This window comes from Mustelus asterias, chromosome 18 (assembly GCF_964213995.1).
Source record: "Mustelus asterias chromosome 18, sMusAst1.hap1.1, whole genome shotgun sequence".
NCBI classification, from domain to species: Eukaryota; Metazoa; Chordata; class Chondrichthyes; order Carcharhiniformes; family Triakidae; genus Mustelus; species Mustelus asterias.
This window is the reverse complement of record NC_135818.1, coordinates 89,715,904-89,787,636: the sequence shown is the minus strand read 5'-3', so window position 1 is coordinate 89,787,636 and position 71,733 is coordinate 89,715,904. Positions and strand designations below refer to the sequence as shown.

The 71,733-nt window shown below is 50.2% G+C and overlaps 1 protein-coding gene across 3 annotated transcripts; it reads right to left on the bottom strand.

Annotated features, from left to right (window-relative positions):
• Nucleotides 1-18,380: 18,380 nt before the first annotated feature.
• Nucleotides 18,381-60,993, bottom strand: LOC144507344 (G patch domain-containing protein 2-like). Of its 3 annotated transcripts, none has more exons than XM_078234511.1 (10): nucleotides 60,946-60,993; nucleotides 54,088-54,780; nucleotides 51,254-51,312; nucleotides 43,264-43,440; nucleotides 42,408-42,487; nucleotides 40,040-40,110; nucleotides 35,930-36,005; nucleotides 31,977-32,062; nucleotides 31,172-31,257; nucleotides 18,381-19,794 (listed from the first exon to the last, which is right to left on the bottom strand). In XM_078234511.1, the coding sequence occupies exons 2-10, from the start codon at nucleotides 54,768-54,770 to the stop codon at nucleotides 19,607-19,609; spliced, it is 1,506 nt and encodes a 501-aa protein (XP_078090637.1). In that variant the 5' UTR covers nucleotides 54,771-54,780; nucleotides 60,946-60,993; the 3' UTR covers nucleotides 18,381-19,606. The 3 variants fall into 3 exon arrangements, with proteins under 3 accessions (XP_078090637.1, XP_078090641.1, XP_078090640.1); XM_078234515.1 differs by having other exon boundaries at nucleotides 18,385-19,794; nucleotides 31,172-31,253; XM_078234514.1 differs by having other exon boundaries at nucleotides 18,385-19,794; nucleotides 40,040-40,107.
• Between the last annotated feature and the right edge of the window lie 10,740 nt (nucleotides 60,994-71,733).

Below are 71,733 nucleotides of genomic sequence, written 5' to 3'. Positions count from 1 at the left end.
GTAAGTTGATGCAGAAGATCCTGAGAGGCAGGATTTATGAACATTTGGAGAGGTATAATATGATTAAGAATAGTCAGCATGGCTTTGTCAAAGGCAGATCATGCCTTACGAGCCTGATTGAATTTTTTGAGGATGTAACTAAACACATTGATGAAGGAAGAGCAGTAGATGTAGTATATATGGACTTCAGCAAGGCATTTGATAAGGTGCCGCATGCAAGGCTTATTGAGAAAGTGAGGGGACATGGGATCCAAGGGGACATTGCTTTGTGGATCCAGAACTGGCTTGCCCACAGAAGGCAAAGAGTGGTTATAGATGGGTCATATTCTGCATGGAGGTCGGTCACCAGTGGAGCGCCCCAGGGTTCTGTTCTGGGACCCTTACTCTTTGTGATTTTTATAAATGACCTGGATGAGGAAGTGGAGGGATGGGTCGGTAAGTTTGCTGATGACACAAAGGTTGGAGGTGTTGTGGATAGTGTGGAGGGATGTCAGAAATTGCAGCGAGACATTGATAGGATGCAAGACTGGGCGGAGAAGTGGCAGTTGAAGTTCAACCCAGATAATGATGAAAGTGAGGAGGTGTGGGATAGAGGGAAAGTTGGCCGATTGGATAGGTAACTGGCTGTCTGATCGAAGACAGAGGGTGGTGGTGGATGGAAAATTTTCGGATTGGAGGCAGGTTGCTAGCGGAGTGCCACAGGGATCAGTGCTTGGTCCTCTGCTCTTTGTGATTTTTATTAATGACTTAGAGGAGGGGGCTGAAGGGTGGATCAGTAAATTTGCTGATGACACCAAGATTGGTGGAGTAGTGGATGAGCTGGAGGGCTGTTGTAGGCTGCAAAGAGACATAGATAGGATGCAAAGCTGGGCTGAAAAATGGCAAATGGAGTTTAACCCTGATAGATGTGAGGTGATTCATTTTGGTTGGACTAATTTAAATGTGGATTACAGGGTCAAAGGTAGGTTTCTGAAGACTGTGGAGGAACAGAGAGATCTTGGGGTCCATCTCCACAGATCTCTAAAGGTTGCCACTCAAGTGGATAGAGCTGTGAAGAAGGCCTATAGTGTGTTAGCTTTTATTAACAGGGGTTGGAGTTTAAGAGCCGTGGGGTTATGCTGCAACTGTACAGGACCTTGGTGAGACCACATTTGGAATATTGTGTGCAGTTCTGGTCACCTCACTATAAGAAGGATGTGGAAGCGCTGGAAAGAGTGCAGAGGAGATTTACCGGGATGCTGCCTGGTTTGGAGGGTAGGTCTTATGAGGATAGGTTGAGGGAGCTAGGGCTGTTCTCTCTGGAGCGGAGGAGGTTGAGGGGAGACTTAATAGAGGTTTATAAAATGAAGGGGATAGATAGAGTGAATGTTCAAAGACTATTTCCTCGGGTGGATGGAGCTATTACAAGGGGGCATAACTATAGGATTCGTGGTGGGAGATATAGGAAGGATATCAGAGGTAGGTTCTTTACGCAGAGAGTGGTCGGGGTGTGGAATGGACTGCCTGCAGTGATAGTGGAGTCAGACACTTTAGGAACATTTAAGCGGTTATTGGATAGGCACATGGAGCACACCAGGATGATAGGGAGAGGGATAGCTTGATCTTGGTTTCAGATAAAGCTCGGCACAACATCGTGGACCGAAGGGCCTGTTCTGTGCTGTACTATTCTATGTTCTATAAGTGTGAGGTGGTTCATTTTGGCAGGTCAAATAGGATGGCGGAATATAATATTAATGGTCGGGCTCTTGGCAGAGTGGAAGATCAGAAGGATCTCGGGGTCCGATTTCATAGGATGCTCAAAGCAGCTGTGCAGGTTGAGGCTGTGGTTAAGAAGGCGTATGGTGTACTGGCCTTCATCAATCGAGGAATTGAGTTTAGGGGTCGTGAGATAATGTTGCAGCTATATAAGACCCTGGTCAGACCACACTTGGAGTACTGTGCTCAGTTCTGGTCGCCTCATTACAGGAAGGATGTGGAAGCCATTGAAAGGGTGCAGAGGAGATTTACAAGGATGTTGCCTGGGTTGGGGAGCATGCCTTATGAGAATAGGTTGAGTGAGCTCGGGCTTTTCTCCTTGGAGAGACGAAGGATGAGAGGAGACCTGATAGAGGTGTCTAAGATGTTGAGAGGTATTGATCGAGTGGACAGTCAGAGGCTTTTTCCCAGGGCTGAAATGGTTGCCACAAGAGGACACAGGTTTAAGGTGCTGGGGAGTAGGTACAGAGGAGATGTCAGGGATAAGTTTTTCACTCAGAGGGTGGTGGGTGCATGGAATGGGCTGCCAGCAACAGTGGTGGAGGCAGATTCGATAGGGTCTTTTAAGAGACTTTTCGGTAAGTACATGGAACTTAGTAAGATAGAGGGTTATCGGTAAGCCTAGTAATCGCTAAGGTAGGGACATGTTCGGCACAACTTTGTGGGCTGAAAGGCTTGTATTGTGCTGTAGTTTTTCTATGTTTCTATGACCCTCTGACAGTGCAGCACTCCCTCAGTACTGACCCTCTGACAGTGCAGCTCTCCCTCAGTACTGACCCTCTGAAAGTGCGGTACTCCCTCATTACTGACCCTCTGATCATGCAGCACCTCCTCAGTACTGACCCTCTGACAGTGCGGCACTCCCTCAGTACTGACCCTCTGACAGTGCGGCACTCCCTCAGCACTGACCTCTGATCGTGCAGCACTCAATACTGAGAGGCCTGGATAGAGTGGACATGGAGAGGATGTTTCCACTTGTGGGAGAGATTAGAACTCGAGGGCACAACCTCAGAGTGAAGGGACGCTCCTAAAACATTGAGATGAGGAGGAATTTCTTCAGCCAGAGAGTGGTGAATCTGTGGAACTCTTTGCCGCAGAAGGCTGTGGAGGCCAGGTCATTGAGTGTCTTTAAGACAGAGATAGATAGGTTCTTGATTAATAAGGGGATCAGGGGTTATGGGGAAAAGGCGGGAGAATGGGGATGAGAAAATTATCAGCCATGATTGAATGGCGGAGCAGACTCGATGGGCCGAGTGGCCTAATTCTGCTCCTATATCTGATGGTCAGTGCCTCAGTTCTGCGCCGAGTGTATGTATTCAAATCTCTGCATCTGGTCTTGAACACAGCTGTCTGAACCAGAGGTGTTATTGTAATCGGCTGAGTCACGGTTGATCGTGAAATCTCCTGTTCAGTCTGTGCCCTTTACTTCTGGACCCTAAAGGGGTGTTTACAGATAAATAATTAAAACTGAGGTCACTTAACACCATCAGTAAGATGCACTCTTCAGTCTCCAGCCCTGATCTCCTGCACTGTCGTGTGGCCTTTTATGGTGAATGCTGTGAGGAAAACACTGGCATCTTCTGCATCACAAGATGAAAAATCTCAAATACGCACTGCTTCCAACTTTGCTCTCGGCTTCAGAGCAGAGGAGAGCAAGTGAGTGAGAGACAGGCACAGAGAGAAACCAGGGCAAGATAGGGGCAGTGGACAAAGGAAAGAAACTGAAAGGGAAAAAGAAAATCAGGGAGAGATGGAGAATATAGAGTCAGAACATGGAAGGAAAAGATAGACATAAAGAGATGGAGAGAGAGAAATAGAGAGAGGGACAGAAAGAAACAGAGTATAAAGTCGAGAATCAGTGACGGGGCTGGACAGGGAAAGTAAGGATCAGGACCACATAATCCGGTTCTGACATGGATATTTCTAATTCATTGGAAAAAAAGTAAATGTGGGGCATAAATTCTGCTCTAATTCCAAATAATTCTGGTTATATGGAAGAGCAGTTTTCAATCAGTGAGATAATCAGAATGATATATTGCAAGATAATTGGTCCAAGCATTCGATGTAAATATTGTATCGTTCTATTAATCTCAGAGAATGAGCTGTCACGCTGTCACTCATTTATCAATCTGCATTAAGGATAAAAAGTCAGCGTTTGTAAATGCAGAATGTCAAGTAGCAGAAAGCCAATGGTCACCTTATCAAACCCTAAGCAATGTAAATAAACAGCTCATTAGGACACACACAGACCTAGCACTTTAATGATATTAGCTAACTGACAGATTAATACAGCAAGCTTGTTGGATTCGCTTAAGAACTTAATAGGGACATGATTATATCAGGCAGGGAAACCAAGTACCACTGACCCCATGTAAGACAAGCGCAGATAGCTGAGTATATCAGCAAATCAGAGAGTTATGCAGTGAGAGACAGGAAGAGAGAGAGAGAGACAGTGAGAAATTAAGACACAGAGAAAGAGAGAGAGAAAGAGAGAGACAGAGAGGAAGAGAGGGGGAGAGAAGGGAAGAGAGAGGAAGAGAGTGAGAGATACAGAAAGGTAGAGAAAGAAAGGCAGAGAGACAGGAAGAGATAGAGACAGTGTGATAGAGAAAGAGAGAGTATGAGGAAGTGTGTAACAGAGAAAAATTGCCTCTGAATTACAGTTTGGGTTGAAGTTAGGTCAGAGACAGAATTGCTCTTGGACCAGCTCCTCCTCGGAATATTTACCAGCAGAACAGGCAGAGAAATATCGGCAAGTTAAAACATGTGAAGGCATAGGACCCTTAAAAGGTGAAGGGGGAAAAGTTTGTGCGGAACCGTTAGAAATGGCGGAGGTGCTTAATGAATACTTTACCTCGGTATTCACGGTGGAAAGGGATCTGGGTGGTTGTACTGCTGGTTTGCGGTGGACAGAAAGGATCGAGCATGTGGACATAAAGAAAGAGGATGTGTTGGAACTATTGAATGGCATCAAGGTTGGTAAGTCGCCGGGACCGGATGGGATGTACCCCAGGTTACTGTGGGAGGCGAGGGAGGAGATTGCGGAGCCTTTGGCGATGATCTTTGCATCGTCGATGGAGACGGGAGAGGTTCCGGAGGATTGGAGGATTGCAGATGTGGTCCCTATATTCAAGAAAGGGAACAGGGACAGCCCGGGAAATTACCGACCGGTGAGTCTCAGTGGTTGGTAAGTTGATGGAGAGGATCCTGAGAGACAGGATTTATGATCATCTAGAGAAGTTCAGTATGATCAAAAGTAGTCAGCACGGCTTTGTCAAGGGCAGGTCGTGCCTTACGAGCCTGGTTGAGTTCTTTGAAAATGTGACCAAACACATTGACGAAGGAAGAGCGGTGGATGTGGTCTATATGGACTTCAGCAAGGCGTTCGATAAGGTCCCCCATGCAAGACTTCTTGAGAAAGTGAGAGGGCATGGGATCCAAGGGGCTGTTGCCTTGTGGATCCAGAACTGGCTTGCCTGAAGAAGGCAGAGAATGGCTGTGGAGGGGTCTTTCTCTGCATGGAGGTCAGTGACCAGTGGAGTGCCCCAGGGATCTGTTCTGGGACCCTTGCTGTTTGTCATTTTCATAAATGACCTGGATGAGGAAGTGGAGGGATGGGTTGGTAAGTTTGCTGACGACACCAAGGTAGGTGGTGTTGTGGATAGTTTGGAGGGATGTCAGAAGTTGCAGCGAGACATAGATAGAATGCAAGACTGGGCGGAGAAGTGGCAGATGGACTTCAACCCGGATAAGTGTGTAGTGATCCATTTTGGCAGATCCAATGGGATGAAGCAGCAGTATAATATGAAGGGTACCATTCTTAGCAGTGTAGAGGATCAGAAGGACCTTGGGGTCCGGGTCCATAGGACTCTTAAATCGGCCTCGCAGGTGGAGGATGCGGTCAAGAAGGCGTACGGCGTACTAGCCTTCATTAATCGAGGGATTGAGTTTAGGAGTCGGGAGATAATGCTGCAGCTTTATAGGACCCTGGTTAGACCCCACTTGGAGTACTGCGCGCAGTTCTGGTCACCTCATTACAGGAAAGATGTTGAAGCCATTGAAAGGGTGCAGAGGAGATTTACAAGGATGTTGCCTGGATTGGGGGGCATGCCTTATGAGGATAGGTTGAGGGAGCTTGGTCTCTTCTCCCTGGAGAGATGCAGGATGAGAGGTGACCTGATAGAGGTTTACAAGATGTTGAGAGGTCTGGATAGGGTAGACTCTCAGAGGCTATTTCCAAGGGCTGAAATGGTTGCTACGAGAGGACACAGGTTTAAGGTGCTGGGGGGTAGGTACAGAGGAGATGTCAGGGGTAAGTTTTTCACTCAGAGGGTGGTGGGTGAGTGGAATCGGCTGACGTCGGTGGTGGTGGAGGCAAACTCGTTGGGGTCTTTTAAGAGACTTCTGGATGAGTACATGGGATTTAATGGGATTGAGGGCTATAGATAGGCCTAGAGGTAGGGATATGATCAGCGCAACTTGTGGGCCAAAGGGCCTGTTTGTGCTGTGGCTTTCTATGTTCTATGTTCTATGTCATTTCATAATCATCACTGAAAAAGCAAGTTAAACTATTTCACAGTAACAATGGATTCATCAACAATTTAAAAGTGGTATCTTACTAATAATAAACTGAAAAAGGCGTTTGAAACTTCAAACTGAAGAATAATCCGGGATGGAATTCTCTCCCTGAAAGGGAACTTTACTCTGCACTTTCTCTACACTGGGGTGAATGTGAACATACCTCGGGATGGAGAGGGAGAGGGTTGGAGGGAGGGAGAGTGTTGGAGGGAGGGAGAGTGTTGGAGGGAGGGAGGGTGTTGGAGGGAGGGAGGGAGGGTGTTGGAGGGAGGGAGGGTGTTGGAGGGAGGGAGATTGTTGGAGGGAGGGAGGGTGTTGGAGGGAGGGAGATTGTTGGAGGGAGGGAGGGTGTTGGAGGGAGGGAGGGTGTTGGAGGGAGGGAGATTGTTGGAGGGAGGGAGGGTGTTGGAGGGAGGGAGGGTGTTGGAGGAAGAGTGTTGGAGGGAGGGAGGGTGTTGGAGGGAGGGAGGGTGTTGGAGGGAGGGAGGGTGTTGGAGGGAGGGAGGGTGTTGGAGGGAGGGAGAGTGTTGGAGGGAGGGAGGGTGTTGGAGGGAGGGAGAGTGTTGGAGGGAGGGAGAGTGTTGGAGGGAGGGAATGCTTGGTGCGGTATAGACCACCCTCTGTGTTTTCCATGTGAATGTGTGGGTCCTCCCTTGCTCTTGGAGAGTTAATACACTGAATACTCCTCTACACGGAAAATTTCTGTACTCTCCACAACCCGGAGAGGTTAAAGCTGGTGCAAGGAGCAGGTCAAAGCTGAAGAAACAAGCTTGTGGAGTGACTCTAGACCAATCACCATTGGTCCACGCGTATTTGCTCCCGACATGATCCAGATGCCTTATCTAGCGATGAAATAAATGTCTTTTAGTTTTAAATTATGGTGTGTTCCTTTCAGTGTATGAATAACTAGTGACGAAAGATCATTTCATCAGCTCCCTCAGGACCAGGGTGGCTGGAACAATAAACTGGGGCTGTTTGGAAACAGGCTTGAGGAGGTGCTTCAGTCTCAGGTCTCACAGATGATGGGTGAAAGATTACAGCTGCCATGTCTCTTTATGCTAATCACCTCAACGTCAGGCTGCTTGTCTGCGTGTAGGCCGCAGCCTGCTCCCTGCCCTCACTTTTGTCCGTTCTGTCACAAAAAGCTAGTGTCACTCTTTTTCTTCCTTTGCCACGGCATCCTGGCATTTTTCCAAGGAGGTTGTCCCACTCGCTGGCAGCGTTGGAGAGGCTGTGCTGAAAGGACAGCTTCAGGAGAGGCAGGCTGAGCAGAAGCCTGGATGAGGCCACAGTACAGTCTCTTGTCACAGGGAGGCTGTGGGTGCTATCAGTCAATTTCTATCACACTGCGAGCTATTTACTGACGCTGAACAAAGTATATGCAAAGTGAAACCCCCAGTGCATTAAGCATCCCAGCATCTTTGAGAACATCTCCCACTCGCCCCACCTCCTGATTTTCAAACCTTACCTCTCTCAGAGCCTGGAACGAGCAACCCGCATCTACCCGCACAACATTCTGGCTGGTCCCCAAGGGACCATCCCAGCCCCGAGTGCAGCACTGCACAATACTCAGCGATGGAAACTTTGCAAGCTCCTCGTGTAGAGCTCCGTCACCCTCGCCTCGAAGGCTGTGCGTCTTATTCAGGTCAGAGTTGACAGCCTGAGAGGAATTAGGAGCAGGGGTCGGCTGTTCAGCCCTTGATTCTCCTCAGCCAATCGATAAGATTGTGGCTGATCTGGTAGTGGCCATTACGTCACTTTCCTGTCTCCGCCCCGTAATCCTTGATTCCCTCTTATCTAACAAAAACCTTTCATCACTCGGGCTTGAATATATTCAATGATCCACCCTCCACTGCTCTCTGGGGAAGGGAATTCTAAAGACTAACGACCCTCAGAGGAAACAAATTCCTCCCTATCTCTGTCTTAAATGGGAGGCCCCTTTATTTTGAAACTGTGACCCCCGGTTCTAGATTTCCCAAAGAGGAAAAACATCCACTCAACATCCGACCTGTCAATCTTCCTCAGGGAATCTTCTTTGTTTCATTAAGATCACCAATTATTCTTCTAAGCTGCAATTGGCCCAATCTGATCAACTTTTCCTCAGAATAGAACAGCTTCATCCCAGGAAGCAGCCACGTTCAGTGGCTCTCTCTGAACCGCCTCTCCCAGTCGCTGGGTTTGAGAAGGAGTGAGGCTCAAGATTGATGGGAGCATGAGGATCCGAGTCAGCTTTTCTCCCTGCCTGATCAAAGGTCCTGAGGACTATTATCGCAGGAACTGAAATTCCAGTTTACGCAGTACAGTAGCTCCCGGCCTGTTTCTGCTCGGTTGGGTCAGAGAGGCCGGGACTGAGGCTCAGCTATCTGAGACTGTCCCTTTTGACCAAACCGTGAGGCAAACATCTCCTCAAAATAGGCCCCAGCCCAAAACATTCTTGTTCCAGATCTGCCAGGATTGAATTCAGTGTGAACCCCACGTGCCATCTCCAGACCCAAGGACAACTACATTGGGAAGTACCCCAGTGAGAGTCAGCACCTTCAGGAGAGGAGGGGACCCTGTACCCCAGTGAGAGTCAACACCTTCAGGAGAGGAGGGGACCCTGTACCCCAGTGAGAGTCAGCACCTTCAGGAGAGGAGGGGACCCTGTACCCCAGTGAGAGTCAGCACCTTCAGGAGAGGAGGGGGACCCTGTACCCCAGTGAGAGTCAGCACCTTCAGGAGAGGAGGGGACCCTGTACCCCAGTGAGAGTCAGCACCTTCAGGAGAGGAGGGGACCCTGTACCCCAGTGAGAGTCAGCACCTTCAGGAGAGGAGGGGGACCCTGTACCCCAGTGAGAGTCAGCACCTTCAGGAGAGGAGGGGGACCCTGTACCCCAGTGAGAGTCAGCACCTTCAGGAGAGGAGGGGGACCCTGTACCCCAGTGAGAGTCAGCACCTTTAGGAGAAGAGGGGGACCCTGTACCCCAGTGAGAGTCAGCACCTTCAGGAGAGGAGGGGGACCCTGTACCCCAGTGAGAGTCAATACCTTCAGGAGAGGAGGGGGACCCTGTACCCCAGTGAGAGTCAATACCTTCAGGAGAGATGGGGATCCTGTACCTCAATGAGAGTCAGAACTAGGGTTTGCCAGCCAGCCTGTGCTCTGGGTAGTTTTTGGGACTTGGCCCTAGTGCTTCAGGACTAATTTATTCTGAAGGCCTGACCCATGTTGCAAAGGTTAACAATGTTTTTCAATCAAATCCAATTTCCCTTTAAGAGTGTGTGTGTTGGGAGTACACTGGCCTGGAAATGAGTGATGAGAGGCAGTACGATGGCCTTGTGTCTCTGCTAGTGACTGTACATCTCCCTGCTAAACATGACAAGCCTTTCACTCACAATCCGCAGCCAACCTACGATTGAGTCTTTCATCCCTCGGAAGCACTGATGCATTTGAGACAATAAATGATGCGATTTGTTAGGTCTGCTGCTCAGCTCAGCAGCGAGGAGAATTAGTCACTCAGTCTTAATCCCTCATGAAGCGGTTTCTGTGCGGAGAATTATTCAGAGAATATTAACTCTCTGAATACAAGGACATTGTTCGACACAACTCACAATGTACAGTAATACAAAAACAAAATACCACAGATGGTATAAATCTGAAACAGGAAGAGTTCTGATGAATGGTGATCAGTGTGAAATGTTAACTCAGTTACCCTCCAGACACTGGCAGACCAACTGAGAATGTTTATTTATTCATTCACAGGACGTGGGTGTCGCTGGCTGGGCCAGCATTTATTGCCCATCCCTAGTTGCCCCTTGAGAAGGTGGCGGTGAGCCGCCATCTTGAACCGCTGCAGTCCATGTGGTGCAGGTACACCCACAGTGCTGTTAGGGAGAGAGATTCCGGGTTTTGACCCAGCGACAGTGAAGGAACAGCCGATACATTTCCAAGTCAGGATGGTGAATCACTTGGAGAGGAACTTCTTGGTGGTGCGGTTCCCAGGTATCTGCTGGCCTTGTCCTTCTAGGTGGTAGTGGTCATGGGAAAGGAGCCTTGGTGAGATCCTGCAATGCATCTTGTAGAGGGTACACACGGCTGCCATTGTGCATCGGTGGTAGACAGAATGAATCTTTGTAGATGAGGTATCAATTAAGCGGGGCTGCTTTGTCCTGGATGGTGTCGAGTTTCTTGAGTGTTGTTGGAGCTGCACCCATCCAGGCAAGTGGGGAGTATTCCATCACACTCCTGACTTGTATCTTGCAGATGGTGGATTGGCTTTGGGGAGTCAGGAGGTGAGTTACTCGCTGCAATATTCCTAGCCTCTGACCTGCTCTGGGAGCCACAGTTGGTATATGGCGAGCCCAGTTCCGTTTCTGGTCAATGGCAACTTTCACAGTTTTAATAGTGGGGGATTTAGTGAAGGTGATGTCATTGAATATCTAGGGGTTCTGGTTAGATTCTTGTTTGAGATGGTCATTGCCTGGCACTTGTGTGGTGGATATGTTATTTGTCACTTGTCCGCCCAATCCTCGATACTGTCCAGATTTTGTTGCATTTGTCCAACATTTTCTATTTTTTTCAACAATGTACCTCCCAAAGGTGCTGACTCTCACTGGGGTACAGGGTCCCCTCTCCTGAAGGTGCTGACTCTCACTCGGGTACAGGGTCCCCTCTCCTGAAGGTGCTGACTCTCACTGGGGTACAGGGTCCCTCCTCTCCTGAAGGTGCTGACTCTCACTGGGGTACAGGGTCTCCCTCCTCTCCTGAAGGTGCTGACTCTCACTCGGGTACAGGGTCCCCCTCCTCTCCTAAAGGTGCTGACTCTCACTGGGGTACAGGTCCCCTCCTCTCCTGAAGGTGCTGACTCTCACTGGAGTACAGGGTCCCCCTCCTCTCCTGAAGGTGCTGACTCTCACTGGGGACTTATTAGGGAGAGTCAACATGGCTTTGTGCGTGGTAGGTCATGTTTGACCAATCTATTAGAGTTTTTCGAGGAGGTTACCAGGAAAGTGGATGAAGGGAAGGCGGTGGATGTTGTCTACCTGGATTTCAGCAAGGCCTTTGACAAGGTCCCTCATGGGAGGTTAGTTAGGAAGGTTCAGTCGCTGGGTATACATGGGGAGGTAGTAAATTGGATAAGACACTGGCTCATTGGAAGAAGCCAGAGAGTGGTTGTGGAGGATTGCTTCTCTGAGTGGAGGTCTGTGACTAGTGGTGTGCCGCAGGGATCGGTGTTGGGTCCATTGTTGTTTGTCATCTATATCAATGATCTGGATGATAATGTGGTAAATTGGATCAGCAAGTTTGCTGATGATACAAAGATTGGAGGTGTAGTGGACAGTGAGGAAGGTTTTCAAAGCTTGCAGAGGGATTTGGACCAACTGGAAAAATGGGCCGAAAAATGGCAAATGCAGGGAAGTCCATTGTCAACTTGTCCGACTACACACTTCAGCCAGATGAAATCGAAGTTCTCAGCCGAGGGCTCAATTTTTGCCCCACCACCAAAATAGACCCCATCAGTCTCGCAGCAGACACAGAGGGATTCATCAGGCGAATGAGGCTGAGGGAGTTCTTCCACAAACCCCAAGAGGCCAACAGCGAACACAATGAGACAGCCAATGAACCGGAACAGCTGACAGAGAGATCCGCAGTGCATCCGAAGAGGAAAGAGTCGAATTGGACTCCTCCGGAAGGCTGCTGCCCTTGACTTAACATGTATGCCCAAGCCGTCAGGAGGTGCGTCAACACCAAATTCATCAGCCGCACTCACAAGACAGCACCGAACATCACCCAAGCACAACGCAACGCCATCCACGCTCTCAAGACCAACCGCAACATTGTCATCAAACCAGCAGACAAAGGAGGGGCCATCGTCATATTGAACAGAACGGATTACTGCAAAGAAGTGTACCGACAACTAAACAACGAGGAACACTACAGACAGTTACCTGCAGGTCCGACCAAAGAACACACCCGTCAACTCAGCACTCTGATCAAGACCTTTGATCCGGACCTTCAGAGCACCCTCCGTGCTCTCATCCCACGTACTCCCCGTGTTGGAGATCTCTACTGCCTCCCGAAGATACACAAGGCAAACACACCCGGCCGTCCCATTGTATCGGGCAAAAGGACTCTGTGCGAGAACCTCTCCGGCTATGTCGAGGGCATCCTGAAACCCATTGTACAAAGAACCCCCAGCTTTTGTCGCGACACGACGGACTTCCTACAGAAACTCAGCACACATGGAGCAGTTGAACCAGGAGCACTCCTCGTCACAATGGATGTCTCGGCACTCTACACCAGCATCCCCCATGACGATGGCATTACTGCAACGGCCTCAGTACTCAACGCCGACAACTGCCAGTTTCCAGATGCAATTATACCACTCATCCGCTTCATCCTGGACCACAATATCTTCACCTTCAACAACCAGTTCTTCATCCAGACACATGGAATAGCCATGGGGACCAAATTCGCACCTCAATATGCCAACATCTTCATGCACAGGTTCGAACAAGCCTTCTTCACCGCACGGGACCTTCAACCGATGCTATACAGTAGATACATCGATGACATTTTCTTCCTTTGGACTCATGGTGAACAATCACTGAAACAACTCTATGATGACATCAACAAGTTCCATCCCACCATCAGACTCACCATGGACTACTCTCCGGAATCGGTTGCATTCTTGGACACACGCATCTCCATCAAGGACGGTCACCTCAGCACTTCACTGTACCGCAAGCCCACGGATAACCTCACGATGCTCCACTTCTCCAGCTTCCACCCTAAACATGTTAAAGAAGCCATCCCCTACGGACAAGTCCTCCGTATACACAGGATCTGCTCGGATGAGGAGGATCGCAACAGACACCTCCAGACGCTGAAAGAAACCCTCATAAGAACAGGATATGGCGCTCGACTCATTGATCGACAGTTCCAACGCGCCACAGCGAAGAACCGCACCAACCTCCTCAGAAGACAAACACGGGACACGGTGGACAGAGTACCCTTCGTCGTCCAGTACTTCCCCGGAGCGGAGAAGCTACGGAATCTCCTCCGGAGCCTTCAACATGTCATTGATGAAGACGAACATCTCGCCAAGGCCATCCCCACACCCCCACTTCTTGTCTTCAAACAACCGCACAACCTCAAACAGACCATTGTCCGCAGCAAACTACCCAGCCTTCAGGAGAACAGTGACCACGACACCACACAACCCTGGCGCAGCAACCTCTGCAAGACGTGCCGGATCATCGACACAGATGCCATCATCTCACGTGAGAACACCATCCACCAGGTACACGGTACATACTCTTGCAACTCGGCCAACGTTGTCTACCTGATACGCTGCAGGAAAGGATGTCCCGAGGCATGGTACATTGGGGAGACCATGCAGACGCTGCGGCAACGGATGAATGAACACCGCTCGACAATCACCAGGCAAGACCGTTCTCTTCCTGTTGGGGAGCACTTCAGCGGTCACGGGCATTCGGCCTCTGATATTCGGGTAAGTGTTCTCCAAGGCGGCCTTCACGACACACGACGGCGCAGAGTCGCTGAGCAGAAACTGATAGCCAAGTTCCGCACACACGAGGACGGCCTCAACCGGGATATTGGGTTCATGTCACATTATTTGTAACCCCCACAGTTGCCTGGACCTGCAGAGTTTCACTGGCTGTCTTGTCTGGAGACAATACACATCTTTTTAGCCTGTCTTGATGCTCTCTCCACTCACGTTGTTTTGTTTCTTAAAGACTTGATTAGCTGTAAGTATTCGCATTCCAACCATTATTCATGTAAATTGAGTCTGTGTCTTTATATGCCCTGTTTGTGAACAGAATTCCCACTCACCTGAAGAAGGGGCTTGGAGCTCCGAAAGCTTGTGTGACTTTTGCTACCAAATAAACCTGTTGGACTTTAACCTGGTGTTGTTAAACTTCTTAAATGGAATTTAACGCAGACAAGTGTGAGATATTGCACATTGGAAGGACAAACCAAAGTAGAACATACAGGGTAAATGGTAGGACTCTGAAGAGTGCAGTTGAACAGAGGAATCTGGGAATACAGGTACAGAATTCCCTAAAAGTGACGTCACAGGTGGATAGGGTCGTAAAGAGTGCCTTTGGTACATTGGCCTTTATAAATCGGAGTATCGAGTATAAAAGTTGGAGTGTTATGTTAAGGTTATATAAGGCATTGGTGAGGCCGAATTTGGAGTATTGTGTACAGTTTTGGTCACCTAGTTACAGGAAGGATGTAAATAAGATTGAAAGAGTGCAGAGAAGGTTCATAAGGATGTTGCCGGGACTTGAGAAGGTGAGTTACAAAGAGAGATTGAATAGGTTGGGACTTTATTCCCTGGAGCGTAGAAGATTGAGGAGAGATTTGATAGAGGTGTATAAGATTTTGATGGGTATAGATAGAGTGAATGCAAGCAGGCTTTTTCCACTGAGGCTAGGGGAGAAAAAAACCAGAGGGCATGGGTTAAGGGTGAAAGGAGAAAAGTTTAACGGATAACCTCACGATGCTCCACTTCTCCAGCTTCCACCCTAAACACGTTAAAGAAGCCATCCCCTATGGACAAGCCCTCCGTACACACAGGATCTGCTCGGATGAGGAGGATCACAACAGACATCTCCAGATGGTGAAAGATGCCCTCATAAGAACAGGATATGGCGCTCGACTCATCGATCGACAGTTCCGACGCGCCACAGCGAAAAACCGCACCGACCTCCTCAGAAGACAAACACGGGACACAGTGGACAGAGTACCCTTCGTCGTCCAGTACTTCCCCGGAGCGGAGAAGCTACGGAATCTCCTCTGGAGCCTTCAACATGTCATTGATGAAGACGAACATCTCGCCAAGGCCATCCCCACACCCCCACTTCTTGCCTTCAAACAACCGCACAACCTCAAACAGACCATTGTCCGCAGCAAACTACCCAGCCTTCAGGAGAACAGTGAGCACGACACCACACAACCCTGCCACAGCAACCTCTGCAAGACGTGCCGGATCATCGACACGGATGCCATCATCTCTCGTGAGAACACCATCCACCAGGTACACGGTACATACTCTTGCAACTCGGCCAACGTTGTCTACCTGATACGCTGCAGGAAAGGATGTCCCGAGGCATGGTACATTGGGGAGACCATGCAGACGCTACGACAACGGATGAATGAACACCGCTCGACAATCACCAGGCAAGACTGTTCTCTTCCTGTGGGGGAGCACTTCAGCGGTCATGGGCATTCAGCCTCTGATCTTCGGATAAGCGTTCTCCAAGGCGGCCTTCACGACACACGACAGCGCAGAGTCGCTGAGCAGAAACTGATAGCCAAGTTCCGCACACGTGAGGACGGCCTAAACCGGGATCTTGGGTTTATGTCACACTACCGGTAACCCCCACAACTTGCCTCCTGGACTTGCAGAATCTCACTGGCTGTCCTGTCTGGAGACAATACACATCTCTTTAACCTGTGCTTAATGCTCCCTCCACCCACATTGTCTGTATCTTTAAGACCTGGTTGGCTGTGGAGATTCGTATTCTAATCAGTATTCTGTAAGTTGATTTTGTGTCTCTGTATGCCCTGTTTGAGAGCAGATGTCCACTCCATCTGATGAAGGTGCAGCGCTCCGATAGCTAATGGCATTTGCTACCAAATAAACCTGTTGGACTTTAACCTCGTGTTGTTAAAACTCTTACTGTGTTTACCCCAGTCCAACGCCGGCATCTCCACATCATAATTGCAGCAAGACATCCCTGCTCCTGTACTCGAATCCTCTCGCTATGAAGGCCAACATACCTTTTGCCTCCTTTACTGCGTATTGCATCTGCATGCTTACCTTCAGCGACTGGTCTACGAGGCCCAGGTCTCGTTGCACATTCCCCTCTTCTAATTTATCGCCATTCAGATAATAATCTGTCTTTCTGCTTTTGCTACTAAAGTGGATAACTTCACACTTATCCACATTATACTGCATCTGCCATGCATTTGCCCACTCACTCAGCCTGTCCAAATCACACTGAAGCATCTCTGCATCCTCCTCACAGCTCACCCTCCCATCCAACCTTGTATTATCTGCAAATTTGGACATAATACATTCAGTTCCTTCATGTAAGTCATTGATAGACATTGTGAATAGCTGGGGTCTGAGCACTGATCCCTGCGGTATCCCACTAGTCACTGCCTGACATTTGGAAAAAGACCCATTTATTCTTTTTCTTAGTTTCCTGTCTGCCAATCAGTTTTCTCTCCATCTCAATACACTTCCCTCAACCCCCTGAGTTTGAATTTTACACACTGAGCTCTTATGTATGACTTTGTCAAAAACTTTCTGAAAGTCCATCTTAACCACATCCACTGGCTTCCCCTCATCAACTCTACTAGTTACATCCACAAAGAATTCCAGTAGATTTGTCAAGCATGTTTCTCCACTCTGACTCTGTCTGATTCTGTTTTCCAAGTGTTCTGCTTTAAATCTTTGATAATGGATTTGAGAATTTTCCCTATTACTGATGCCAGGCTGACTGGTCTGTAGTTCCGCGTTTTCACACTCACTCCCTTTTTAAATAGTGGGGTTCCATTTGCTACCCCCCCAATCCGGAAGAACTGGTCCAGAATCTATAGAATCACGTCAAATGGCCACCAATTCATCGATTATTTCCAGCACCACTTCCTTCAGTACTCTGAGAGGTAGATTATCAAACCCTAGACATTTATCAGCCTTCAATCCCAATGCCCAACACCAGGGGCGACCTGATCGAGGTGCACAAGATGACGAGGGATGTGGACAGAGTGGATAAGGAGCAGCTGTTCTCCCTTAGTTGAAGGGTCAGTCGTGAGGGGACATAGGATCAAGGTGAGAGGCAGGAGGTTTGGGGGGATGCGAGGAAAACATTCTTTACCCAGAGGGTGGTGAGGGTCTGGAATGCGCTGCCTGGGAGGGTGGCGGAGGCGGGATGCCTCACATCCTTTAAAAAGTATCTGGATGAGCACTTGGCACATCGTAACATTCAGGGCTATGGGCCAACTGCTGGCAGATGGGATTAGCTGGGGGTTCAGGTGTTTTTACTGTGTTGGTGCAGACTCAATGGGCTGAAGGACCTCTTCTGCACTGTATGATTCTATAACAATTTCTCTACCAATACTGATTTCATTTAGTTCCTCCCTCTCATGAAACCCTGTGTTCCCCCACATTTCTGGTGTGTTCTTTGTGTCCTCCTTTGTGAAGAAGGAACCAAAAGGTGTCCTCAGTTTGTCAGCCATTTCTTTGTTCTCCTGTTTCTGACGATCAGGGACCTACATTTGTCTTCACCAATCTATTTTTTTCTTCACATATCTACAGAAACGTTTCCAGTCAGTTTTTATGTTTGACACAAGGTTACTCTCCGCCTCTATTTCCCTCCTTCTTATTCAATCCCTTGGTCCTCCTTTGCTGAATCAATCTGTTCATAATCACTCTCATAATCCCACCCATAAACTAACCAGCCTTGCAAACTTTCCATTTCAAATCTCCCTTTCCTCTCCAAAGTAATTTATCCTGTTGTCCCTCCAAAATCCTCAGTCATTTTTCCCAGAACTTCATGTCTGAATCTCTCCAATCAGCTTTCTTCCTCTGCCTCTGTATCTTAGCAAATCCATAAACGGCAGCCAATGTGAAAGCAACCCTCTGACCTACCCCGCAACCTTTGACATGATTGGACCAGCACCTACCTCCTCTCCACTGATGTCCATTTGAGTGGGACAGCTCTCACCGATTTCCACTCTTATCTAATGGTAGCCAGTGAATAACCTGTAATGGTTTCTCTTTCTGCTCCCACACTGGTACCTCAGCTGTCCCCCAAAGATCAGCCCTTACACCCTTCCATTGTTCAACAACAAGCTCCCTCTCAGTGACATTACCTAAAAGCTCAGGGTTAGTTTTCAACATGTGTCTTGACAACACACACTCAACCTCATCACCGCCTCTCACAGTCCCTCCATCGCTCCCACTGTCAGAATGCTTGGTCGACATTCAAAGAGCCTTTGAAGGAAACAAATGGTGAGGTGGGAATGCAGAGAGTGCGCAGTAAAAATTTTAATGAAAGCATTAAGACAATTTAATTGATACATTTTATCACATGGTTGTGAAATATCTGAATATTTGCATTTAAAATTTTTGTTTAAAACCTTATTTGGGATGTTAGAAATGTCACTGTGAGGAAATAATGGTGTGTGTGTTTTTTTCAGAAAGCACTTTGCGAGAGATGTGTGTAATACACGATGTGATCGGGACCACAGCACACATAAACACAACAATACCACTTTGGATTGGAGCACAACTTACTGCCGTCACATTGAAACACGATAGGTAAGTGGGGAAACTTCTAAACCGAGACAACACACTTTCAATGAAGGACGACTGCGAAGAAATGTTAACGCATTAAGGACAAGAGAAGGCATGGCACATTATAAATTATATAATAAACTGTGTATTACTCGGTATAACACTGTATATATTATATAAACTGTGTATTACTCGGTATAACACTATCTATAACACACTGTGCTACTGGGTATAAAACTCGTGTGATGGGTTCTCCTTTTGTCTTGTCTAATGAACACTCAACACGGAGACCAATTGCGCACCATCAAGATTCTTACCAAATCTTGATGTATATCGTCCTGATATATAATTTCCAATCTTGTATATATTACATATAACATATCAAGTGTCGCTAATTTGAATATCTATGGTACATTGTGTGTTACTGGGCGTAATACTCTTGTTAATATGTAACACACCGTGCAGTACTGAGGGTCACACTCGGGGAGGTGAGTGAGGCAGGGAGGAGGCCAGATTCTTGCGATTGATTCAGGGCTCCATCCAAATCTTAGCTGCAGTTTTACACAACACATACCATATTTTATAAATCACAGGACATCCTGAGAGACTCGCTCCTTTCTTCATACCCACCGATCAGGGTAACATCCTCCACTATTGTCTTGGAAATGAGCACAGTTGGCGCCATTGGTCCGATGTTTAAGCCTCGGTTGCTATAGTTTCCGCTGAGGATGGATTCCTCTTCAGTCACCCTCATTCTCCCCTGCACAGTGCAGTCAGAGTCCAAGTGCTGGGGAATCACTGCAAATTGATGGGAAATAGGAAATTGGCATTGTTGCCCTTGTCACAGTTGCTCATTTTATAACGAGATCCCTTACGAGCCTCAGAGTCTGGTACTGATGCTCCTGGGAGGTTTTAGACATGAGCGCTCCAGTCAGTCTGTCCCTATCTCTGGGGTCTCATCATAGACGAGCTGCCCCTACAGGAGAGAGCGGAAGCAACTGGTCCACTCGATCGAGGGAGCCCGCTTTCTCTGCTCCCGATCCAGTCTGGATTTGCCCCTCCACCCAGTCCATGCTCGCTGAGCTCTTGCTGCTCCCAGCATCCTCTGGGCTCAGGCCTAGGCTGTCTCCATGGTGACAGGATGCGGCTGCAAGAAAAGATTGAGATTGTTAATCGATTCGTTTACTCCGCGCCATCGCTCCCGGGACCACAGGGTACATCTCCCCTCTGCCCTGAGCCACCATCCGCACTGAGACAGAGAGAGGGAGGGAGGTCAAACTCCTAACCTCACTCCGTCCCCAAGCACAGGATGTGTGGCTGTGGCCAGACCGACTTCAGGAGTCTTAGTGACATTTTGCAGTTGCACAGACCTGGCAAACAGGGAGTTGGTGAGGTCTGATCCTTCATCCAATAACTGGACCGGGATCTGAGCCTCACTGGCTAGGCCATTGCAGAGGGCGCATATCAGTCAGCTACATTGCTGTGGCTCCGGAGTCACGTGGAGGCCAGACCAGGAAAGGATGGCAGATTTCCTTCCCTAAAGGGCCAGGTGGGCTTTTATGACAATCTAGAACAGGTTTGGCCAACCTTTCCACCCAGGGTGCCACATTCACATATTTTACACACTCAATGGGCCGAAGAGGAAAAAAAGATAAGGTTCAGCAAAATAAACACTGGAGCTAAACGGAAAAATCAATTGCTGAACAAACATAAAGTAACAGCCAGGGTGTGAGAGAGTCGGTGTACACGGCAGGATAGTGTACACGGCAGGTCAGTGTACACGGCAGGATAGTGTCCACGGCAGGTCAGTGTACACGGCAGGTCAGTGTACACGGCAAGATAGTGTACACGACAGGATAGTGCGAGGGTCAGTGTACGCGGCAGGTTAGTGCGAGGGTCAGTGTACGTGGCAGGTTAGTGCGAGGGTCAGTGTACGCGGCAGGTTAGTGCGAGGGTCAGTGTACGTGGCAGGTTAGTGCGAGGGTCAGTGTACGCGGCAGGTTAGTGCGAGAGTCAGTGTACGCAGCAGGTTAGTGCGAGAGTCAGTGTACGCGGCAGGTTAGTGCGAGAGTCAGTGTACGCGGCAGGTTAGTGCGAGGGTCAGTGTACGCGGCAGGTTAGTGCGAGAGTCAGTGTACGCAGCAGGTTAGTGCGAGGGTCAGTGTACGCAGCAGGTTAGTGCGAGAGTCAGTGTACGCGGCAGGTTAGTGCGAGAGTCAGTGTACGCGGCAGGTTAGTGCGAGGGTCAGTGTACGCGGCAGGTTAGTGCGAGGGTCAGTGTACGCAGCAGGTTAGTGCGAGAGTCAGTGTACGCGGCAGGTTAGTGCGAGGGTCAGTGTACGCGGCAGGTTAGTGCGAGAGTCAGTGCACGCAGCAGGTTAGTGCGAGAGTCAGTGTACGCAGCAGGTTAGTGCGAGAGTCAGTGTACGCGGCAGGTTAGTGCGAGAGTCAGTGCACGCAGCAGGTTAGTGCGAGAGTCAGTGTACGTGGCAGGTTAGTGCGAGAGTCAGTGCACGCAGCAGGTTAGTGCGAGAGTCAGTGTACGTGGCAGGTTAATGCGAGGGTCAGTGTACGCGGCTGGTTAGTGCGAGGGTCAGTGTACGTGGCAGGTTAGTGCGAGGGTCAGTGTACGCGGCAGGTTAGTGCGAGGGTCAGTGTACGCGGCAGGTTAGTGCGAGAGTCAGTGTACGCAGCAGGTTAGTGCGAGAGTCAGTGTACGTGGCAGGTTAGTGCGAGAGTCAGTGTACGTGGCAGGTTAGTGCGAGAGTCAGTGTACGTGGCAGGTTAGTGCGAGAGTCAGTGTACGTGGCAGGTTAGTGCGAGGGTCAGTGTACGCAGCAGGTTAGTGCGAGAGTCAGTGTACGTGGCAGGTTAGTGCGAGAGTCAGTGTACGCGGCAGGTTAGTGCGAGGGTCAGTGTACGCGGCAGGTTAGTGCGAGGGTCAGTGTACGCGGCAGGTTAATGCGAGGGTCAGTGTACGCGGCTGGTTAGTGCGAGAGTCAGTGTACGTGGCAGGTCAGTGCGAGAGTCAGTGTACGTGGCAGGTTAGTGCGAGGGTCAGTGTACGCGGCAGGTTAGTGCGAGGGTCAGTGTACGCGGCAGGTTAATGCGAGGGTCAGTGTACGCGGCTGGTTAGTGCGAGAGTCAGTGTACGTGGCAGGTCAGTGCGAGGGTCAGTGTACGCGGCTGGTTAGTGCGAGGGTCAGTGTACGCGGCAGGTTAGTGCGAGGCTGAGTGTACACGGCAGGTTAGTGCGAGGCTGAGTGTACACGGCAGGTCAGTGCGAGGGTCAGTGTACGCAGCAGGTTAGTGCGAGGCTGAGTGTACACGGCAGGTCAGTGGGAGGGTCAGTGTATGAGAGTGAGCATGCGAGGGTTGGTGTGCGCGAGGGTGTGTGTGCGACGGTGAGTGCGAGGGTGAGTGTGCGAGGGTTGGTGTGACACTCAGCCTCTCACTCACTCAGCCTCTCACTCACTCACTCAGCCTCTCACTCACTCACTCAGCCTCTCACACTCTCTGCCTCTCACACTCACTCCGTGGCCCCCGGGCCAGGTTTTGAACAAGCCTGCTCTGGAAGGTTTATTGTTTGGCTGGTTTTTAATTTACAAGGAGTCAAAGGTTATGGGGAGGCAGGCGGGAAAGTGGAATGAAGACCACAATCAGATCAGCCATGATCTTATTGAATAGAGGAGGAGACGCAAGGGGCCGAGTTGCCTACTCCAGCTCCTGGAGGTAGACAAAAGGCAGGTAACTATAGGCCGGTTAGCTTAACTTCTGTACTGGGGAAAATGCTTGAATCTATCATCAAGGAACAAATCGCGAGACATCTGGATATAAATTGTCCCATTGGTAAGACGCAGCATGGGTTCATGAAGGGAAGGTCATGTTTGACTAATTTGGTGGAATTCTTTGAGAACATTACATGTGCAGTGGACAATGGGGAACCTGTGGATGTGGTGTATCTGGATTTCCAGAAGGCATTTGACAAGGTGCCGCACCAAAGACTGCTACATAAGATAAAGGTGCAGTGTTACGGGTAATGTATTAGCATGGATAGAGGATTGGTTAACTAACAGAAAACAAAGAGTGGGGGTAAATGGGTGTTTTTCTGGTTGGCGATCAGTGACTAGTGGTGTGCCTCAGGGATCAGTGTTGGGACCACAATTGTTTACGATTTACATAGATGATTTGGAGTTGGGGACCAAGTGTAGTGTGTCAAAATTCACAGATGACACTAAGATGGGTGGAAGAGCAAAGTGTGCAGAAGACGCTGAAAGTCTGCAAAGGGATATCGATAGTCTAAGTGAGTGGGTGAGTGTCTGGCAGATGGAGTACAATGTTGGTAAATGTGAGGTCATCCATTTTGGTTGGAATAACAACAAAATGGACTATTATTTAATTGGTAAAAAATTGCAGCATGCTGTTGTGCAGAGGGACCTGGGTGTCCTTGTGCAATAATCTCAAGGAGTTGGTTTGCAGGTGCAGCGGGTAATTAAGAAGGCAAATGGAATTTTGTCCTTCATTGCTAGAGGGATGGAGTTTAAAAACAGCGAGGTTATGTTGCAGCTGTATAAGGTGCTGATGAGGCCACACCTGGAGTACTGTGTACAGTTTTGGTCTCCTTACTTGAGAAAGGATATACTGGCACTGGAGGGGGTACAAAGGAGATTCACTAGGTTGATTCCGGAGTTGAGAATGTTGGCTCATGAGGAGAGACTGAGTAGAGTGGGGCTATATTCATTGGAATTCAGAAGAATGAGGGGAGATCTTATAGAAACATATAAGATTGTGAAGGGAATAGATAAGATAGAAGCAGGGAAGTTGTTTCCACTGGCGGGTGAAACTAGAACTAGGGGGCATGGCCTCAAAATAAGGGGAAGCAGATTTAGGACTGAGTTAAGGAGGAACTTCTTCACACAAAGGGTTGTGAATCTGTGGAATTCCCTGCCCAGTGAAGCAGTTGAGGCTACCTCATTGAATGTTTTTAAGGGAAGGATAGATAAAGGTTTGAACAGTAAAAGAATTAAGGGTTATGGTGAGCGGGTGGGTCAGTGGAGCTGAGTCCACAAAAAGATCAGCCATGATCTTATTGAATGGCGGAGCAGGCTCGAGGGACCAGATGGCCTACTCCTGCTCCTAGTTCTTATAGAACATAGAACAATACAGCACAGAACAGGCCCGTCGGCCCTCGATGGTGTGCCGAGCTTAGTCCGAAACCAAGATCAAGCTATCCCACTCCCTATCATTCTGGTGTGCTCCATGTGCCTATCCAATGACCGCTTGAAAGTTCCTAAAGTGCCCGACTCCACTATCACAGCAGGCAGTCCATTCCACACCCCAACCACTCTCTGCGTAAAGAACCTACCTCGGACATCCTTCCTATATCTCCCTCCATGAACCTTATAGTTATGCCCCCTAGTAACAGCTACATCCACCCGAGGAAATAGTCTCTGAACGTCCACTCTATCTATCCCCCTCATCATCTTATAAACCACTATTAAGTTGCCTCTCAACCTCCTCCGCTCCAGAGAGAACAGCCCTAGCTCCCTCAACCTTTCCTCATAAGACCTACCCTCCAAACCAGGCAGCATCCTGGTAAATCTCCTCTGCACTCTTTCCAATGCTTCCACATCCTTCTTATAGTGAGGTGACCAGAACTGCACACAATATTCCAAATGTGGTCTCACCAAGGTCCTGTACAGTTGCAGCATAACCCCACGGCTCTTAAACTCAAACCCCCTGTTAATAAACACTAACACACGATAGGCCTTCTTCACGGCTCTATCCACTTGAGTGGCAACCTTCAGAGATCTGTGGATATGAACCCCAAGATCTCTCTGTTCCTCCACATTCCTCAGAACCCTGCCGTTGACCCTGCATTCAGCATTCAAATTTGTCCTACCAAAATGAAGCACCTCACACTTATCAGGGTTAAACTCCATCTGCGGCCCAGCTCTGCATCCTATCAATGTCTCTTGGCAGCCTACAACAGCCCTCCACCTCATCCACTACGCCACCAATCTTGGTGTCATCAGCAAATTTATTGATCCACTCTTCAGCCCCCTCCTCTAAGTCATTGATAAAAATCACAAATAGCAGAGGACCAAGCACCGATCCCTGTGGTACACCGCTGGTGACTGGTCTCCAGTCCGAAAATTTTCCATCCACCACCACCCTCTGTCTTCTATGAGATAGCCAGTTACTTATCCAATCGGCCAAATTTCCCTCTATCCCACACCTCCTTACTTTCTTCATGAGCCTGCCATGGGGAATCTTATCAAACGCCTTACTAAAATCCATGTATACGACATCAACTGCTCTACCTTCATCTACACACTTAGTTACCTCCTCAAAGAATTCAATCAAATTTGTGAGGCAAGACTTACCCTTCACGAATCCGTGTTGACTATCCCGGATTAAGCTGCATCTTTCTAAATGGTCATAAATCCTATCCCTCAGGACCTTTTCCATTAACTTACCAACCACCGAAGTAAGACTAATCGGCCTATAATTACCAGGGTCATTCCTATTTCCTTTCTTGAACAGAGGAACAACATTCGCCACTCTCCAGTCCTCTGGCACTATCCCCGTGGACAGTGAGGACCCAAAGATCAAAGCCAAAGGCTCTGCAATCTCATCCCTTGCTTCCCAAAGAATCCTAGGATATATCCCATCTGGCCCAGGGGACTTATCGACCCTCAGGTTTTTCAAAATTGCTAATACATCTTCCCTCAGAACATCTACCTCTTCCAGCCTATCAGCCTGTATCACACTCATCCTCAAAAACATGGCCCCTCTCCTTGGTGAACACTGAAGAAAAGTATTCATTCATCGCCTCTCCTATCTCTTCTGACTCCATGCACAAATTCCCACCACTGTCCTTGACCGGCCCTAACCTCACCCTGCTCATTGTTTTATTTCTCACATAAGAGTAAAAAGCCTTGGGGTTTTCCTTGATCTGACCCGCCAAGGACTTCTCATGCCCCCTCCAAGCTCTCCTAAGCCCTTTTTTTAGCTCATTCCTTGCTACCTTGTAACCCTCAAGCGACCCAACTGAACCTTGTTTTCTCATCCTTACATATGCTTCCTTCTTCCTCTTGACAAGACATTCCACCTCTTTTGTGAACCATGGTTCCCTCACTCGGCCATTTCCTCCCTGCCTGACAGGGACATACCTATCAAGGACACGCAGTATTTGTTCCTTAAACAAGCTCCACTTTTCATTTGTGCCTTTCCCTGACAGTTTATGTTCCCATCTTATGCTCCCTAATTCTTGCCTAATCGCATCATAATTACCTCTCTCCCAATTATAAACCTTGCCCTGCCGTACGGCCCTATCCCTCTCCATTGCAATAATGAAAGACACCGAATTGTGGTCACTATCTCCAAAGTGCTCTCCCACAAACAAATCTAACACTTGGCCCGGTTCATTTCCCAGTACCAAATCCAATGTGGCCTCACCTCTTGTCGGCCTATCCACATATTGTGTCAGGAAACCCTCCTGCACACACTGTACAAAAACTGCCCCATCCGAACTATTCGACATATAAAGGTTCCAATCAATATTTGGAAAGTTAAAGTCACCCATGAGAACTACCCTGTGACCCCCACACCTGTCCATAATCTGCTTTGCAATTTCTTCCTCCACATCTCTATTACTATTTGGGGGCCTATAGTAAACTCCTAACAACGTGACCGCTCCTTTCCTATTTCTAACTTCAGCCCATATTACCTCAGTAGGCAGATCCCCCTCAAACTGCCTTTCTGCAGCCGTTAAACTATCCTTGATTAACAATGCTCCACCTCTTTTACCACCCTCCCTACTCCTACTGAAACATCTATACCCCGGGACTTCCAACAACCATTCCTGTCCCTGTTCTAACCATGTCTCCGTAATGGCCACAACATCGTAGTCCCAAGTACCAATCCACGCTCCAAGTTCACCTACCTTATTCTAGATGCTCCTTGCATTGAAGTAGACACACTTCAACCCACCTTCCTGTCTGCCGGTACACTCCTGCGACCTTGATACCCTCCTCAGTACGCCACTACACTCAACACTGGCTTCTGGACTACAGCTCGTTTTTCCCATCCTCCTGACAAATTTGTTTAAACCCCTCCGAAGAGCCGTCGCAAATTTCCCTCCCAGGATATTGGTGCCCCTCTGGTTCAGGTGCAACCCGTCCTGTTTGTACAGGTCCCACCTTCCCCAGAATGTGCTCCAATTATCTACGTATCTGAAACCCTCCCTCCTACACCATCCCTGCAGCCACGTGTTTATCTGCACTCTCTCCCTGTTCCTCAACTCGCTAGCACGTGGCACCGGCAACAAACCAGAGATGACAACATGGTTTGTCTTGGCTCTCAGCTTCCACCCTCGCTCCCTAAATTCCTGTTTTAAATCCCCGTCTCTTCTCTTACCTATGTCGTTGGTACCGATGTGTACCACGACTTGTGACTGTTCCCCCTTCCCCTTAAGGATCCTGAAAACACAGTCCGAGACGTCACGGACCCTGGCATCTGGGAGGCAACATACCATCCGTGAGTCTCTTTCGCTGCCACAGAACCTCCTATCTATCCCTCTATCAAGTCCCCAATAACTATTGCTCTCCTGCTCTCCCCCCTTCCCTTCTGAGCCACAGGGACGGACTCAGCGCTGGAAATCCGGTCACCGCGGCTTACCACTGGTAGGTCGTCCCCCTCAACAGTATCCAAAGCAGTATACTTTTTCACACAGTGGGTGGTGGGCGAGTGGAATCGGCTGCTGTCAGTGGTGGTGAAGGCAAACGCAATAGGGTCTTTTAAGAGACTCCTGGATGAGTAGTACATGGGACTTAATAGAATGGAGGGTTATAGGTAGGCCTAAAAGGTAGGGATATGTTCGGCACAACTTGTGGGGCCGAAGGGCCTGTTTTGTGCTGTAGTTTTTCTATGTTTCTATGTTTCTTCTACTTGTTGCCGAGGGGAACGACCACAGGGGAATTCCAGCACTGACTGCCTCCTCCCAGCCCCTCTCACTGTCACCCATCTATCTTCGTTCTTCGGAGTAACTACATCCCTGAAGCTTCTATCAATGGCCACCTCTGCCTCCCTGATGTTCTCATCTTTATTCCAGCATCGTTGAGATCAGCTGTTTTATTCCAGGTTTCTTTCTATGTCTCAGTTGCTGTGGTGGGATTTGCGTTGCTGCTCCCACAGTATTCGATGAGGCCTCTGGATTACTACAGTAACCACTACACTACAATCTCATTACAAGGGAAGTGGTGGGTGAGAAGAGGGAATGGAAAGTGGTTCGATAGATGTGCAGACAGTTTTTTTTTCTCTTTTTGGACCGGCGCAGACACAATGGGCTGAATCATAGAATGGCCTCTTTCTGTGTCAAAACCTCACTCTGACTCAAGGGAAAGGGAGATGAGTGTGTGAAGGATGGGGTGGGTGGGGATTGGGTGGGTGTTTGGGTGGGTGGGTGAGGGCAGAATGGGACACAAAGTTTCTTATTGCAGGTTACACCGGGCGACTGCCTATACCTGACCCTATAAACAGACACCTCAGCCATCTCTCTGGGTTCACACAGCCCTCTTGTGACACTGGGTCTGAGCTGCAGAGAACACGCAGTGCCTGCCAATCCCGGGCAGCTACAGTGGGCTGAGACACTGTCATTGCAACTAATCGCTGAGACACCATACCATCCGTCTCCTGCGACCTAGCACTCCTCCTCTGCCTTCACGCTAGCAAGGGGAGGGCAGGCCTGCCTACAAGTAACAGAGAGCCTGGTGCTGGGCTTATTCATCAATGCTCCAAGCAGAACCCAGGCTCAGCCAAGTGAGAAAAGCAAGAACACACAGCACCTCAAAGATGTAAGCAACATGTCCCACATTCTGTCCACAACACAACCAGCCTGGGATCAATGACAGGCTTGTGTCAAAACCCAGAAAAAACAGAGGCCATACACTGCAAAGTAAGATCCCATTATTGCCAGTTCATCTGCTTTGTCTGCTGCTATTCCATTTTTAAAAAATTTAATTCTTGGGATGTGGATTTTCCTGGCAAAGCAAACGTCAATTACAAATCCCCAACTGCCCTTCAGAAGGCGCTGGCATTCTTATCCACACGCTGGAGACACACACTGTACAGTTAGGGAACACAGTTAGCCCTGTATCAATCCCAAACTAATCCCACTGCCCCGCTCGCTCCCCATAGCCCTGTACCAATCCCAAACTAATCCCACTGCCCCGCTCTCTCCCCATAGCCCAGTATCAATCCCAAACTAATCCCACTGCCCTGCTCTCTCCCCGTAGCCCTGTATCAATCCACAAACTATTTCCACTGCCCCTGCTCTCTCCTCATAGCCCTGTATCAATCCCAAACTAATCCCGCTGCCCTGTATCAATCCCACAACTAATCCCACTGCCCCCGCTCTCTCCCCATAGCCCTGTATCAATCCCAAACTAATCCCACAGCCCCGCTCGCTCCCCATAGTCCTGTATCAATCCCCAAACTAATCCCACTGCCCTGTACCAATCCCCAAACTAATCCCACTGCCCCCGTATCAATCCCACAACTAATCCCACTGCCCCCGCTCTCTCCCCATAGCCCTGTTTCAATCCCAAACTAATCCCACAGCCCCGCTCGCTCCCCATAGTCCTGTATCAATCCCCAAACTAATCCCACTGCCCTGTACCAATCCCCAAACTAATCCCACTGCCCCGTATCAATTCCCAAACTAATCCGACTGCCCCACTCTCTCCCCATAGCCCTGTATCAATCCTCAAACTAAACCCACTGCCCCGCTCTCTCCCCATAGCCCTATATCAATCCCCAAACTAATCCCACTGCCCCGCTCTTGCCCCATAGCCCTTCATCAATCCCAAACTAATCCCACTGCCCTGCTCTCTCCCCGTAGCTCTGTATCAATCCCCAAACTAGTCCCACTCCCCGTCTCTTCCCATAGCCCTGTATTAATCCTCAAACTAATCCTACTGCCCTGCTCTCTCCCCATAGCCCTGTATTAATCCTCAAACTAATCCTACTGCCCTGCTCTCTCTCCATTGCCCTGTATCAATCCCAAACTAATCCCACTGCCCCGCTCTCTACCCATAACCTGTATCAATCCTCAAACTAAACCCACTGCCCCGCTCTCTCCCCATAGCCCTGTATCAATCCCAAACTAATCCCACTGCCCCTCTCTCTCCCCATAGCCCTGCATCAATCCCAAACTAATCCCACTGCCCCACTCTCCCCCATAGCCCTGTATCAATCCCAAACTAATCCCACTGCCCCGCTCTCTCCCCGTAGCCCTGTATCAATCCCCAAACTATTTCCACTGCCCCTGCTCTCTCCTCATAACCCTGTATCAATCCCAAACTAATCCCACTGCCCCCGCTCTCTCCCCATAGCCCTGTATTCATCCTCAAACTAAACCCACAGCCCCTGCTCTCTCCCCATAGCCCTGTATCAATCCCCAAACTAATCCCACTGCCCCACTCTCTCCCCATAGCCCTGTATTGATCCTCAAACTAATTCCACTGCCCCGCTCTCTCCCTATAGCCCTGTATTAATCCTCAAACTAATCCCACTGCCCCACTCTCCCCCATAGTCCTGTATCAATCCCAAACTACTCCCACTGCCCCGCTCTCTCCCCATAGCCCTGTATCAATCCTCAAACTAATCCCACTGCCCCGCTCTCTCCCCATAGCCCTGTATCAATCCCAAACTAATCCCACTGCCCCGCTTTCTTTCTATAGCCCTGTTGCAATCACAAACCAGTGCCAGGCAATGATTATTTCCAACTATCGCTCTTTGACATTCAAGGGTATCACCATCACTGAATCCCCCACTATCAGCATCCTGGGGGTTACCATTGTCCAGGAAAAGGCTGGGAATTCTGCAAAGTGATTCCCCCTCCTGACTCCCCAAAGCCTGTCCACCAAGAAATAAATCAGGGAGTGTGATGCAATACACTTGCCTGGATGGGTGTGGCTCCAACAAAACTCAAGAAGCTGAACACCCCATCTACAAACATTCACTCCCTCCACCACTGATGCACAGTGGCAGCCGTGTGTACCATCGACAAGATGCACTGCAGGAAGTTTCAAAGATTGTTTAGATAGCACCTTCCAAACCCATGACCACTGCCAGCTAGAAGGACAAAAGCAGCAGATACCCGGGAACACCAGCACCCAGAGGTTCCCCTCCGAGCCACACAGCATCCTGACTTGGAAATACATCGCTGTTCTCTCACTGTCACTGGGTCAAGATCCTGGAACTCTCTCGCTAACAGCACTGTGGGTGTACCTACACCACATGGACCGCAGCGGTTGAAGGAGTCAGTTCATCAGCACCATCTCAATGACAGTTACGGATGGGCACCAAATGCTGGCCCAGCCAGTGACGCCCATGTCCCATGGAAAACGTTGGCCCCATTTGGTGTGGGCTGTACGGCAGACAGTTGGAATGGGGTAGGGAGTGCAGTGGAAGGTGATGTGGAGGTAGTGGGATTTGTGGCGAGGGACATTGATGATTACCTGAGGCAGGGCTGGTGACGGTTGCTGTTTTCCGTCTTCTTTTCACATCTCCAGTACACAACGAGCCAAGGTGGACACTAGTCTGTCTGTCCAGAACAAAGCATAGTCTGAATAAACAGCAGCAACTCCATCAAAACTATTCAGAACAGCAAATACACAACACAGCAGCTTCAACACCATGGAACTTGGCAGCACACCACTAGGTGGGGATTTGGGAAGAAATTTAGACATTGAACAAGTATTGGGCAGCTCTGAGGTCCTGAGATAATTCATCCCTTCCCCCTGAACCTGAAGTGATGGGACAGTGATCAGGAGCAGGAACCCTGGCTGATTTCCCCTCTCTCTCTAACCCAGGGATCACTGGACAGTGATCAGGAGCAGGAGCCCTGGCTGATTTCCCCTCTCTCTCTAACCCAGGGATCACTGGACATGGATCAGGAGCAGGAGCCCTGGCTGATTTCCCCCCCCTCTCTCTCTAACCCAGGGATCACTGGGCAGGGATCAGGAGCAGGAGCCCTGGCTGATTTCCCCTCTCTCTCTAACCCAGGGATCACTGGACAGGGATCAGGAGCAGGAACCCTGGCTGATTTCCCCTCTCTCTCTCTCTCTAACCCAGGGATCACTGGACAGGGATCAGGAGCAGGAACCCTGGCTGATTTCCCCCCCCTCTCTCTCTAACCCAGGGGTCACAGTGATTGGGAGCAGGAATCCTTTATCTTTAGCCCTCTTTTGGGCAGCGTTGCGGTTCAGTCAGGTTTAAGTGCTGCACTCGATGCTGTTACTGCACCAATGGACTGAGACTCACCTGGATTTGTTCTGAAGGCTGGAGCACTTCCTGTGAGAGTTATCAGTTAGAACCTCCAATGGGTACAGGGGCATCAAAGGGTTAAACTGCAAAGCAAAAGATGGCAAAGTGGTGATTTCAGCAAGACAGGGCACGCACAGAATCTGCATTCTCTGAGGGAGCAAGGCTCCAGAAACCTTACTGCGATAAGGGGACCAGGAAAAAACCGACACGTCTTGGGGCAGAGAGTCACAGAGAGACCCTCACCCTAATACCATCACCCCACCACAATATCACATAGCACTAGGACAGAATGGGGGGGGTCCCTACAGAACCGTCACTATACAACCCAACACCCAGCTGTTACAGTGTCCCCGTTCACCCTCACACCTGACCAGGATGATTAGACATCCCAATTCACCAATCGCAGCGAGATCTCCAGACAGGGTCAGGCTGTGTTAACACCGCCTTCACTCACCAGGAAGCAAGATTATTCCCTTGCTTATATTGCACATGTAGTGGAATATTCTATCACTGGGCAATACAGCAATGAGTTCAGAGAACGAAAGGGTTAAGATGACCAAAGGAACAAGGCAGGTCAAGAACTCCAAACTTTGAGCCAAGACCTTGGGGGCTAATATCAGGCAGCGCATGGGGGAATCTGATCCTCTCACATGAAGCAAGTGCTACAGAACCAAGGACAGTCAATGGGTTTGAGATACAGACCAGCCAATCTGCTTCTTGAGTAGGGATCAGGTCAGGGAGGGCCGAAGGGCTTCCTCCCGTTCCTGTGTCGCAGGCTTAAGGGGCTGAATGGAGTAAGGGGACGGGTGGAGAGGAGACTGAGCCGGAATGAGATACAGGCAGTGTGTGCAGTTGGGAATTTGGTCCATGTGGGAATTCTGAGCAGAGGGGGAAAGAGGTGCTCCTGTTTCTACTTTTCGCGGCCTCCAATGATTGGTGAGTTTCCTTCCTTTCTCCAAGTCATGTGAATGCAGCTTCCTGAGAGGCGATCACATTGAAACCGACACGATTCTGAAGGGGTTTGACAGGGTGGACGCTGAGAGATTGTTTCCCCTGGCTGGGGAATCTAAAACACGGGGGTACAGTCTCAGGATAAGAGGCCAATCATTTAGGACTGAGACAAGAAGAAATTACTTCACTCAAAGGGTTGTATATCTTTGGAATTCTCTCCCCAGAGGGTTGTGGATGCTCCATCATCGATATATTTAAGGCTGGAATAGAAAGGCTTTTGGTCTCTAAGAGAGTTCAGGGAAATCATGCTTGACGAATCTATTGGAATTCTTTGAGGATGTAACCAGTAGAGTTGACCGAGGAGAACCAGTGGATGTGGTTTTTTTAGACTTTCAGAAGGCTTTCGACAAGGTCTCACATAACAGACTACTATGTAATGTTAAAGTACATGGGATTGCAGGTAATGTCTTGAGATGGATAGAAAGCTGGTTAGCAGCTAGGAAGCAAAGAGTTGGATGAATGGGTATTTTTCTGATTGGCAGTCAGTGACTAGTGGGGTTCCACAGGGATCTGTGCTAGGATCCCAACTGTTCACATTATATATTAATGATTTGGAAGAGGGAACTGAATGTATTATCTCCAAATTTGCAGGTGATACAAAGTTGGGTGGGAGGGTGAGCTGTGAGGAGGATGCAGAGATGCTTCAGCGTGATTTGAACAGGCTGAGTGTGTGGGCATCTGCTTGGCAGATGCAGTATAATGTGGATGAATGTGAGGTTATCCACTTTGGTAGCAATAATAGGAAGGCAGATTATTATTTGAATGGGTGTAAATTGAGAGAGGTGGATACTCAACGAGACCTTGGCGTTCTCGGGCATCAGTCGCTGAAAGTAAGCGCACAGGTACAGCAGGCAGTAAAGAAGGCAAATAGTATGTTGGATTTGAGTATAGGGATAGGGATATTTTGCTGCAATTGTATAGGGCGTTGGTGAGGCCACATCTGGCTACACCTTGGCCTGATGACAGAAGCCAGAGGGTGGTTGTAGAGGATAGTTTTTCAAGCTGGAGACCTGTGACCAGCGGTGTGCCTCAGGGATTGGTGCTGCGTCCACTGTTATTTGTCATTTATATTAATGAGTTGAATGAGAATTTAGGAGGCATGGTTAGTAAGTTTGCAGATGACGCCAAGATTGGTGGCATCGTGGACAGTGAAGAAGGTTATTTTGGATTGCAACAGGATCTTGATCAATTGGGCCAGTGGGCTGACGAATGGCAATAGAGTTTAATTTAGATAAATGCGAGGTAATGCATTTTGGTAGATCGAACCAGAGTAGAACTCAGTTAATGGTACGGCACTGGGGAGAGTTACAGAACAAAGAGGTCTAGGGATATAGGTTCATAGCCCCTTGAAAGTGGAGTCACAGGTGGACAGAGTGGTGAAGAAGGCATTCGGCATGCTTGGTTTCATCGGTCAGAACATTGAATACAGGAGTTGGGACGTCTTGTTGAAGTTGTACAAGACATTGGTAAGGCCACACTTGGAATACTGTGTACAGTTCTGGTCACCCTATTATAGAAAGGATATTATTAAACTAGAAAGAGTGCAGAAAAGATTTACTCGGATGCTACCGGGACTTGATGGTTTGAGTTATAAGGAGAGGCTGGATAGACTTTTTTCCCTGGAGCATAGGTGGCTTAGGGGTGATCATATAGAGGTCTATAAAATAATGAGGGGCATAGATCAGCTAGATAGTCAATATGTTTTCCCAAAAGTAGGGGAGTCTAAAACTAGAGGGCATAGGTTTAAGGTGAGAGGGGAGAGATACAGAAGTGTCCAGAGGGGCAATTTTTTCACACAGAGGGTGGTGAGTGTCTGGAACAAGCTGCCAGAGGTAGTAGTAGAGGCGGATACAATTATATCTTTTAAAAAGCATTTAGATAGTTACATGGGTAAAATGGGTATAGAGGGATATGGGCCAAATGCGGGCAATTGGGATTAGTTTAGTGGTTAAAAAAAGGGCGGCATGGACAAGTTGGGCCGAAGGGCCTGTTTCCATGCTGTAAACCTCTATGACTCGATGATTGTGTGCAGTTTTGGTGTCCTATCTGAGGAAGGATGTTCTTGCTATAGAGGGAGAACAGTGAAGGTTTACCAGGCTGATTCCTGGGATGGCGGGTCTGTCATATGAGGAGAGACTAAGTCGGTTAGGATTATATTCACTGGAGTTTAGAAGAGTGAGAGGAGATCTCATAGAAGCTTATAAAATTCTAACACGATTAGACAGGGTAGATTCAGAAAGAATGTTCCCAATGGTGGGGGAGTCCAGAACTAGGGGTCATAGTTTGAGGATAAGGGGTAAACCTTTTAGAACTGAGGTGAGGAGAAATTTCTTCACCCAGAGGGCGGTGAATGTGTGGAATTCACTCCCATAGAATGTAGTTGAGGCCCAAACATTGTGTGATTTCAAGAAGAAATTAGATTTCGCTCTTGTGGCTAAAGGGATATGGGAGGAAGAGGGGGATCAGGATATTGAATTTGATGATCAGCCATGATCGAAATGATTGGTGGAGCAGGCTCGAAGGGCCGAATGGCCTCCTCCTGCTTCTAGTTTCTATGTTTCTGTGTTTCTATGTGGGAAGCGGGTAGGAAAATGGAGTTGCAGCCCAAAATCAGCCATGATCAGACTGAATAGTGATGCAGCCTCTAAGGGCCATGTGACCTACTCCTGCTGCTGTTCCTTTGTCCTTGTGATCTTGTGAATGGCCTCCTCCTGTTCCTGTGTAACAGGCTGAAGGAGGCTGAGTGGTCTCCTGTTACTACGAGCCTATACCGCAAAGATAACTCTCTCTCCACCCAACCCTCTCTGCCTTCTGCAAACATTTTCGAAGGGCGTTCCGCTCTCAAACTGACAACAGCTCAGAAGCCAAAGCTGAACTTTGAAAAACTCGAGAGGAAATTCAGCACCAGGATTAGCAGAAGAAGAAAGGCTTTCACTTACCCCTCGTAGGGGCTGGAGCCGGTTCAGCACACTCCACTCTCGGTACTGCCCCCTCACACAGAAGTTTCTCCGCAATCTACAGCAAGGAGGATAATCATCTCAATACAGTCCTAATCTTCGAGCACTCAGAGAGTTAGATATACCTCGCTCCCAGCACCACCCCCCCTCGCTCCCCGGCTCCCTTGCTCCCTGACGCCACTCCCCTCGCTCCCTCCCCTCACATCCCGGCCCCCCCCTCACTTCCCGGCCCCCCCCCTCGCTCCCCGGCCACTCCCGTTCGAATCCCGGACCCCCCCTCGCTCCACGGGCCCCCCCCCACCTTGCTCCCCGGCCCCCTCCCTCGCTCCCCAGCAGCCCCCTCCCTCGCTCCCCGGCTCCACCCCCTTGCTCCCCGACTCCCCCCCCTCACTCCCCGGCTCCCGCCTCGCTCCCCGGCTCCCCCCCCTCGCTCCCTGGCTCCCCCCCCTCGCTCCCCGCCCCACCCCGTCACTCCCGCCCCTTGCTCCCCAGCTCCCCCCCTCACTCCCCGGCTCCCCCCCTCGCTCCCCGGCTCCCCCCTCGCTCCCCCGCCCCACCCCGTCACTCCCCCACCCCCCCCTGCCCCGTCCCAGCTCCCCCCCTCGCTCCCCCTGCTCCCCCCCCTCCCCCCGCTCCCTCGCTCCCCGCTCCCCCCCCCCCCCTCGCTCCCCGCCGCCCCCTCGCTCCCCTCGCCCGCGCCCCCCTCCGCTCCCGCGGCGCCCCCTCGCTCCCCGGCGCCCCCTCGCTCCCCGGCCACCCCCTCGCTCCCCGGCCGCCCCCTCGCTCCCCGGCCGCCCCCTCGCTCCCCGGCGCCCCCTCGCTCCCCGGCTGCCCCCTCCCCCCCCCCCCATCGCTCCCCGGCCGCCCCTCGCTCCCCGGCCGCCCCCTCGCTCCCCGGCCGCCCCCTCGCTCCCCGGTCGCCCCCTCCTCCCCGGCCGCCCCCTCGCTCCCCCCCCTCGCTCCCCGGCCGCCCCCTCCTCCCCGGCCGCCCCTCGCTCCCCGGCCGCCCCCTCGCTCCCCGGAACCCCTCACTCCCGGCCGCCCCCTCGCTCCCCGCCGCCCCCTCACTCCCCGGAACCCCTCACTCCCCGGCACCCCCCCCTCGCTCCCTGGCCCCCTTGGTCAGCGGCTCCCTCCCCCCTCACTCCGTGCCCCCCCTTGCTCCGCAGCCCCCACCTCCTCCCCTGGCCTCCCCTCTCACTCCCCGGCACCCCCCTCGCTCCCCGGCCCTCCCCCGCTCCGTGGCACCCCCTCGCTCTGCACCCCCCTCGCTCCGCGCCCCCCCCCTCGCACCACAGCCCCCCTCGCTCCCCGGCCCCCCCTCACTTCCCGGCCTCCACCTCGCTCCACGGCCCCCCTCGCTCCTTGGCCCCCCCCCCCCTTGCTCCACAGCCCCCCTCGCTCACAGCCCCCCCTCACTCCGCGGCCCTCCCCTCGCTCCCTGTCCCCCCCCCCCTTCGCTCCCGGCCCCCATCTCTCCTGGATCCAAGCTCTCTTCCTGACCGAGATAGGGAAAGTCAGCCAGAAATCATTCTGGACATTGGGTGAAATGTTCCGCATCCAGCGAGAGTAACTGAGGCAGCGAGAACACCAGCTGCAGCAATCAGATCAACCTGAGGACGTGGCGGGAACCTGACTGAGAGTTTCAGCTGCTTGAGATAGAATCACACTGAGCATTCCCATTCCGACACAACTAAAGTGACTGAGCTGCAGGGAGACATACACGGGGTAAAGTTCTGTCAGCGACTGTGACAATAAACCTGCAGCATCGTCACATCACACGGCTTGGTGTCCTGGTCACCACAAAGGAAATGCAGCCAAGGTTCACCAGACTGATTTCTGGGAAGGCAGGATTGGTATTTGAGGGGAGATTGGGTCGACTGGGCCTGGATTTACTTAAATTTAGAAGAATGAGACGGGATGTCACTGAAATGTATAAAATTCTGACAGGGCTGGACAATGAAGAAAGTTATCTCCAATTGCAACGGGATCTTGATCAATTGGGCCAGTGGGCTGACGAATGGCAGATGGAGTTTAATTTAGACAAATGCGAGGTGATGCATTTTGGTAGATTGAACCAGGGCAGGACTTACTCAGTTAATGGTAGGGCACTGGGGAGAGTTACAGAACAAAGAGATCTCGGGGTACATGTTCATAGCTCCTTGAAAGTGGAGTCACAGGTGGACAGAGTGGTGAAGAAGGCATTCGGCATGCTTGGTTTCATCGGTCAGAACACTAAATACAGGAGTTGGGACATCTTGTTGAAGTTGTACAAGACATTGGTAAGGCCACACTTGGAATACTGTGTGCAATTCTGGTCACCCTATTATAGAAAGGATATTATTAGAACATAGAAAAACTACAGCACAAACAGGCCCTTCGGCCCACAAGTTGTGCCGAACACATCCCTACCTTCTAGCCCTACCTATAACCCTGCATCCTATTACGCTCCATGTACTCATCCAGGAGTCTCTTAAAAGACCCCATTGAGTTTGCCTCCACCACCACTGACGGCAGCCGATTCCATTCGCCCACCACCCTCTGTGTGAAAAACTTCCCCCTAACATTTCCCCTGTACCTACCCCCCAGCACCTTAAACCTGTGTCCTCTCGTAGCAGACATTTCCACCCTGGGAAAAAGCCTCTGAGAGTCCACCCGATCTATGCGTCTCAACATCTTATACACCTCTATTAGGTCTCCTCTCATCCTTTGTCTCTCCAAGGAGAAAAGACCGAGCTCCCTCAGCCTATCCTCATAAGGCAAGCCACTCAATCCAGGCAACATCCTTGTAAATCTCCTCTGCACCCTTTCAATCTTTTCCACATCCTTCCTATAGTGAGGCGACCAGAACTGAGCACAGTATTCCAAGTGGGGTCTGACGAGGGTCTTATATAGCTGCATCATTAACCCCGGACTCCTAAACTCAATCCCTCGATTGATAAAGGCCAGCACACCATACGCCTTCTTAACCACCTCCTCCACCTTCGGGGCCGATTTTAGAGTCCTATGGACCTGGACCCCAAGGTCCTTCTGATCCTCTACAGTACTAAGAGTCTTTCCCTTTATATTGTACTCCTTCATCCCATTTGACCTGCCAAAATGGACCACTACGCATTTATCTGGGTTGAACTTGTCCGCCCAGTCTTGCATTTCTATTAAACTAGAAAGAGTGCAGAAAAGATTTACTAGGATGCTACCTGGACTTGATGGTTTATAGTTATAAGGAGAGGCTGGGACTTTTTTCTCTGGAGTGTAGAAGGCTGAGGGGTGATCTTATAGAGGTTTATAAAATAATGAGGGGCATAGATCAGCTAGATAGTCAATATCTTTTCCCAAAGATAGGGGAGTCTAAAACTAGAGGGCATAGGTTTAAGGTGAGAGGGGAGAGATACAAAAGTGTCCAGAGAGGCAATTTTTTCACACAGAGGTGGTGAGTGTCTGGAACAAGCTGCCAGAGGTAGTAGTAGAGGCGGGTACTATTTTGTCTTTTAAAAAGCATTTAGATAGTTACATGGGTGCAATGGTTATAGAGGGATATGGGCCAAATGCGGGCAATTGGGACTAGCTTAGGGATTGAAAAAAAAAGGGCGGCGTGGACAAGTTGGGCCGAAGGGCCTGTTTCCGTGCTGTAAATCTCTGTGACTCTATGACTGGGACAGGAATGTTGTTTCCTTTGGCTGGGTAGGGGGGTTCTAGAATAAGGGGTCACAGTCTCAGGATACGGGAGAGGCCATTTAGTACCGAGACGAGAAACCCTTCACTCACAGAGTTGTGAACTGTGCAATTCTCTACCACAGAAAGCTGTGGACACCAAGTCACTGAATATACTTAAGAAGGAAATAGATTTCTCGACACTAAATGTGGTAAGTGGTGTGGGGAGAGAGCAGGAGAATAAAGAGTCAGCCATGATTATGTTGGATGGTGGAGCAGGCTCGAGGGGCTGAATGGCCTATATTCAGTGACTTGGCCTCCATACTCTTCTGTGGTAGAGAATTCGACAGGTTCACCGCTATTTGCTGTGCTTCTGTTACACGGTGTCCAGCACAAGGGGACATTAAAGGCTGCCTTGAAAGATTGAATATTGCCACTTACTCCTTCTGATAGGGGTCCTGTCCAAAGTGACTCACTCGCTCATTTGGGATCACACCGACAGGCCCCTCCTGCTAGAACAGACAGGCACAAGTTACTTCACTGAACCACAACTCACAGAAGGTGGCCAATCGGCCCATCTCACTGATGATATCTCTTTCAAAGAGCTATCCAATTCCTCCCACTCTTTTCCTGTTCTTATCCAGTCCTTATTCATTCTCTCCAACTGGAAAAGGCACGGTTTGTAAATCCAGCTGGAGTCTGTAGTGAGAGGCCGGTTTCTGATATTGAAGGAGGCAGCGATCAGCTCCAACTCTCTCTCTCCTTCGCAGCTTTCTCTCCCTGTCTACCTCTTCTCTCTGCATCTGTCTCTCCCTCCATCCCCTCACACTCCCTCTCCCTCCTCCTCCTCCCACTTCCTTCCTTTTTGCCCATCCCCCCCTCCTGCTTCTATCCATTCAACCCCCTCTGTCTCTTCCACCCTTCTCTCTCTCGTCCTTTCCTATCTGTGTGTCCATCTCTTTTCCTTCTCTCCTGTCTGTAGGATGTTGTCGTGTGTCAGGCTTCCCTCCATCATAACAGTGACCACACTGCCAGGATCCTGCATTGCGTGAGGTTGTGAAAGGAATTGCGTCAATACAAGCTGCTTGTTTTCGGGTTAGCACTGAGAGTGTTAACTTGCTGGCTGGAAAATTCATCCTGGATTTAATTGTTGATTTCCAAAATGAGACATTCTGTCAATCAGTTTGGAGATTACTCAGACAAGACTCGCTGGAACTGAACAGAAGCCAATGTCTTCAAATTATCAGCTAATAACTCACCATTGACATGCTAACTGTTTACATTTCAATTATTCTTGATCACTTAGTAATAGAAGCGTTTGACTTCACTCATTCACACACAGCAGCCTCATTATTTATCAGTTCAATTATATTGCCCAGAATACAGCTCACAACCCCAAAATAGCCAACTCCCAGCTCGCTGGGATCAGGGAGAATTAATGAGCAGAGTATAGTTTCACACTATCCACAGGAGAACTGATACAAGAGGCATGGATCAGAGAGAGAGGGTGAGGGCGGGCAAGTGAGAGGCAGAGTGAGAGGCAGAGGGAGAGGCAGAGGGAGAGTGAGAGGCAGAGGGAGAGTGAGAGGCAGAGGGAGAGTGAGAGGCAGAGGGAGAGTGAGAGGCAGAGGGAGAGTGAGAGGCAGAGGGAGAGTGAGAGGCAGAGGGAGAGTGAGAGAAATAACTCAGGAAAAGAGGAAGCGGAGGTTGTTACAGGCGATTGCCCGGAATCTGCTCACACCACAGGCAGGACAGGTGTGATACAAGCATGTGAAGACAGGGCGGACACGGTGACACTCTGGACACATTTCACACTGTCCCTCCCCATCCCCCAGCCCCTCCCACCCCATCCCCTCCCTCCCCACCCCCTCCCTCCCCACCCCCCAGCCCCTCCCTCCCCACCCCCTCCCTCCCCATCCCGCAGCCCCTCCCTCCCCAACACCCAGCCCCTCCCTCCCCATCCCCTCCCTCCCCAACCCCCAGCCCCTCCCTCCCCAACCCCCAGCCCCTCCCTCCCCAACCCCCAGCCCCTCCCTCCCCATCCCCTCCCTCCCCATCCCCCAGCCCCTCCCTCCCCATCCCCTCCCTCCCCATCTCCCAGCCCCTCCCTCCCCATCCCGCAGCCCCTCCCTCCCCAACCCACAGCCCCTCCCTCCCCACCCCCCAGCTCCTCCCTCCCCAACCCCCAGCCCCTCCCTCCCCACCCCCCAGCTCCTCCCTCCCCACCCCCCAGCCCCTCCCTCCCCAACCCCCAGCCCCTCCCTCCCCACCCCCCAGCCCCTCCCTCCCCACCCCCCAGCCCCTCCCTCCCCAACCCCCAGCCCCTCCCTCCCCAACCCCCAGCCCCTCCCTCCCCAACCCCCAGCCCCTCCCTCCCCATCCCCTCCCTCCCCATCCCCCAGCCCCTCCCTCCCCATCCCCTCCCTCCCCATCTCCCAGCCCCTCCCTCCCCATCCCGCAGCCCCTCCCTCCCCAACCCCCAGCCCCTCCCTCCCCACCCCCAGCCCCTCCCTCCCCACCCCCCAGCCCCTCCCTCCCCAACCCCCAGCCCCTCCCTCCCCAACCCCCAGCCCCTCCCTCCCCAACCCCCAGCCCCTCCCTCCCCAACCCCCAGCCCCTCCCTCCCTCCCCATCCTCTGGAACCTCCCTCCCAGCCCCAAGGCTTCCCCCTCCCCAGCCCGTGCATCGCCCCTCCCCACGCCAGCCCCTCCCTCCCCATCCCCCAGCACCCCCTCCCCATCCCGCAGCCCTTCCCTCCCTCCCCATCCCCCAGCCCCTGGGTCATTCCTCCCAGCACCATAAACATTACCTTGCCTGTGAGACGTCTCCGCCCTTTCCGTATACAGCGGGCTGCAATCCCTGGGAGGCGGTTCAGCCGAGCGTGATAACCTGAGGGAGCAGTAAACAAATCTGTCACCAAACACAGCAAACCCTAGAGCAGTGGGCACCACAGAAAGGGTGGGTGATGAGAGTGGGTGAGTGATGGGTGGGGGTGGGTGATGGGTGGGTGATGGGAGTGGGTGGGTGATGGGTGGGTGTGGGTGATGGGTGGGTGATGGGTGGGGGTGGGTGATGGGTGGGTGATGGGAGTGGGTGGGTGATGGGTGGGTGTGGGTGATGGGTGGGTGATGGGTGGGGGTGGGTGATGGGTGGGTGATGGGAGTGGGTGGGTGATGGGTGGGTGTGGGTGATGGGTGGGTGATGGGAGTGGGTGGGTGATGGGTGGGGGTGGGTGATGGGTGGGTGATGGGAGTGGGTGGGTGATGGGAATGGGTGGGGGTGGGTGATGGGAATGGGTGGGTGATGGGTGGGGGTGGGTGATGGGTGGGTGATGGGAGTGGGTGGGTGATGGGAATGGGTGGGGGTGGGTGATGGGAATGGGTGGGTGATGGGTGGGGGTGGGTGATGAGAGTGGGTGGGTGATCGGTGGGGGTGGGTGATGGGTGGGTGATGGGAGTGGGTGGGTGATGGGTGGGGGTGGGTGATGGGAATGGGTGGGTGATGGGTGGGGGTGGGTGATGGGTGGGGGTGAGTGATGGTGGGGGAGGGTGATGGGTGGGGGTGGGTGATGGGTGGGTGTGGGGAGGGTGATGGGTGGCGGGGGGGGGGTTGGGTCTACATCACGCTTAGGGTCTGCTCCGACATTCCTGCTGACCTCTCCTCACCTCTCTGTGCCGGCCGAGAGGGAAGCAGGAAAGCAGGTGAGGTATACTGTCCGACAGCCTGGTCTTCATCTGCCAGTGGCGGTTTGAGCTGTGTGTCACAGTGAGGGAGCAGCTTGGGAATACGGAATCCTTGTTCACATTCACCCTCGTAGAACCAGTCACTCTGCTCATCATCACCTGTGGATGCACAGTACAGGACACGAATCAGCATCCCAATTACAGTGCAAATCCAGAGAGTAAACCCCAAACAGGAAGCATAACCCCCACATACCCCGGGAATGGGCAGGAGTTGCAGCGGGGTTGAGTTTAGAAACTCACATGAACTCCTCCGTTTTACCAAAAAGAACAAGCTCTCGTTTCTCGAGTGCCTTTTCTGACCTCAGAATCTCCCAAAGACAGTGAAATATCTTTGAAATGTAGTCCCCTCTCTAGCAGCACTGTGGGTGTACCTACAGCATGTGGACTGCAGCGGCTCAAGAACCAGCTGAAGGGCAATTAGGGATGGGCAATAAATACTGGCCTCGCCAGCGACAAATAAAGAAACATCTACAATGGATGTCACATCTGTTTGCAGCAGCTTGCTCTCTGCAGATTGGCTGCACTGAAGAAAGATCCTGAGTTTTTCCAGCATTTCCTATTTTTATTTCAAGTTTGCAGCACCTGCAGAGTTTTGTTTGTGACAGTGACGGATTTCTGAACTATTTCTTTGACCACAAACGGGGCATCCTCGGGCAACTCTCCAATGCTCTCCGCACAGAGACACAACCAGCTCAGCACAGATAAGAGGCGTGGGGCTGAAAGGTTCATGGTCTCTCGAGCAAACTCTGAGCAGAAAAACTGACTGACTCTCTTGTCTCCTCCGCCCAATCTGGCCATTCCTCCATTTCCCTCATTGCCCCCCCACTCCCCCCCGAAATACAACTCCCAATGCACCAAACTGTCACTCACCTCGTATCACTGCCGTTACAGACTTGTTCAGACAAAGTGTTCTGACAACTGTTAAATTTCTTGCCACTTCCAAAGCCAATGTGATTAGCAAACCTTTCACTCCTCATTAACTCAAACCGACAAGTTCTCATTAACACAGACACGCAGCTAACAACTGCAGCCCTGAGAAACCGTATCCAAACGTGCCTGCTGCAACTCTCTACCTTGTCCTGACTCACTCAGTGTCACTGTTTAAACTGTTTAACCCAGTGCACCCAGACCTCAGGGCACATGGGGCACCGCCAAGGCTACTTGAGGAATCAGTGTGACTCAGTCACCGCTCCCTGAGATTACAACTGGGAGGTCGAGAGATATCCCTGGGACAGGGGCGACAAAAAGACACAAACCTCATGTTACTCCTTCTGGGTAATTATTCCTTCTACACTGTCCCCATCAAACACTCCCAGGACAGGTACAGCACGGGGTTATAGAACATAGAACATTACAGCGCAGTACAGGACCTTCGGCCCTCGATGTTGCGCCAACCAGTGAAACCAATCTAAAGCCCCTCTAATCTACACTATTCCAATATCATCCATATGTTTATCCAATAACCATTTGAATGCTCTTAATGTTGACGAGTCCACTACTGCTGCAGGCAGGGCATTCCACGCCCTTGCTACTCTCTGAGTAAAGAACCTACCTCCAACATCTGTCCTATATCTATCATCCCTCAATTTAAAGCTATGTCCCCTCGTGCTAGCCATCACCATCCGAGGAAAAAGGCTCTCACTATCCACCCTATCTAATCCTCTGATCATCTTGTATGCCTTTATTAAGTCACCTCTTAACCTTCTTCTCGCTAACAAAAACAACCTCAAGTCCCTCAGCCTTTCCTCATACGATTTTCCCACCATACCAGGCAACATCCTGGTAAATCTCCTCTGCACCCTTTCCAACACTTCCACATCTTTCCTATAATGCGGCGACCAGAACTGTACGCAATACTCCAAGTGCGGCCGCACCAGAGTTTTGTACAGTTGCAGCATGACCTCCTGGCTCCGAAACTCAATCCCTCTACCAATAAAAGCTAACACACCGTGCACCTTCTTAACAACCCTATCAACCTGGGTGCCAACTTTCAGGGATCTATGCACATGGACACCCAGATCCCTCTGTTCATCCACACTACCAAGTATCTTACCATTAGCCCAGTACTCTGTATTCCTGTTACTCCTTCCAAAATGAATCACCTCACACTTTTCCACGTTAAACTCCATTTGCCACCTCTCAGCCCAGCTCTGCAGCTTATCTATGTTCCTCTGTAACCTGCCACTCCCCTCCGCACTGTCCACAACTTCACCGACTTTAGTGTCATCTGCAAATTTACTAATCCATCCTTCTACGCCCTCATCCAGGCCATTTATAAAAATGACAAACAGCAGAGGCCCCAAAACAGATCCTTGCGGTACACCACTAGTTACTGAACTCCAGGATGAACATTTCCCATCAACCACCACCCTCTGTCTTCTTACAGCTAGCCAATTCCTGATCCAAACCACTAAATCACCCTCAATCCTATGTGTCCGTATTTTCTGCAAAAGCTTACCATGGGGAACCTTATCAAACGCTTTGCTGAAATCCATATACACCACATCAACTGCTTTACCCTCATCCACCTCTTTGGTCACCTTCTCAAAGAACTCAATAGGTTTGTGAGGCACGACCTACCCTTCACAAAACCGTGCTGACTATCCCTAATCAAATTATTCCTTTCTAGGTGATTATAAATCCTATCTTTTATAATCCTTTCCAATACTTTGCCCACAACAGAAGTAAGGCTCACCGGTCTATAATTACCAGGGTTGTCCCTACTCCCCTTCTTGAACAAGGGGACAACATTTGCTATCTTCCAGTCTTCTGGCACTGTTCCTGTAGACAATGACGACACAAAGATCAAAGCCAAAGGCTCTGCAATCTCCTCTCTAGCCTCCCAGAGAATCCTGGGATAAATCCCATCCGGCCCAGGGGACTTATCTAATTTTACCCTTTCCAGAATCGCCAACACCTCCTCCTTATGAACCTCAATCCCGTCCAGTCAACAGCCTGCATCTCAGTACTCCCCTCGACATCACTGTCCCTCTCCTGTGTGAATACCGACGAAAAATATTCATTTAGTGCCTCTCCTATCTCTTCAGACTCCACGCACAACTTCTCACTCCTGTCCTTGACTGGCCCTAATCTTACCCAAGTCATTCTTTTACTCCTGACATACCTATAGAAAGCTTTAGGGTTTTCCTTGATCCTACCTGCCAAAGACTTCTCATGTCCCCTCCTGGCTCTTCTTAACTCTTTCTTTAGGTCCTTCCTGGCTAACTTGTAAATAGATACAGGGTTAGATACAGAGTAAAGCTCTCTCTGCACTGTCCCCACCAAACACTCTCAGGAATGGCACAGCACGGGGTTAGATACAGAGTAAAGCTCCCTCTACACTGTCCCCATCAAACACTCCCAGGACAGGTACAGCACGGGGTTAGATACAGAGTAAAGCTCCCTCTACACTGTCCCCCATCAAGCACTCCCAGGACAGGTACAGCACGGGGTTAGATACAGAGTAAAGCTCCCTCTACACTGTCCCCATCAAACACTCCCAGGACAGGTACAGCATGGGGTTAGATACAGAGTAAAGCTCCCTCTACACTGTCCCCATCAAACACTCCCAGGACAGGTACAGCATGGGGTTAGATACAGAGTAAAGCTCCCTCTACACTGTCCCCATCAAACACTCCCAGGACAGGTACAGCACAGGGTTAGATACAGAGTAAAGCTCCCTCTACACTGTCCCCATCAAACACTCCCAGGACAGGTACAGCATGGGGTTAGATACAGAGTAAAGCTCCCTCTACACTGTCCCCCATCAAACAGTCCCAGGACAGGTACAGCACGGGGTTAGATACAGAGTAAAGCTCCCTCTACACTGTCCCCCATCAAACACTCCCAGGACAGGTACAGCATGGGGTTAGATACAGAGTAAAGCTCCCTCTACACTGTCCCCATCAAACACTCCCAGGACAGGTACAGCATGGGGTTAGATACAGAGTAAAGCTCCCTCTACACTGTCCCCCATCAAACAGTCCCAGGACAGGTACAGCACGGGGTTAGATACAGAGTAAAGCTCCCTCTACACTGTCCCCCATCAAACACTCCCAGGACAGGTACAGCATGGGGTTAGATACAGAGTAAAGCTCCCTCTACACTGTCCCCCATCAAACACTCCCAGGACAGGTACAGCATGGGGTTAGATACAGAGTAAAGCTCCCTCTACACTGTCATCATCAAACACTCCCAGGACAGGTACAGCACGGGGTTAGATACAGAGTAAAGCTCCCTCTACACTGTCACCATCAAACACTCCCAGGACAGGTACAGCATGGGGTTAGATACAGAGTAAAGCTCCCTCTACACTGTCCCCATCAAACACTCCCAGGACAGGTACAGCACGGGGTTAGATACAGAGTAAAGCTCCCTCTACACTGTCACCATCAAACACTCCCAGGACAGGTACAGCACGGGGTTGGATACAGAGTAAAGCTCCCTCTACACTGTCACCATCAAACACTCCCAGGACAGGTACAGCATGGGGTTAGATACAGAGTAAAGCTCCCTCTACACTGTCCCCATCAAACACTCCCAGGACAGGTACAGCACGGGGTTAGATACAGAGTAAAGCTCCCTCTACACTGTCACCATCAAACACTCCCAGGACAGGTACAGAACGGGGTTGGATACAGAGTAAAGCTCCCTCTACACTGTTCCCATCAAACACTCCCAGGACAGGAACAGCACGGGGTTAGATACAGAGTAAAGCTCCCTCTACACTGTTCCCATCAAACACTCCCAGGACAGGAACAGCACGGGGTTAAATACAGAGTAAAGCTCCCTCTACACTGTCCCCATCAAACACTCCCAGGACAGGTACAGCACGGGGTTAGATACAGAGTAAAGCTCCCTTTATGCTCCACAATAAAGTTTAATGCCATGAGTTCCTCAGTCGGTGTTTGTTCTGTCACTGTGTGTGGAGGTATATTTCTGACTTGACGCTGGCAGACTGCGGCTGCTGCAGCCATTGCAAAGTATTCGCAGTGAAACATGTTGATGCTAATTCCCTCTTCCACAGTATGTCCTCTCACTCTGTCAACTTCCCCTTCTAATTATCTCTCAGTCATCCATGTAGCTTTCATTTAGACACACTCATGCTATTTGCTTCAAACACGCCCTGTGATGCTGAGTTCCACATTCTCTCCACTCCCCAGGTGAAGATGTTTCTCCTGAATTCCTGACTGGATTTATTCGTGGCGACCTTGTATCAATAGCCACCAGGTTTTGCCTCACCCTCTTCCTGCCACCCGATCAAATCTCTTCAGCAATCTTAAAGACCCTCATCAAGTCACTCCTCAGTCTTCTCTTTCCGAGAAAACGGAAACCCCGTCTGTTCCAAATTTCCTGCTCAGTTTAACCTCTCAGTTCTGGATGCAGAACGTCAAAGGGACATCCCCGTGCACTTTGCAAGCAGTGCTGCAGAACAGCAGCAATGAGGATGGGAGGGAACATGTCACTAAGCAAACAGTTAATGTAAAATAACTATAACTTAAAGTAGATCAAGTAACTAGTTTCAAAACTAAAATTAAATAATTTGAACAGAGTTATATAGGGATGGTGGTGCATGTGGCATGCTACAACTGCACCATGTGGGATGTATGGAGAACTCTGTGATCCTGGGCAGTGCTACAACTGCACCATGTGGGATGTATGGAGAGCTCTGTGATCCTGGGCAGTGCTACAACTGCACCATGTGGGATGTATGGAGAGCTCTGTGATCCTGGACAGTGCTACAACTGCACCATGTGGGATGTATGGAGAGCTCTGTGATCCTGGACAGTGCTACAACTGCACCATGTGGGATGTGTGGAGAGCTCTGTGATCCTGGGCAGTGCTACAACTGCACCATGTGGGATGTACGGAGAGCTCTGTGATCCTGGGCAGTGCTACAACTGCACCATGTGGGATGTATGGAGAGCTCTGTGATCCTGGACAGTGCTACAACTGCACCCTGTGGGGTGTGTGGAGAGCTCTGTGATCCTGGAGATAGGTGAGCTACATAAGTAAAGGGTTTGTGCGAGTTAAAGTGGATTGGAAACTACATTAAAAATGTGTTAGACGAGCAATAATGGCATCTACAGAATTAATTCCTTTTTGCAATGATTGCACATCCCCATATAGAATAAAAACATCACAGGAAATATTCTAACCATTACCAACAGGAACATTATTAAAGGAACAGGTATATAACATTGCAAAAAGAGCAAAGCTGAAGATTGCGAGGATTATAACATTACATGGAAGATAATAAAGAAACTGACAAAACTGCATGAGATTGAGCTCACTGGAAATATAAAACCATCAAAAGTTTCTACAGGTATACGAGAAGGAAGTGTTGAGGGAGAGTAAACGTGGATCCCTTAGAATCAGAGGCAGGAGAAATCCTAATGGGGAATCAGGAAATGGCAGAGACATTAAACAAATATTTTGTACCTATCTTCATAGTAGAAGACAGAAAATATATTTCAGAAGTCGTGGTCAAACTAATGGTAATGAGGGACTTTAAGCCATTAGTAAAGAAACAGCACGGGAGAAATTAATAAAAGTAAAAGCTCACAAATCCCCTGGAGCTGCTGCTAAACCATCCGGGTTTCAGAGTCACCACAGATGCATGGATTTTGGTCTTCCAGAATTCCCGAGATTCCAGAAGTCTCAGTAGGAAGGCAGCAAATATAACCCCACTTTTCAAAACAGGAGGAAGAGAGAAAACAGGGAGTACCGGCGAGTCAGGCTGATATTAGTGGTCAGGAAAATACTAGAAAATATTTATTAGGGATGTGATAACTAAGGAATTAAAAAGCTGTATGATTGGCAGAGTCGATATGGATTTATGAAAGGGAAATCATGTTTGACAAAGCTGTTCAGAGTTTCTGAGGGTGTAACTGGTCAGGTGGATTAGGGTGAATTAGTGTGTTGATTGTATATTAATTTGGTGTTAATTATATTCAGGTGGTGGGTGTTAACTGGGGGCTGGACTGTGCCCACATATCGAAGAGCAGGAGCACTGTGCGGAGGAGTTTCCTGTCTGGGTTGTTGCTGCACATCTTGCACCTCCTTGCCATCGCCCGCTGCCCAGCCACGCTTTGGCACGCCTTGTTGCTACCTGGTGTTGGAGGTCCCCGGTGGAGGTCCCTCTACATGGGAGTCCTTCCCCTTACCATCAGGGACCTGGGGTGGAGGATGTTGCATGCGGTAGTCCCATACAACATTAAGATACGTCAGTTCACAGACTCTCAAGATGGCTGCGCTGGACTGAGCTGAGGAGCAAGTTGGTCACACAAGGGGAGGTGAATATTTGGAATTCCCTGCCCCGGTGGGCTGCGGAAGCTCAGTCACCGAGTGTGTTCAAGACAGAGATGGATAGGTTTCTGGAGACTAATGACATGGGGACAGTGCAGGAAAGCGGTGTTGAGGGAGCAGATCAGCAGTGAATGGAGCAGGCGTGATGAGCTGAATGGCCTCCTCCTGTTCCTTTGGGTTGCTTGTTAACTGCCCTCCGAAATGGAGCAAATCCTGCAGTCCAAGGGTAGTTAAGGATGGGCATGTTAGGGCTGGTTCAGTGATGGCAATATCGCCTGAATGAACAATAAAAAACAGGGGATCAGTGCAAGAAAGTGTTGCTGAGGAAATCCGCCGTGACCTCACTGAATGGCAGAGCAGCTCCGATGGGAAAGGCCACACTCGGATTCCTTATTCCAGCACCTGTTCCCACTCCCTCTTTACAACAACTGTCTGATGTGGAGAATTGGTCACAGTATTAAGATGTGATCTAAGCAAGAAACGACGCAAGCTTCACTGAGCCTGTCTGCTTTCCAAATCTATCATTCCAGGAATGATGCTGTTTGCTTTGTGAATGGCCTGATTTAACCCGGGTCACAACACGTAGTGACTCGTGCATCGTTACCTTGTCGCCCTTCATCATTGGTGAAGAGACCATCACTGCTACACACACTGCTCGCCTCACTGGAAAACAGAGCAGACAATCAGATACATCCAAGCTCATCAGCAACACACGCCAGTCCCGCAACCACCCCCACACAGCCACCACCCACCCCCCCACAACCACCCCCCATAACCGCCCCCCACCCCCCCGCAACCACCACCCACCCCTGCCCCCGCAACCACCACCCACCCCCTGCCCCCCGCAACCACTCCCCACCCCCCCGCAACCACTACCCACCCCCTGCCCCCCGCAACCACCCCCCACCCCCCTGCAACCACTCCCCACCCCCTGCCCCCCGCAACTACCACCCACCCCTTGCCCCCCGCAACCACCAACCACCCCCCACCCCCCTGCAACCGCCCCCCACCCCCCCGCAACCACCACCCACCCCTGCCCCCCGCAACCACCACCCACCCCCTGCCCCCCGCAACCACTCCCCACCCCCCCGCAACCACTACCCACCCCCTGCCCCCCGCAACCACCCCCCACCCCCCTGCAACCACTCCCCACCCCCTGCCCCCCGCAACTACCACCCACCCCTTGCCCCCCGCAACCACCAACCACCCCCCACCCCCCTGCAACCACTCCCCACCCCCCCGCAACCACCACCCAACCCCTGCCCCCCGCAACCACCCCCTGCCCCCCGCAACCACCCCCCACATCCTGCCACCCCGCATCCACCCCCCTGCCTCCCGCAACCACACCCCACCCCCCCCCGCAACCACCCCCCTGCCCCTGCAACCACCACCCACTCCCCCAGGATCCCCCGCAACCACCCCCCCTGCCCCCCACTGCTGAGCATTGCAATGGAGTACTTTGCAAGGTGTACCCATGTTGCAATTTAGCAGCTCATTTGTACCCGGCTCGATCCCACAAACAGCACTGGGCTTATTGTCGGAGTATCTCCATCACTGATGCTGATAGAGGGATAAATATTGGCTGCACATCAGGAGGAATTTCCCTGCTATTCCTTAGTGCCAAAGAGACGTTTAATCTACCTGAGGGGCTGACATCGCAATCAAACTTTAATATCTGACAGTGCGGCACTCCCTCAGTACTGACCCTCTGACAGTGCGGCACTCCCTCAGTACTGACCCTCTGACAGTGCGGCACTCCCTCAGTACTGACCCTCTGACAGTGCGGCACTCCCTCAGTACTGACCCTCTGACAGTGCGGCACTCCCTCAGTACTGACCCTCTGACAGTGCGGCACTCCCTCAGTACAGATCCTCTGACAGTGCGGCACTCCCTCAGCACTGACCCTCTGACAGTGCGGCGCTCCCTCAGTACTGACCCTCTGACAGTGCGGCACTCCCTCAGTACTGACCCTCTGACAGTGCGGCACTCCCTCAGTACTGACCCTCTGACAGTGCGGCGCTCCCTCAGTACTGACCCTCTGACAGTGCGGCACTCCCTCAGTACTGACCCTCTGACAGTGCGGCACTCCCTCAGCACTGACCCTCTGACAGTGCGGCACTCCCTCAGCACTGACCCTCTCACAGTGCGGCACTCCCTCAGCACTGACCCTCTGACAGTGCGGCACTCCCTCAGTACTGACCCTCTGACAGTGCGGCACTCCCTCAGCACTGACCCTCTGACAGTACGGCACTCCCTCAGTACTGACCCTCTGACAGTGCGGCACTCCCTCAGCACTGACCCTCTGACAGTGCGGCACTCCCTCAGCACTGACCCTCTGACAGTGCGGCACTCCCTCAGCACTGACCCTCTGACAGTGCGGCACTCCCTCAGCACTGACCCTCTGACAGTGCGGCACTCCCTCAGCACTGACCCTCTGACAGTGCAGCACTCCCTCAGCACTGACCCTCTGACAGTGCGGCACTTCCTCAGTACAGATCCTCTGACAGTGCGGCACTCCCTCAGCACTGACCCTCTGACAGTGCGGCGCTCCCTCAGTACTGACCCTCTGACAGTGCGGCACTCCCTCAGTACTGACCCTCTGACAGTGCGGCACTCCCTCAGTACTGACCCTCTGACAGTGCAGCGCTCCCTCAGTACTGACCCTCTGACAGTGCGGCACTCCCTCAGTACTGACCCTCTGACAGTGCGGCACTCCCTCAGCACTGACCCTCTGACAGTGCGGCACTCCCTCAGCACTGACCCTCTCACAGTGCGGCACTCCCTCAGCACTGACCCTCTGACAGTGCGGCACTCCCTCAGCACTGACCCTCTCACAGTGCGGCACTCCCTCAGTACTGACCCTCTGACAGTGCGGCACTTCCTCAGCACTGACCCTCTGACAGTACGGCACTCCCTCAGTACTGACCCTCTGACAGTGCGGCACTCCCTCAGCACTGACCCTCTGACAGTGCGGCACTCCCTCAGCACTGACCCTCTGACAGTGCGGCACTCCCTCAGCACTGACCCTCTGACAGTGCGGCACTCCCTCAGCACTGACCCTCTGACAGTGCGGCACTCCCTCAGCACTGACCCTCTGACAGTGCAGCACTCCCTCAGCACTGACCCTCTGACAGTGCGGCACTCCCTCAGCACTGACCCTCTGACAGTGCGGCACTCCCTCAGTACTGACCCTCTGACAGTGCGGCACCCCCTCAGCACTGACCCTCTGACAGTGCGGCACTCCCTCAGCACTGACCCTCTGACAGTGCGGCACTCCCTCAGTACTGACCCTCTGACAGTGCAGCACTCCCTCAGCATTGACCCTCTGACAGTGCGGGGAGTGGGAACAGGATCCAGGATGTTCTGATTCAAAGTGGAGTTTGTTCACAGTGCGACACTAGGCAGCAGGGGTGGGAGGCGCTGTTCCAATCGGATTACCTGTCTGTCATGTTCTCATCTGAAGCTTTCAGTTCCTCTGTCTGACAATCCATCCCTTCCCTGCAGCTTTCCCCCAGGGAGAGGCCGGTCTGGATGGTCAGTGCCTCGGGCCTCAGCCACAAATCCTCCGGGGGGGTCTTGCACAAACGCTGCTTCTTGTGCTGGCAGGGGGTTTTCAGCGAACAGGAAGGGGGCTGGGACCCCGGTCCAGGCTCCGACACCTTCAATTTCCTCTGCAGCGTCGCGCTGACGTCAGCCGCACCCCCCGATGTCACACGTTTGACCTTGCGCCGCCGGCGCAGTGGCTGCCCGGGTGTATTCTCAGTGAAAGAGTCTGATTCATGCCAAGTGTGATACTTCCCTTTCAGGGTCACATTGAGGGAGGACAGTCTCTTCACCACTGCTCGGTCATCGTCCGAGTCACTGGCCCCTCCCCCACCTGCGATCCCTCCCCCTCCCGCCACCTCATCCTGACTGGACTCAGAGGCCTCACTGTAGCAGCGAGCATAGTCCAGCGAGTGGTTGGAGTTGGACCGCCGTTTGCGACCCCTCCGTTTCCGTGCCTGCCGTCTCTGCTGCTGCCGTGGGCACAGCCCGGGCCCATCCCAGGTCTCCTCGTCCAGCCGGTTCTGCTCCGATGTCTCGTCCAGTGCAGATGCCAGGTCATGAGCTAGCTCATCCATCGCACAGCGTCTGGGAAAGACCAGAGGAAGGAATGGGAATTAGATGGACAGTTATACCAGTATCAATAGAATAGCAGAATACAGGAGGTGGCCATTCGACCATCATGCCTGTACCAGCTCATAAGAAGAACTATCCAACTCTTCCCGGTCCTTTACTCTTCCCCATAACCCTGCAAAATGCTCCCCCAGTTTCCTTTTGGTAATTTCGGTTGATTCTACCCTTTCAGGCTTCACATTCCAAACACAACAACGCACCACAAATAAATCTTGCCTCGCTGCTCCAAGCAGAACGATCCCAGCTTCTCCAGTCTCTCCAGGTGACCGGAGTCTCTCATTGCTGGTTCCACTTGCGTCAATCTCCTCCACATCCTCCCTAAAGTGTGATGCCCAGAATTGAATATAATCACAGCTGAGTTTTAACTGAACCTAATTGTGTTTGTATTTTAGTAATAAAGCCATGGATCCCCCCAAAAAAAGCAGCCGTCTCAACCCGCTCTACGGCCCCTCTCATGCAACAATACTTGAATGTTGTCAGCAGGATCTGTGGGTATCAGAAGCATCAACCCTACACCCTCACCCAGCCTCTCCAATACTTCAAACACATTCGTTCAGCATTCTCTACCAGCTCTTTAACTCCCAGGCTTTAATTCCTGGATGTTTAATTCCCAGGTTATTCCCAGCATTTATTTGCAGGATTTATTCCCCAGTATGTACCTCCTGGGTTTAATTCCCACTATTATTCCCAGGATTTATTCCTTGGTTTAATTCCAGGGTTTTTAATTAACGGGTTAATTTCCGTGATTTATTCCCCATGTTTCTCCCTGGGATTTAGTCCCAATGTTGATTCTCAGGTTTAATTCCCAGCCGTTTAATTCCTGGGATTTATTCCTGGTGTTTATTCCTGGGTTTAATTCCCAGGTTTATTTCCCAGGATTTATTCCTGGTGTTTAAATCCTTGGTGTTTAATTCCCGGGTGTTTATTTTTGGAGTATTTTTCCTGGTGTTTAATTCCTGAGTGTTTATTTTCAGGATATTTTTCCTGGTGTTTAATCCCCGGGTGTTTATTTTTGGGATATTTTTCCTGGTGTTTAATTCCCGGGTTTAATTCCCAGGCAGAGATGGACTTACAGTGAAACATACAGTGCTGCAGCACGGGGCTCTGGCCAGTGGAGGGGCCCCATACTGAGAGGTTGCTATGGGAGCACTGAATTTGCTGATAGGCTCATCTCGTTTTGGGGATGACTGGGAGCGGCCTGTGTTAAACACCGCCCCCTTCCCCCCTGCCACACCTCATGTCAGTTAAAACAGAAATTGTGGCCCCAGCATCATCAAACCATAAGGTTGTCCGTCTCCATGGACAGTAGACCGAAACCATTGGCCAGAGTCTGCAGGAGATTGTTGGTGCTTCCCCAGGATGGTCACACGCAGGCAGTTATCACCCAGTGAGTAACCGCCATTCCCCCATCGCTCTCAACACTGGCCTTCAGAAAATCTCTTCTGGACAAAGAACACAATCCTGGCAGACAGCAGCAAAGCCACTGATACTGGACCTGAACTCACTGAATTCCACTTGATCGGATTTCCTCCTGCACTGGACCTGTCTGTCCAGGCACTGACCTGGGCAGTGCTGCTGTCATATCAGCAGCCAAGTGCTCTATCTCGTTGCTCATTGGCCACTTCCTGACCATCTCCACAGTCACGCTGACAACAGGTAGGCTTGGATTTCAATTCGACAATTACAGGCTTGTGTTCATCAGTTAGAAAGATTGATGAACTCTCCTGTATATTTGCGGCTTGGATTGTGAGGGCTGAATGTGAGCAGGGTCAGGAGGCAATGATGTCACATGGGGTGGGGCCTGATGTGACCAGGACAGAACCAAGTGACCGGGGTGTGATGTCATGGGGGCAGGGTGGGGGGGCCAAGGCACTGAGGCGGAGCAGAGCCCCCAAAGGTGCCCCTCTGTTCCCGGGTGTTTAGTAACGAGAGTTGGGTCCTGATGTTTATTCCTGTGATCTACTCCTGGGTGTTTAATCCCCAGGTGTTTATTCCCCGGGTGATTATTCCCCGGGTGTTCATTCCCCGGGTGTTCATTCCCCGGGTGTTCATTCCCCAGGTGTTTATTCCCGGGTGTCTAATCCCCAGGTGTTTATTCCCCTGGTGTTTAATTCCTGGGTGTTTATTCCCCAGATGTTTAATCCCCAGATGTTTAATCTCCGGGCGTTTAATCCCCGGGTGTTTATTCTCTGGGTGTTTAATTTCCAGATGTTTATTCCCCAGATGTTTAATCCCTGGGTTTTTATTCTCTGGGTGTTTAATCTCCGGATGTTTATTCCCCAGATGTTTAATCCCCGGGTGTTTATTCCCCGAGTGTTTAATCCCCAGGTGTTTATTCTCCGGGTGTTTATTCCCCAGGTGTTCATTCCCAGGTGTTTATTCCCAGGGTGTTTATTCCCCTGGTGTTTATTCTCCTGGTGTTTATTCCCGGATGATTAATCCCCGGGTGTTTATTCCCCGGGTGTTTATTCCCTGGGTGTTTATTCCCCGGGTGTTTATTCCCCGGGTGTTTATTCCCCGGGTGTTTGATCCCTGGGTGTTTGATCCCTGGGTGTTTATTCCCCAGGTGTTTATTCCTCGGGTGTTTAAACCCTGGGTGTTTATTCTCCGGGTGTTTATTCCCGAGTCCCAGGCTAGCCACACAGACCCCCGCCGATTATGTCAAGGTCTGCAAGACATAGGCTACAAGATGAAGGCATGTAAAATTGCTGGCTCCAACGCACCATTCCCTCATGAGTTCAATGCACTCTACGCCCGTTTTGAACAAGAGGTCAGTGAGAGCACGCCTTCCATCCTGGGAGCCCCAGGGATGAACCTGTATCTGAGGACACATTGCAGATGTCAGAGCAGCTTTCTCGAAGGTCAACCCTCGGAAAGCGACTGGCCCGGATGGGATACCCAGACGAGCGCTCAGATCCTGCACGGATCAGCTGGCGGGGGTATTCACAGACATCTTCAACCTCTCTTTACAACAATCTGAGGTCCCTATCTGCTTCAAGACGACCATCATCCTGGTACCTAAGAAAAGCCAAGCAGCGTGTCTTAAAGACTATCGTCCGGTGGCTCTGACATCCATCATTATGAAGTGCTTCGAAAGGTCAGTCATGGCACGAATCAATTCCAGCCTCCCGGACGACCTGGGTCCACTACAGTTTGCCTATCGCCGCAACAGGTCCACAGCAGACGCCATCTCCCTGGCCCTGCACTCAACCCTGGAACACCTAGATAACAAGGACACCTATGTCAGACTCCTATTTATTGACGACAGCTCAGCCTTCAACACCATTATTCCCACAAAACTCATCTCCAAACTCCGTGGCCTGGGCCTCGGCTCCTCCCTCTGTGACTGGATCCTGAACTTCCTAACTCACAGACCACAATCAGTAAGGATAGGCAACAACACCTCCTCCATGATCATCCTCAACACCGGTGCCCCACAAGGCTGTGTTCTCAGCCCCCTACTATACTCCTTATACACCTATGACTGTGTGGCCAAATTCCCCTCCAATTCGATTTTCAAGTTTGCTGACAACACCACCGTAGTGGGTCGGATCTCAAACAACAATGAGACAGAGTACAGGAATGAGATAGAGAATCTGGAGAACTGGTGCGGCAACAATAATCTCTCCCTCAATGTCAACAAAACAATGGAGATTGTCATCAACTTCAGGAAGTGTAGTGGAGAACATGCCCCTGTCTACATCAATGGGGACGAAGTAGAAAGGGTCGAGAGCTTCAGGTTTTTAGGTGCCCAGATGACCAACAACCTGTCCTGGTCCCCCCATGCCGACACTATAGTTAAGAAATCCCACCAATGCCTCTACTTTCTCAGAAGACGAAGGAAATTTGGCATGCCAGCTACGACTCTCAAAAACTTTTACAGATACACCATAGGAAGCATTCTTTCTGGTTGTATCACAGCTTGGTATGGCTCCTGCTCTACCCAAGACCACAAGAAACTACAAAAGGTCGTGAATGTAGTCCAATCCATCACGCAAACCAGCCTCCCATCCATTGACTCTGTCTACACTTCCCGCTGCCTTGGCAAAGCAGCCAGCATAATTAAGGACCCCACGCACCCCGGACATTCTCTCTTCCACCTTCTTCCATCAGGAAAAAGATACAAAAGTCGGAGGTCACGTACCAACTGACTCAAGAACAGCTTCTTCCCTGCTGCTGTCAGACTTTTGAATGAACTTACCTTGCATTAAGTTGATCTTTCTCTACACCCTAGCTATGACTGTAACACTACATTCTGCACTCTCTCCTTTCCTTCTCTATGAACGGTATGTTTTGTCTGTATAGCGTGCAAGAAACAATACTTTTCACTGTATGTAAATACATGTGACAATAATAAATCAAATCAAGCCAAATCCCACGTGTTTATTCTCCGGGTGTTTATTCTCCAGGTCTTTAATCCCCGGGCGTTTAATCCCTGTGTCTTTATTCTCTGGGTGTTTATTCCCCAGGTGTTAATTCTCCGGGTGTTAAATCCCTGGGTGTTTATTCTCAGGGTGTTTAATCCCCGGGTGTTTATTCTCCGGGTGTTTATTCTCTGGGTGTTTAATCCCCGGGTGTTTAATCCCTGGGTGTTTCGAAACACAGAAAACTACAGCACAAAACAGGCCCTTCGGCCCCACAAGTTGTGCCGAACATATCCCTACCTTTTAGGCCTACCTATAACCCTCCATCCTATTAAGTCCCATGTACTCATCCAGGAATCTCTTAAAAGACCATATTGAGTTTGCCTCCACCACCACTGACGGCAGCCGATTCCACTCACCCACCACCCTCTGTGTGAAATACGTCCCCCTAATATTTCCCCTGTACCTACCCCCCAGCACCTTAAACCTGTGTCCTCTCGTAGCAGCCATTTCCACCCTGGGAAAAAGCCTCTGAGAGTCCACCCGATCTATGCCTCTCAACATCTTATACACCTCTATTAGGTCTCCTCTCATCCTACGTCTCTCCAAGGAGAAAAGACCGAGCTCCCTCAGCCTATCCTCATAAGGCATGCCACTCAATCCAGGCAACATCCTTGTAAATCTCCTCTGCACCCTTTCAATCTTTTCCACATCCTTCCTATAGTGAGGCGACCAGAACTGAGCACAGTACTCCAAGTGGGGTCTGACGAGGGTCTTATATAGCTGCATCATTATCCCCGGACTCCTAAACTCAATCCCTCGATTGATAAAGGCCAGCACACCATACGCCTTCTTAACCACCTCCTCCACCTGGGTGTTTATTCTCCGGGTGTTTAATCTCCGGGTGTTTAATCCCCAGGTGTTTATTCTCCGGGTGTTCAATCCCCGGGTGTTTAATCCCCGGGTGTTTAATCCCCGGGTGTATATTTTCCGGGTGTTTAATCCCCGGGTGTTTATTCTCCGGGTGTTTAATCCCCGGGTGTTTATTCTCCGGGTGTTTAATGCCCTGGTTCTTATTCTCCGGGTGTTTAATCTCCGGGTGTTTAATCCCCGGGTGTTTATTCTCCGGGTGTTTAATCCCCGGGTGTTTATTCTCCGGGTGTTCAATCCCCGGGTGTTTATTCTCCGGGTGTTTAATCCCCGGGTGTTTATTCTCCGGGTGTTTAATCCCCGGGTGTTTAATCCCCGGGTGTTTAATCCCCGGGTGTTTAATGCCCTGGTTCTTATTCTCCGGGTGTTTAATCTCCGGGTGTTTAATCCCCGGGTGTTTATTCTCCGGGTGTTTAATCCCCGGGTGTTTAATCCCCGGGTGTTTAATCCCCGGGTGTTTATTCTCCGGGTGTTTAATCCCCGGGTGTTTATTCTCCGGGTGTTTAATCCCCGGGTGTTTAATCCCCGGGTGTTTATTCTCCGGGTGTTTAATCCCCGGGTGTTTAATGCCCTGGTTCTTATTCTCCGGGTGTTTAATCTCCGGGTGTTTAATCCCCGGGTGTTTATTCTCCGGGTGTTTAATCCCCGGGTGTTTAATGCCCTGGTTCTTATTCTCCGGGTGTTTAATCCCCGGGTGTTTATTCTCCGGGTGTTTAATCCCCGGGTGTTTAATGCCCTGGTTCTTATTCTCCGGGTGTTTAATCCCCGGGTGTTTATTCTCCGGGTGTTTAATCCGCGGGTGTTTATTTTCCCGCCGCGCTCTCACCTTTTCGCCGCTCAGTCCCGATCCCGATATTTACGTCATATCCGCCCCGCAGGACCCGCGTATTTCCGCCCCTCAGATCGTCATTTCCTGTTTTCTCCCCGACATCCGCGGGTGGCTCTGGGCTCCAGCGAGCCAAGCGCCGCCCTGCACCGAGGCCCCGCCCTTCCAACGAGGCCCCGCCCCTTCGAGCCAGGCCCCGCCCCCTGCAGTCTGGTCCCGCCCCCTGCAGCCTGGCCCCGCCCCCTGTATCTTAGCCCCGCCCCCTGCAGCCTGGCGCCGCCAGGGAGTCCGAGGGAGAGGCTGAGGTGTTTGTGGGGGTGACAGGGGCAGTGGGATTGAGACAGGGCCGCAAACCAGGAGCATCCATTCCCCAAGCAACAGCACCAGAGTTAGAGTGAGTTCCAGTTTACCCCAATCAGACTGAGGGAAAAACTCAACACATGAAAGGGTCAGTCCAGCTGTTTGGTGAGTAGCTGATTCTCACCTCTGTCCAGATCAGAGACGGCTGGTCAGCCTGTTTCTGCTGAGTTTGGATCGTATGCTAATAAATCGTAGGGTACTTTGCTCATGAGAAATGTACATCCTGTTCCATGTGGGAACAGTAAGAAGTCTCACAACACCAGGTTAAAGTCCAACAGGTTTATTTGGTAGCAAATACCATAAGCTTTCGAAGCACTGCTCCTTCGTCAGATGGAGTGGATAGCTGCTCCATCTGACGAAGGAGCAGCGCTCCGAAAGCTTATGGTATTTGCTACCAAATAAACCTGTTGGACTTTAACCTGGTGTTGTGAGACTTCTTATTGTGCTTACCCCAGTCCAACGCCGGCATCTTCACATCATGTGGGAACTCCAGGCTGCTTCCCTGTTGTGGTAGTTGTGTCACTGGAGGAGCAGACTCGATGGGCTGAATGGCCTAATCCTGCCCCTATGTCTTCTGGTCTTATGGTAACAGGAGCTGGAGGTTTCTGTGGTTGGCAGCACTGCAGTGCGTACATTAAAATGAGAGTTGCATGGGCAGCGCAGCTCTGGGTGTGGTCCTACCCTACAGTTTAAGAGTATGTGGACTGAGAGGTCATGGATAACCAGTAGGCTGTCAGGGAGGACCAGGCGGGTAGTGTAGGGACCCCTGGAAACATCTGACTCTCCAACCAATATTCAGTTCTGAATAATGGTGAAAATGGTGGTGAAACTGGGGAATGCAGCCAGAGCCATGTCCACTGCACCACAGCTTTGCGCAGCAGGGGAGGAGGAAAATCAAAAAGCAGTATAATAGGAGAGTCGATAATTATGGGACAGACATGGAGAGGTATTGATGTAGTGGTCTTGTCACTCGACTTGTAATCCAGAGACCCAGGGTAATGCTCTGGGGACCCGCGTTCGAATCCCACCAAGGCAATGGTGACATTTTAATTCATTAAAAAGTCTGGAATTAAAAGTCCAATGATGACCATGAAACCATTGCCAATGGTCGTAAAAATCCATCTGGTTCACTAAGAACAAAGAAAATTACAGCACAGGAACAGGCCCTTCGGCCCTCCAAGCCTGCACTGACCTTGCTGTCCGACTGAACTAAAATCCCCTACCCTTTCGGGGACCATATCCCTCTATTCCCATCTCATTCATGTATTTGTCAAGATGCCCCTTAAAAGTCACTACCGTATCCGCTTCCACTACCTCCCCCGGCAACGAGTTCCAGGCACCCACTACTCTATAGAAAATCTGCCTCGTATATCTCCTTTAAACCTTGCCCCTCGCACTATAGGCCTTCTTCACAGCTCTATCCACTTGAGTGGCAACCTTTAGAGATCTGTGGATATGGACCCCAAGATCTCTCTGTTCCTCCACAGTCTTCAGAACCCTACCTTTGACCCTGTAATCCACATTTAAATTAGTCCTACCAAAATGAATCACCTCACATTTATCAGGGTTAAACTCCATTTGCCATTTTTCAGCCCAGCTTTGCATCCTATCTACGTCTCTTTGCAGCCTACAACAGCCCTCCACCTCATCCACTACTCCACCAATCTTGGTGTCATCAGCAAATTTACTGATCCACCCTTCAGCCCCCTCCTCTAAGTCATTAATAAAAATCACAAAGAGCAGAGGACCGAGCACTGATCCCTGTGGCACTCCGCTAGCAACCTGCCTCCAGTCCGAAAATTTTCCATCCACCACCACCCTCTGTCTTCGATCAGATAGCCAGTTACCTATCCAATCGGCCAACTTTCCCTCTATCCCACACCTCCTTACTTTCATCATAAGCCGACCATGGGGGACCTTATCAAACGCCTTACTAAAATCTATGTATATGACATCAACTGCCTTACCTTCATCAACACACTTAGTTACCTCCTCAAAAAATTCTATCAAATTTGTGAGGCACGACTTGCCCTTCACGAATCCGTGCTGACTATCCCGAATTAATCCGCATCTTTCTAAATGGTCGTAAATCCCATCCCTAAGGACCTTTTCCATCAATTTACCAACCACCGAAGTAAGACTAACCGGTCTATAATTACCAGGGTCATTTCTATTCCCTTTCTTAAACAGAGGAACAACATTCGCCATTCTCCAGTCCTCTGGCACCATCCCCATGGACAGTGAGGACCCAAGATCAAAGCCAAAGGCTCTGCAATCTCATCCCTTGCCTCCCAAAGAATCCTAGGATATATTTCATCAGGCCCAGGGGACTTATCGACCTTCAGTTTATTCAAAACTGCCAGTACATCCTCCCTCCGAACATCTATTTCCTCCAGCCTATTAGCCTGTAACACCTTCTCTTCCTCAAAAACATGGCCCCTCTCCTCGGTGAACACTGAAGAAAAGTATTCATTCATCACCTCGCCTATCTCTACTGACTCCATACACAAGTTCCCACTACTGTCCTTGACCGGCCCTAACCTCACCCTGGTCAGTCTTTTATTCCTCACATAAGAGTAAAAAGCCTTGGGGTTTTCCTTGATCCGACCCGCCAAGGACTTCTCATGTCCCCTCCTAGCTCTCCTAAGCCCCTTTTTCAGCTCATTCTTTGCTAACTTGTAACCCTCAATCGAGCCATCTGAACCTTGTTTCCTCATCCCTACATAAGCTTCCCTCTTCCTTTTCACAAGACCATTTTCGTGAACCATGGTTCCCTCACTCGGCCATTTCCTCCCTGCCTGACAGGGACATACCTATCAAGGACATCCAGTATTTGTTCCTTGAAAAAGTTCCACTTTTCATTAGTGCCTTTCTCTGACAGTTTCTGTTCCCATCTTATGCCCCCTAATTCTTGCCTAATCGCATCATAATTACCTCTCCCCCAATTGTAAACCTTGCCCTTACCCTATCCCTCTCCATTGCAATAACAAAAGACACCGAATTGTGGTCACTATCTCCAAAGTGCTCTCCCACAACCAAATCTAACACTTGGCCCGGTTCATTTCCCAGTACCAAATCCAATGTGGCCTCACCTCTTGTCGGCCTATCCACATATTGTGTCAGGAAACCCTCCTGCACACACTGCACAAAAACTGCCCCATCTGAACTATTTGACCTACAAAGGTTCCAATCAATATTTGGAAAGTTAAAGTCCCCGATGACAACTACCCTGTGACCCCCACACATATCCATAATCTGCTTAGCAATTTCTTCCTCCACATCTCTATTACTATTTGGGGGCCTGTAGTAAACTCCTAACAACGTGACCGCTCCTTTCCTATTTCTAACCTCAACCCATATTACCTCAGTGTGCAGATCCCCCTCGAAGTGCCTTTCCACAGCCGTTAAACTATCCTTGATTAACAATGCCACTCCTCCACCTCTTTTACCAGCTTCCCTACACTTACATGAATCCAGGATAGTTGTTTCCCTGGCGCCAGGTTCAGATATATCACTGAGTAGCTGCAGAGCCCTGAGGGGTGAGGATAAACAGCCAGCGGGTCTTACTCCACATCAGTTAGAGAAAAGGAATATCTGAAATAGGAGCAGGAGTGGAACATTCAGCCTCTGGGGCTGCTCCACCCACAGTAAGATCATGGCTGATCTGATTATGTCCTTAGCTCCACTTCCCTGCCTCCCCACCCCCCCCCCCCCCCCCCACCCCTGGCTTCCCAGCCCCTCTTCAGTATATAACTCAAACTCACCTTGAATATACCTGATGACCCAGCCTCTATCACTGTCATTGGTGTCCCTCGATTTGAGAATGGTGTCCACTCAGGGTCCAGAGTTTCTGCCATGGGTCTTCATGTGACTGGACAGGCTGATTTGTGACCAATAAGACTTTGGATACATGGGGCAGGAACTCCCATGAGCTAGTGGAATACGGAGTACAGGATTTGCTTCCTTTTCTTTCCTTCTCTGCTGACGCTCTGTCTCCATGTGGTCTTATATTTGTCAGTCTGGTGGAAGAAGGTGTTTGTTATAATGAATCCATGCTGATCACAGGAAGAGGCCATTTACATTGGCTTTTCCCAATGGTTCTGCTCCAGAATTTGACTAGTCCTGGCATCAAAGCCCCCAGAAGGATGCTTTTTTTTGGGGTGGCAATGAGGACTTCATCAAGGTCAGAATAGAACTTTCCCTTCACATCTTCATTGGAGTAAAGGGTTGGGGCATACGCGCTGATGATGGAGCCACTTTGATTACAGCTGAGCTCTAGGTTAAGGGTCATGAGTCTTTCATTTATGGAATTGAGGAGTTCTGGCAGCGCATCCAAGATCCTATTCCAGATTTCAAATCAACTCCATAGACACGAAGGTCACTGTTAGCCTCTCCTTTCTGGTAGAAGATGCACTGCAGCAATTCACCAAAGATCCTTAGGCAGCACCTTCCAAACCCACAACCACTTCCATCTGGAAGGACAAGGGCAGCAGATAGATGGGAACACCACCACCTGCAAGTTCCCCTCCACACCACTCCCATCCTGACTTGGAAATATATCACCATTCCTTCGCAGTCGCTGGGTCAAAATCCTGGAATTCCCTCCCTAACGGCATTGTGAGACCACCCACAGCACATGGACTGCAGCGATTCAAGAAAGCAGCTCATCACCACCTTCTCAAGGGAAACTAGGGATGGGCAATAAATGCTGGCCAGTCAGAGACACCCATATTTGATTTGGTTTGATTTATTATTGTCACATGTATTAACATACAGTGAAAAGTGTTGTTTCTTGCGCGTTATACAGACAAAGCATACCGTTCATAGAGAAGGAAACGAGAGAGTGCAGAATGTAGTGTTACAGTCATAGCTAGGGTGTAGAGAAAGATCAACTTAATGCAAGGTAGGTCCTTCAAAAGTCTGACAGCAGCAGGGAAGAAGCTGTTCTTGAGTCAGTTGGTACGTGACCTCAGACTGATGGAAGAAGGTGGAAGAGAGAATGTCCGGGGTGCGTGGGGTCCTTAATTATGCTGGCTGCTTTGCCGAGGCAGCAGGAAGTGTAGACAGAGTCAATGGATGGGAGGCTGGTTTGCGTGATGGATTGGGCTACATTCACGACCTTTTGTAGTTTCTTGTGGTCTTGGGTAGAGCAGGAGCCCATACCAAGCTGTGATACAACCAGAAAGAATATCCCACGAATGAATAAAGAAGGTTATCCCCATGCTTGTTCCATCAGTTGCTCCTTCAGTATTCAGTATTCAATGAGCCAGCCTTCATTGCTCTCTCGAGTAGAGAATTCCACAGCTCAGTGACCCTCTGAGAGAAGAAATTCTGCCGCATCTCCATCTTAAATGGGAGACCTTTTATTTTTAAACGCATTTATTTTCTAGTGATGTCACGCTCCTATCATTTAAAGGCATATTACAGCACCGACCTCTTTGGCACTCCAACCTGAAAATGACCAATTTTTCCTACTTCTCTGTTTCCTCTATCAAAGAGAAAAGTGAAAGAGGGATGAGATCCAACAGGCAGAGTTCAGGGAGCTGGGGAAGAAATCAGAAATTAGACCCTCTAAACGGTGTACACTTCAGTGAATAAGGCAGATGAGCCATGGACTGAGATACTCGAAAGTATCTCATAACTATTACTAAACCCCGGCTTGCAGAAGGGTAGGGATGAGAACTCACAAATAGCATCTGTAGTGAATCAGTGCCAGTGGGAGGCGTTTCAATGGAGAGATTTCAGAACCAATATGTCTGTTTTGGTTTTGAAATGTAACCAGTCTGATTGGCACCTCTGGCTTTCCGACAAGCAGTACATGACGCAGTGATGAAAGGATGCTCTGACACACCTGTGGTCACAAGCATATCGGGCAGACTCAGGCGAATTGATACAGCAAGGTGGCATCTTAACAAAGGAAAGAGAGTCTTCACCCCGACAGAGGTGAGAGGTGAGATGCTGAAGCTTACCCATGCAGAGGTGAGAGGATCAAGGTACCCATGCAAGCCATCGATTAATTGAATTGATGCTGAGAAAGAGATGTGCTTTACTGATCAAGCATCAGCAATGAAATTAAAGTCTACATTGGTCAATGTGGTGTGTGTAATGAGCACCAAGTTAAACCAGCGAGACAGCCATTGATGATGAGTGACATTCCAGACTGATGGATGCAGCTGGGAGCAGACCTTTGGCAGGAACTGATTATCTAGTCACTGTAGACTGCTATTCTAACAGCTGGGAGTTAGACCAGTTGACCAGTAGACCAGTTGTCTTCAATGACAATGAGAGAGATAGAAGAATGCCTGAAAACTCACTTCAGTCAGTCTGGTACTCCAGGCATCGTAATGAATGACAGTGGCCCTCAGTTCACAAGTGAAGAATTCAGCCAATTCAGAAGGGATTGGGAAAGTCAACATTACACATTCTCTCTGTACTAGTCCCAGTCAAAGCGCTGAGGCGGCAGTGAAAATCACCAGAACTCGTGAGGAAATCGAGTAAATCTAGCACTGATGTGTCCTTGAGTGGGGAAACACACCAGCTGAAGGCATGGAAAACAGTCCTGTCCAGAGACTGATGACGCGCGGCATGACGAAACGCACTGAAACCAGAAGCAGTAACAGGAGTGAGGGAAAGATCGAGCTGGAATGACTGAACACCAAATTTCAATTTGACAAGATTGCCAAACCATTACCAGAGCAGAGAATTGAAGACCCAATCAGGATGCAAAGCTTTAACATTCTCAACAGGAGCCAGCCCATGTGAAAGCTTGGCACTTGTGTAGAGAAATTCTCACTTTGATTGTAGGCAGTGGAAGCAAAGTACCAAATATATCGGCGCACTCACGGACATATCCAAACAGCAAGCAAAGCTGTTCCTTCACGGCAATCGGTAGTCAGGGAGAAGGGATCTCACCAACAAAGAGCGTGAGAGGAGCTGGGAGTTCAGATAGAGTGTGAGAGGAGGCAACGGCGGCGGAGCCTGGGTCTGAGATGAGAACCCGAGGCTCAGGGGAGTACTAAACAGCAGTAAGGTAAGGGCCAATCCACTTACCCTTTCGGTGGCGGGAGATTTAATTGGCAGTAATATGGGGACCAACGGCAGCGTTCTGAGGTGACGTCACAGGTCACAAAGTGATATGGGACCAATGGGAGCAGCTGATTGGTGAGTAAGTCCTGGTGGGTATTTCCAAACTATTAAATTGTAAGTCATTGTTTAAGCAATGGTAGGGACGTACTTAATTTATTTAAAACGTCTTCTGAAGTTTTAAATTTAAAAGGTTGAGTCATGACAGGAGAACTCAAAGCTGTGATTTGCTGTTCCTGCTCTATGTGGGAAGCCAGGTATATTTTGAGTGCCTGAGGCCAGCATGTGTGCAGGAAAGTATGTGCAGCCGCAGCTCCCGGAAGCTCAATTTTGGAGCTGGGGAGTATCTGCGAGTCTGAGAGCATTGTGGATAGCACGTATAGAGAGGTGACCACACTGTAGTTGAAGGGACTTGAGGAAGGAAGAGAAGGGATGACCACCAGGTATCCAAAAGATGGAGGCAGGTAGTTCAGGAGTCCCCTGGAGTCTCGCTCACAAATCGGTATTCCATTTTGGAGTCTGATGAGGGTGCTGGTTCCTCCAGGGAGTGCAGACAGAGCCAAACTTCTGACATCACAAACAGCCCGTCTGTACAGGAGGGGGGACAGGGCACTAGGAATAGGGCATTCTATCGTCAGGGAAACAGATAGTGGCTACTGTGACCATCAACATGACTCCAGGCTGGTATGATGACTCCCTGGTGCCAGGGTCCAGGATGTCACTGAACATCTGCAGGGCATCCTGCAGGGGGAGGGTTGTAGGGCAGAGGTCACAGTACTTGTTGGTACCAATAAAATAGATAGAAAGAGGGATGAGGTCTTGCATCAAGATTCAGGGAGTTAGGCAGTAGACTAAAAGCAGGATCTCTGGGTTGTAATCTCGGGATTACTCTCAGTGCCACTTGCTAGAACTAGGAGAATAGCGCAGATCATCGTGTGGCTTCAGAGTTGGTGCAGGAATGAGGGTTTTAGATTCCTGTATTACTGGGACCGTTTATGGGGAAGGTGGGACCTGTACAAGCGAGCCGGTCTACATCTGAAGCAGAACGGGACTAACATCCTTACGGGACGTTTTGCTAGTGCTGTTGGGAGGAGTTTAAACTAATTTGGCAGGGGGAGGGACACAGACTGTTAGCAGAATAAGGGCACGGAATCATACAGCAAAACAAACAAGTCAGAGGGAGTGCAGCTGTATTAAGTTTCAAGGGAATAATAACAGTAACAAAATTAGGGCAGAGAGCACTCGATGGAAACACTGCTGAAGTTGATCTTGAATCACCCGTACACTCCCTGCCAGGCCAGCGTTACTCAGCTGATTATTAATAATTGCAGAGTTCGTCAGCAGAGTTTACTGGTTGCACGTTGCAGGTATAACTGGTGAGGAAAGCTGGGGGAATGAATGGAGTTTTATTTTATTTCCAAGCGCGCTGGGATGACGCGGCAGGGTGGATGTTGACCAGAACGCCTCTGCTGTCCTGGCTTCTATCTGTCACTGTGACCTTCGGGAGCCACACGTCTGTGAAGTCGCTGCAGAATTTTCTGCTTTCAAAGTGATACACGCAGTAAACGCTGCTTCCAGAGAAAAGTCAATTACAACTTCTTTTTATCTTGGACAGTCAATAAAAAGGGTAGAGAAAAAAGGGAGGGATTTAATCTCACTCATCTCTTTCATAAGAGCCACAAATTTCTCAGTCTCCCCTGGGAGCAGGTCCCTTCTCTCTGACACCATCTTATCTCACCATTTCACATTTCCAAATGGGCCTCAGTCCTCCTCAGAACTCTGCCCTCATCCTGGTCCCCCTGAGGTTGACCGAAGCCTCTCGATCCCAACTCCGCATTGTTCTGTGTAAAGGAAGCAGCCAAGAGAGGGAATTAAAAACAAGACTCACTGCTTCATTAGTGAATGCTGCTCAGAATGGAGCCTATCGGGAACACTTCTTTCAAAGACATAATTAACAATTTGGTGCCTGGTCTCCCTCGAGAAATCTTGCTCCGATTTACAAGTGAGAAACTTTCAATTCTTCCAAACTTAATATTCCTCACTGGTATTTTGTCTTTGATAAACTTACTCAGAGCTTTTTGTGGGAGAGATAAGTAATATATAATTCTGTATTTATTGGCATTCACAAACAGCTAATTCAGAGGTTGATATTTTTATAAGTGCTGGACAGGCTGTGATTGTCAGTGTTAGGGGTTCAGGGGTGGAGGGTGAGCGGTGATGGGACCTGATGTTGGGACAGCTACACAAAGCTGACCCCTGTCTATGCTGCTGCCATGTCTTTAACCTTCCCGCTCTGTCCTGGAATCTCCAGCAATGAAAGATTAAACTCCAAAACACTGCTGGCAACAAACAGGATGAACAAATCATCAGCCAATTATGGTTCAGAATTGAGAGTGCTTTCATTTTCTGTAAACACCTGCGTTTAGAACCCTAAAAATGATCGAACACAAAGGGAGGCCATTCAGCCCATTGTGCCTGTTCTGGCCCTTTGAAAGAGCTTTTCAATTAGGTGCCATCTCCCTGAAATGTATTTATCCTTTTAGTCCTTTAATATTGATCCAACACCCCTTATTGATGGTAAACATACAGAGATCTGGAAAAGCACTGTGGATTGAATCATCCAACCAGATGATCGAACTCAGTGAAAGCGACGCGAGTTACTGACCCTCCTTTATCTCAGTGAGCCAGAGGTTTGAAATCAAACTTGTTCACTCACCACGACCCCATGAATAAGATTAAACACATTTAATACACGCTGAATATTTCACAACGAGTTACGGAAGATGCTTAATTATTTAAATATTAATAGAGCTGTCATCAACTTCAAATGATAAAAGCAAATAAATATTTACACTTTGGAGACTGAGGGAGTGCGACTCTGTCGGTGTGAGCAGTCCCCATGTACCTCACTGTCAGTGTGAGCAGTCCCCATGTACCTCACTGTCAGTGTGAGCAGTCCCCATGTACCTCACTGTCAGTGTGAGCAGTCCCCATGTACCTCACTGTCAGTGTGAGCAGTCAGCATGTACCTCACTGTCAGTGTGAGCAGTCCCCATGTACCTCACTGTCAGTGTGAGCAGTCCCCATGTACCTCACTGTCAGTGTGAGCAGTCCCCATGTACCTCACTGTCAGTGTGAGCAGTCCCCATGGACCTCACTGTCAGTGTGAGCAGTCAGCATGTACCTCACTGTCAGTGTGAGCAGTCCCCATGTACCTCACTGTCAGTGTGAGCAATCCCCATGTACCTCACTGTCAGTGTGAGCAGTCCCCATGTACCTCACTGTCAGTGTGAGCAGTCCCCATGGACCTCACTGTCAGTGTGAGCAGTCAGCATGTACCTCACT

Excerpts from the sequence above, each read along its gene's own strand:
- LOC144507344 (XM_078234511.1), bottom strand. The coding sequence starts at position 54,770 with ATGGATGAGCTAGCTCATGACCTGGCATCTGCACTGGACGAGACATCG. Across the intron at positions 43,441-51,253 it reads CAATGATGAAGGGCGACAAG|GTGATGATGAGCAGAGTGAC; the intron begins GTAACGATGCAC and ends GTGCATCCACAG. Across the intron at positions 42,488-43,263 it reads CTCTCGGCCGGCACAGAGAG|GTTATCACGCTCGGCTGAAC; the intron begins GTGAGGAGAGGT and ends CTGCTCCCTCAG.